Genomic DNA, 72,089 nt, shown 5'->3' with positions numbered 1-72,089 from the left:
TTTGTTTATTAACAAAAGCCCATAGTATTAGATAACATCCCATATATATGCATCTTAGCATACCTGAGAACAGTATGTTGAATGTAGAAATCACAATATTTCCAGCCCCAAAAAAGACAAATTAGCCCAACGTTTTCCTGTCTCTATCCTTTGGCTAAAATCTTCTCTAACACAGAGATGAGAGAGAGAAAAAAATATGAGGAAGGTCTCTGAGAAGGCACAAAAAAATGAAATCCATAGCACAGCTGAAAAATTAGATTTAGACTAGAAAAGATCCCTTGGTTTTTGAGATCAAAGTGATGGTAGTAAAAATGGGTATGAATGAGGTTTATCAATCTCTAGGAAAAAAGATGAGGGAATTCTAATCTAATGTGTATTTGATGAGAGTAAAAGGATTATCAAAAGTAGTTTGAGAACTATGATGAAGGTACAAAATGGCACTGTTCAAATATAGTAGCACTGCAGCAAAATGAACTTTTGGGTCTAGACAGACTTGTTTATCCAGTCACTGTATTAGCTGGTATCTTCAGGCCCCTTCAGGAGGAACAGTCATATTTAAATTAATTAACATTGAATTGAAGTAAAAATTAGCTTCTCAATTGCCTTAACAACATTTTATGTGCTCAGTAGATAAACGTGGCTAGTGGCTGCTGCATTAGACAGCACAGATGTAGAACATGTCTATTACTGCAGATATTTCAATAGGACATAACTGGTTTAAAATGTCCTCTTCGGAAAGTGCAACATTTGTGTGGGTCTTTTGTTTCTGGAGGGGTGAGGTGTTGCTACTCAGCACTGAAAACTCATTTTCTATGTGTGTTGCTCTTCCTGAGCTCTGGCCTCTAAATGTTCGACTTGGGTGGTCAATAAGCCTGGCTTATTGTGGCTCTGTACTTCCGAGTATAGAACAATTTAGGCATAAGTCTCAAGAGACAATTATTTGGAAAATAACAATATTGCTTTAGTGAGTGATAAAACCGATTAGACAACATATTAATAGCTTTAGATCTACAGCAAAATGGACTTTTAAAATGAGACAGACTTGACCACCCAGTCACTATGTTAGCTAGAATCTTCAGCCCTCCCCTGAAGGAGCATTTGGAAACATTTGTCAACTGTTTGACCTCAGGGAATTCACTAAATCTATTTGAGTCTCAGTTTTCTTATCTGTAAAATGGGAATAATCATATCTACCTTAAGGTTTTGTGGAAAGAAGTAAATTTATGTATATGGTGCTTAGAACAGTCCCAGGGACACAGTAAATTCTACTTATATGTTTGGATTTATCATTATTATTGCATAATGGAAAATAGCTCAAAGTGCATCTTCTCTGCTGATAGGTAGAGCTTAAGGAGAACTCAAATAAAATGGCTTTGTTGTCTGGGAATAAATACCAAGGTTCTTGGCCTCACAGCTGAGGAAATCAAGGAAGTGGATGCAGACACATGCTGAGATTGGAGTGGGAGTTTAATAGGCAAAAGGAAAGAACAGCTATCTGTCACGAGAGAGGTCCTGAATGGGTTGCCAAGTTGTAGTAAACGAATGTGCTTATTAGGGCCCACTCTTTTTACTGGGGACCATTGTACATATGTGAATTTTGGTGATTACCCAGAAAACCCCGCTCTGTGCCTGAATTGCTTATCTGTGTTTTACAGCCTGATCGTCTAGGCTGTTCTGTGTTAGAAGAGAAGTGATTTCTTTGAACTGCTTGAGGTTAGAAAGGGAGCTATTTCTGACCTGCTTTTTGTTAGAAGGAAAGTTTTCTGCTGGGAACTCTCTCTACCCTATCTATCTGCCTAAATCATTTCTTTCTATCTCCTATAACATATTCCCTCCCCTCAGGAATGAAATCCCTAACTGCTGTTCGGGGGAATTGGGTGATGACTTCTGGCTACTTCCTGCTGGAGAGGGGCATTGTATGGGAACAGCAGCCAGGGCTCCTTCTGGGTGGATCTAAGTGTTCCCTGTAGAACGGTGGTTTCACTTTTGGCTCCATTTGCAGCACCATCTGAAACTTGATGGTTTCTAGGCAAGAAGAGATAAACTTTACAAGGAGGTTTACAAGATAGGGTCCGAATATGAGTATGAAGACTACCATTATCAGTGGGGGCACTATAGGACATAACCTTGACAGCAGAGTTTGTCTGATACCTGTGAACCATTTAGATGGGTTGTACTGCTGCAAATGGGTGATAATATTGGTTGCTTCTGCTAGATGTTGCTGTACTTTACCAGAAGCATTAATATAGAAGCAATACTCTTTCTTAAGAAAAATACTTTCATCCCTGACTTGCCATTAGGAGGTCCAGTCCTCTTCAATTTTGCAAGGTGACACCTGTAAGTGAGTCTATTTGCCGTTGTTGTTTCTGAGTGGCGGCCATAATTTCAGCTAGCGCCTGGGTTTGCTGAGAGGTTAAATGTAGAGAGATGGACCTGAGGGTGGTTCCCAAGAGTTCAGTTACAATGGTGCTAAAGGGAGTAGAATTACATGAGCTGCCCTTTTTGCTACAGCGTGGGTATGTTTTATAAGGAATGGGAATTATGTAGAGGCATTGGCATAGGATACTTTTGGAAGTATTACTGCAACACCACAGGCTCCCTCCATTGACTTAGCAAGCTCACATATCCCACGTTTCTTCATATGAAGTGTAGTTCCTCTTTGGGATCTAAGGACACTTGATATCCCCAGAAGGCCAGCTCTAATTTCTGGGGAGGTTGGGGGTGTCCCATGCACTTAGGTAGTTTTCAGTGAGGTCCTCCCATATTGAGGCAAATTCTGCCCAAATGTTGGAGATGAACACATGATTGGGGTGGAATTTTAGTAACATTCTTTGTATTCCCCAGGCTAACGTTTGGGCTAAGGATAAAGGTGAGTTATCGATTAACACTGAGTACCAAACCGTAGAAATGCAGGAAGTGTTGGTGTTACAGTAAACTGAGGTCACCTTGAATTTGGGTATTTAAGGAGAAGGAACTGGTGTTGCTTTCTTACTTTAAGATATCATTTGCCTCTCTTTTTTGAAGAGCGGCACCTTTCCTGAGTTGTCCAACTAAGAAAGACTTCATATGAGCAATTGAACAAGGTTCCCAGGTAAGTTCCTTTTGTTCTCAAGGATGTGAAACAAATGGGTAATGTGTGCCTCGGAAGTACAGTGCAAAAGACTCTTACAAGAGGTGCAGTTTCTGTAAAATTCAGGTCTGGACCATCCTGTATAACTTGTGATATGATTGGGAGACATACATTTTTTACTTGCTCATCAGGATAAGTTGCATTGGACTGAGTGACTAGGGTAACTTCAGTGTTAATGTTGGCTAAATCTTCTAATGATAGTGGTAATACTTCAACTGATGGCGAATCTGAAGTACAGCTATAACATGAAGTTAGATTGACTGCTAAGACTAGGCGCTAGATCTGTTGGGCTATCAGGTTCAGGAGATTAACCTGCACTATAGGAGGAGGAAGAAAAATTTGAGCAACTAGGCCCTCATATTTGTCTTTTTCCTGTAATTATTAGGCCTGCTATAAAGGTGATAATCAGGCACAATATTAGAGCAACTAGAATTATTTGTCTAGAATTCCATTGTGCAGGTGCCACAGTATATAGTCCCACTGCAAACCGTGGAGTGAGCATAGCAGTTCCTGCAATTGTAATACAGTAAATTATTTACAATTTTATTCACCAGGATATAGAATTTCCCCGTGAGTCTATGAAGCTACAAATGTAACCCCACAGATATTCGAAATCCCCCTGCAAGTATGCGTCAAAGAGGAGTTCTAATATCTGGTGGCAAATCTCAAAGGGAAAGGTGGATATAACTGAGAGTATCTGGTAGGATGAAGGTGGGACTAAGTACAATGAGTAGTCATCACTCATTTACTTATATTTCGTGATTCTCAGCTTGAGATTCTCTGTTTCTTCACAGTGATATTGAGGGTGTTCTGAGCTGTCAGGGACTTCTCCTTCAGTTCTCCAAACCTTGACTCGATTGTGATGTATCCAGGAGTCGATTCCTGTAACTTTTACTGCCAAGGAGGTGGAGACAAGAACAGTGTGAGGTGCCTCCCAACTTGGGCTTAAAAATGGAGAGAGGAATGAGCCTTCACCAGTACTGAATCTCCTGGGTTAAATAAAGGTGGTCCTGTTTCCTGGTGCTGGGCCTCCTGCACTAGTTGATTAATTCCTGTTGGAAGTGAGCTAGGGAGGTTACATGCTTAACCAATTCAGAGGTTTTTTGGTCTAAAAGGAAGTCACTTGTAAGGAAAGGCCATCCATACAGCATTTCAAAAGGGCTCAAGCCTAACTTTGAAGGGATATTGCTTACCTGTAGTAAAGTTATGGGAAGAAGAGTGACTCAAGGAAGGGGAATTTCCTGGGACAGTTTTCTGAGTTATCTTTTGATAATTTTTTCTCTACCTTCCCTGAGGACTGGGGCATCCAAGCACTGTACTGTATACTGTATGTATCAGTATACACTGATACTGTATGCCTAGAGCCTTTGGCCCCTCTGGGTGACAGTTGTTTTAAATGAGGGGTCGTTGTCAGTTTGGAGATGCTTAGGTAGGCCAAAGCAGGGAGTTATTTCATTAACTACACCTTTTATTACCTCAGAGGTTTTTTTCTGTACAGCATGGAAATGCTTCTACCCAATTAGTGAAAGAATAATTTACCCACACCAGGAGGTATCAGATGCCCTTTGCCTTTGGCATATGGGTGAAGTCTGTTTACCAGCCCTGTCCTTGATACTTTTCTATTCTTTGGGTTTCAGGACGGAGGGCCTGTTTCTTAATGGAATTATTTTTAAGCCACACTATTTGACCGTTTTTAGTTGTTACCGTGTCCAGAATTGGTGGGTTCTTGGTCTCACTGATTTCAAAAATGAAGCCATGGACCCTCGCAGTGAGCGTTACAGTTCTGAAAGATGGTATGTCCGGAGTTTATTCCTTCAGATGTTCAGACATGTCTGGAGTTTCTTCCTTCTGGTGGGTTTGTGGTCTCGCTGACTTGAGAAGTCAAGCTACATACCTTTGCGGTGAGTGTTACAGCTCTCAAAGGCAGTATGTCTGGAGTTGCTCGTTTCTTCCACTGGGTTCGTGGTCTCGCCGGCTTCATAAGTGAAGCTGCAGACCTTCTGGTGAGTGTTATAGCTCTTAAAGGCTGCACAGACCCAGAGAGTGAAAAAGATTACAAAGGATGAAAGAACAAACCTTCCACAGCATATAAGTGCGCCCGAGCTGCTTGCCACTGCTGGCTGGGGCAGCCTGCTTTTAGTCCCTTATCTGACTCCACCCACATCCTGCTGGTTGGTCCATTTCACAGAGAGCTGATTGGTCCATTTTATAGAGAGCTGATTGGTCTGTTTTGACAGAGTGCTGATTGGTGTGTTTACAATCCCTGAGCTAGACACAGAGTGCTGATTGGTGCATTAACAATCCTCTGGCTAGACATAAAAGTTCTCCAAGTCCCCACCAGATTAGCTAGATATAGAGTGCTGACTGGTGCATCCACAAACCCTGAGCTAGACACAGACTGCTAATTGGTGCATATAGAATCCTCTAGATAGACATAAAAGTTCTCCAAGTCCCCGCCAGATTAGCTAGATACAGAGTGCTGATTGGTGCATCCACAAACACTGAGCTAGACACAGAGCACTGATTGGTGCATATACAATCCTCCAGCTAGACATAAAAGTTCTCCAAGTCCCCACCGGACTCAGGAGCCCAGCTGGCTAGTAGATCCTGCCCCAGGGCTGCAGGTGGAACTGCCCATCAGTCCTGCGCTGCACCCCGGCACTTCTCAGCACTTGGACAGTGGATGGGACTGGGCGCTGCAGAGCAGGGCAAGGGGTGTTCGGGCATGGCGGGCTGGAGGTCCTGAGCCCTGCCCCGTGGGAGGCAGCTGAGGCCCAGCGAGAACTCGAGCACAGCACAGGCGGCCCTCAGTGCTGGGGGACCCAGCGCACCCTCTGCAGCTGCAGGCCTGGGTGCTAAGCCCCTCACTGCCTGGGGCTGGCGATGCTGGCTGGCCACTCCAAGTGCAGGGCTCCCCCACCAGCCCGCACCCACCTGGAACTCACACTGGCCCAGGAGCGCAGCAGGCAGCCCTGGTTCCCGCTGACACCTCTCCCTGCACACCTTCCGGCAAGCAGAGGGAGTCAGCTCCAGGTCTAGGCCAGCCCAGAGAGAGGCTCCCACAGTGCAGTGGTGGTCTGAAGGGCTCCTGAAGCGCATCCAGAGTGGACGCCAAGGCTGAGGAGGCACTGAGAGCGAGCGAGGGCTGCTAGCACGTTGTCACCTCTCATTATCTCCTGAAAGCAATCTCTGGGCACACTGATAAGTTTTATCCTTTACCAAGTGAAAAGTTTGGTGAAGAATTTTAAGGACTTTCCATTGTCTAGGAGGTGACAAGTGAAGTTTGCCATTCTCTCACTATAGCCATCCTGAAGGCTGGAAAATGTACCTCCCAGAAGTGACCCACTCTGTCTCTTCAGAGGAGTACTGAGGCTTAATTGCTGTTATGGAGCCTTCCCAGACGAGGGGGCTTTAAGAGTGTTGATGCACTGAGGCTTTCTTGCTGCTGACTTGGCTGCCTGAGCAGCTAACTTGTTTCCTTCAGCTGTTTCATCAGTTTCCTGCTAATGGCCTTTACAATGCATCACGGCTACCTCTGGAGAAAGGAAAACCGAGGATAATAACCTGTTAACTTCCTGATTGTATTTTATAGGGTACCTATTAGCAGTTAGAAAGTGCCTGTCCTTCCAGATAGCAGCATGAGCATGGAGAACTAAGAAAGGATACTTAGAATCAGTGTAAATCTTAGTTACATTTCCCTTGTTTAATTCAAGTGCTCTTGTAAGAGCTGTCAGCTCAGCTAGTTGAGCGCTTGTGCCTGGAGAGAGAGGTACACTTTCAATAACACTATTCAGAGTGACTACTGCATTTCCTGCCTACTGTCTCCTTGTTCCACAAAGAAACTCTTATCCATGAAGAGGGTCCAGTCTGGATTTTCTAGGGGAGTCTCCGTGAGATCCTCACTGGCTGCATAGGTCTGTACCATAATTTGTTCACCATCATGTTCAGATTCCCCAGTTTCCTCGGGGAGGAAAATGGCTGGATTTAGGTGACAGCAGGTTCTTAGCTGAACTGCTGACCCTGCTAACAGCAGAGCCTGATATTTAAGGAGCCGGCTGTCCATTACCCAAAGGCTTCCCCTAGAGGACAGCAATCCTTCTACAGTATGTGGGGTGTAAACTGTTAAGCCGTTTCCCAGGGTTAATTTGGTGGCTTCTGCTACCAGTAGGGCCACTGCTGTGTCTGTTCAAAGACATGCTGGCCATCCCTTGGCTATCAAATCAAGCTCCTTACTCAGGTAGTCCACTGGCTATTGAGCTGGTGGTCCCGGGCTGGAGTTAAATCTCCCAGGGTCATTCCCTTCCTCTCTGATACATAAAGATTGAAGGCCCTCCTCAGGGAAGGCTGAGGGCTGGTGCCTTAGGTAGAGCTTGCTTCAATTGCTTAAAGCCCTTTGGGGCTTCCGTTTCCAAGGTCAGGAAGTGAGTTTTAGCTGCTTGAGTTTCTTTCATGAGCTGACATAGAGGTCGGGCTATCTCACCATACCCAGGTATCCATAGTCTGCAATATCATGTAATGCCTAAAAATCCCCTTAGTTGCCTGAGGGTCTTGGGGAGGGGAAAGGAAGAAATGGGTTTAACCCTTTCTTTCTCTAATGCCCTGGTTTCCTCAGACAGCACTAAACTCAGGTACTTTACTAAAGTCTGACAAAGCTGGGCCTTAGATTTTGAAATCTTGTATCCTCTGTCAGCTAAGAAATTAAGGAGCGCTCCAGTGCCTTCCTGGGAATCTTCCTCACTTGGGGCACAGAGCAGAAGGTCATCTACATATTACAAGACCCTGGCCTGAGGACAGGAAAACTCAGAGAGGTCCTTTGACAGTGCCTGTCCAAACAAGTGAGGATTGTCTTGAAATTCCTGAGGCAGCACCATCCACGTTCACTGGGAAGTTTGGTCAGAGGGATCCTCAAAGGCAAACAGGTATTGAGTCAGGATGTAACAGTGTGCAGAAAAAGGCATCCCTTAAATCTAGGACTGTAAATCATTTTGTTCCCTCAGGTATTTGGGTTACCAAGGTGTAGGAATTAGGAATTACCAGATGAATTGGGACTATGGCTTCATTAATGAGGCAGAGGTTCTGAACTAGTCTCCATTCCCCATTGGGTTTTTGCACTCTTAGTATCGGGGAATTTCAAGGACTGTTACAGGCTTTGCCTTTTCATGTTATTATTATGATTTCTAGCCCTTTCCTAGTCTCTGGGGTTAGGGGATATTGTCTCTGGTTAGGAAAAGAAGTGGAATTTTTAAGGTGGATCTAAACTGGCCTAGCAGTTTTAGCTCGACCTATTCTTTCTTGAGTTGCCCACACTTCTGGATTAATATTGGCTTCCATTAGGGGAAGACAAAAAGTCTGTCCTGGGGCCATGAGGATGCTGGTCCCTATGCAGGCTAAAATGTCTCTACCTAATAAAGGAGTGTGACTTTCAGGCGTGATCAAAAAGCCATGTGTAAATAACACGCTCCCCCAACTATGACTAAGGGGTTGAGAGAAAAAATCGTGTTAGAGTCTTTCCTGTAACACCCACCATGGTTGTGCTATGGGAAGGGGGAGGCCTAGATTGGAGAGGAGAACAGAAAGACTGGCTTCAGTGTCAAGGAGGAGGTCCACCCTCCTCCTTTCAATTTCCAGAGTCACCCAGGGCTTCTGAGTAGTAATGGCAGCTTCTGTAGTTTTCTTTTAATATCAGGAGCTGCCTAGGTAATAAACTTGTCCTTTAGAATGAGTTGTCCCTCAATTGAATCAGGGGACAAAGAGGTGTGTTTTACTAGTGCCTCTCTCAGCCTTTCCATGAGGGCTGAGGGATTGTCATCTGGCTTGTGGTCTATTGTGGACAACTTAGAGTAATTCAGTGGTTTGGCCCTAGTTCTTCTAATGCCCTCTAATATGCACATTAAAAGGTGTTTCATTTTCCATTAATCTGTGGGGTCACAGGGATTCCAATCAGGATTGTCAAGAGGTATAGCCTCTCTTCATATTGGGAATGGTTGTTCTGTTATTTCCTCCCCTTCTATATCTCCCCTTTTCCTTTTTGGGCTACTATAAGAGCTATGCTGTTCATCTCCAAACTTCTCTGCTGCCTGCAGAGCTGCCTCTTTCTCAGCTGCAGTGAGGGTTTGTCTTAGAAACAGCATAACATCCTTCCATGTGAGGTCAAACACTTGAGTTAAATTTTGGAAGGCCTCTATATACCTATCAGGCTCATCAGAAAACTGGCCCAAGTCTCCCTTTATTTGCCTAACGTCCTGTAATGAGAAGGGAACTTGCACCCTACTGGTGCCCCTTCCATCTGGCACTTTTTTGTAGGTGTCAAAGTGCAGATGGGGTAGTGGAGAGCTTTGGAGATGGGGGAGCTGGAGGAGCCAGAGGAGCCAATGGCACAGTCACAGGGCACCCAGGATAAGGGGGACAGGAAGAACTGGTGGGGCACTTAGAAGTTGCCTCCAATGGCTCCTTAAAAACTTGCTTTTTTAACTTAGGGGAGCTACTTGCTACAGACTTGCCCAATATGGCTACCAAGAGGGCTTAGTCGATATGCAATGCTTGCAAAGGTCTGAGTTGTCTCGCAGGGCAAAGAAAGCCTGTACATAGAGGAGCTTGGGTCACTTGCCCTCCCATCTACAAACAAGATCTAATTGTTGGATAAAATTAAAACCAAGGCTCCTTCAGCTGGCCAGGTCTGTTTATTTCCAAGATTTCCATCAAATGAGCCACTTTTTCTTCCAAGTCTCAAGGTCAAAGGAGTTCCAGTGCTTCAGAATGTACTCCAGAGAGTGCAGGCCAAAGATGGCTTGTTACCCATTTAGAAAAGAGACAAGAGAAGAGGCATCCCTTAGTCTCCTTGTTCTTTTCAGTGTGACCCAGGGTGGAGGGGAAAGACAGTGGGAGCATCACCCCAACTGTTCTCCTTCCTTGATTCCTGGGTCCTGGCACTGTATGTGCCACCCGTGGTTGCAGGTATGACCCTCAAACCATGGTACCAGAGGAGCTAAGCAATGGGGCTAGTCATGCTACTATCCCATGTGACCTTAGTCCTCTGCTTGGTGATTACCCTTTGACCTCCTAGACTTGTGTGGTCTGCCTGACTTCTTGATGGATGGGTCTTGAGGAGACTATGTAACAGCTGCATTTGGGCAAAGCCCCTTAATGGAGGGAGTATACTGGATTGAGCTTTATAATCTGCTGTTAAGGACCAGATTAAAGAATTTGTTTTTAGGTAGTGGTTCCAGTTAACTTTGAGACACAAAATCCCCTTCCTATTTAGATGCCATTCTAATTGTAGGCAGAATAGGTGTCTTAAGAGAACATAAGGGTCAAATGGTGGCCATCCTGCTAATGGAGAGAGTATTGAGATTAAAATTTGGTTTTGGAGGACATTTTTCCCCTCACTACTGAAAGCAGAGTTCTTCCGCTTGCAGAGGGGCATAAAGTTTGGTCTCCAGCAGAGGGACACAAAACGGAGAAGAACTGGAAAATCTTCCTGTCTGTAGAAAATCACAAAACCAGCAATCCCTTGATCTACGTTCCTAGTTTCTAAGGTGGTTGCTAAGCCTGCCTAATTGAATTATTTTCCAGGGCTGTAAAAACTCCTGCTGCGTTGCATACAGAGAGGGAATGGGAGACATGGTGACAGCAGAAAGGAAAGGAGGAAAGTATGATTTGCAGTAGGAAAGCTTGGAGATCCTGTGGCCGACACCTGATTGGGCACTTGGGGGCTGGGGTGAGTCCAGAAGCCTTTAGATTGCACCAGGGTATAGCCCTGACCAGAAATTTTCAGTTGCTCCAGGACCTCTCCCAGACCCACATGATGGCCAGGTTCTCCATGAAAGGAAACTGGTTTGGAACAAGGCCAACACTCCCAGCACCCAGAGGACACTGGGAGAATGACTATCTCCTCCCCAACAAGCCTCTCCTCGGAGTCTTCAAGACCAGCAACTTGCCCTGGTGGCTCCTTAATCAGCTGTCAAATGCGTGGGGTTTTGATAGTTGAGAGGATAAAAACTGAGGATGAGAAGCCTCGGAAATCAAAGTATAGAGTCCGCTCCTATATTCATCCTTCCAATAAATTTACCTTCAAATCCCGGACGGGTCCCCAAGTATAAAACGGCCTCATTGTCTGGGGTAAATACCAAGGTTCTTGGTCTCACAGCTAAGGAAATCAAGAGCATGGACGCATACACACAGAGAGTGAGACTGGAGCAGGAGTTTATTAGGCAATAGAGAAGAACAGCTCTCTGTCACAGAGAGGGATCCCAAACGGGTTGCCAAGTTGTAGTAAAAAATGTCAGTGATTTATAAATGGGCTAGTGAGGAGGGTGTGTCTTATCTTCCTAGGGTCCGAAGAACTGGTTAAGACCAGGTGTGCTATCTGCATAGAGGAGCAGGGTCTCTAACAGCCCCCACCCCATTCTTTGATCATGTAGGTACACTCTTAGTTTATGCTGCTTTGTGCTGTTTGTCTGTGTGTGCTACAAGGGAGGGAAGAGTGTCTGTTCCCCTATTCCCAGGCACCTTCTTGCAGCTGCAGGTATCTCCTCTGTGTATACTTCTAGCTTCCCTATCCTAGTATGCCTAAAGAAAGGGAAAGAGATATGAAGGCCCACTGTTTTTACTGGGGCCCATCGTATGTATGTGAAGTTTGATGATTACCCAGGAAACTCCCCACTCTGTGCCTGAGTTGCTTATATCTGTTTTACAGCCTGATCTTCCAGGCTGCTTTGTTAGAAAGGAAGTGATTTCTTTGAACTGCTTGAGGTTAAAAAGGGAGCTATTTCTGGGCAGCTTTTTGTTAGAAGGAAAGTTTTCTGCGAGGGACTCACCCTCTCTACCTAAATAATTTCTATCTCCTATAACACAAAGATACTGGACCAAGTATGCTCAGTTCCTTTTCCCAAGATCACCAGTCAGATAAGACACTCTTATCTGATAAGTCACTCTCTTACAAGCTGAGTGTGAGAGGAGACTAGGTGGCAAGAGGTGCCTGGTGTCTAGTCTATAATTTCTGTCCATACTCTCAAATGAGTCCAGTACAATGTCAGTCCATTTTGGGCTAAAATAGCACTTATACCTCTCTTTTCCCTACTACATTAGTTTGCAATGCAAACATATGACCTTGACTTAAATTAGTGCTACAATATATAAATAGGAATAGCAACTCACCTAAACAGTCACATAACCTGCTTTTAATCATTTTGTGACATATATTAGAAAAATCTCATCATTTTTATCTAGCAAGTGCATTGTAGGTTTCTTGAAATGTAAATGTGTCTATTCATGTCTTTTTAAACATTGAAATAGACTAAGATCAATCAGTGACATTTATAGAAATAATGTAAGTTTTACATGCTCCCTTTGAAATGTAATATGCCATTTAAATTGTAATTTAATTCAAGGTAAATTCTCTCATACTGTTAATAGTGATGCTGTAAGCTACACAGTCTTCCAAGGAGTGTTTTTGGATTTAGTCTTAGGTTAAAGACTTCAGGCTAAGTTTAGCAGCTGTCAAAAATAATGCAGTTGAGAGGAAGGCTGTGGAAGTAGGCAAATTCAGGACATTCTGAAACAAGCACTTAGAAAAATTACCATCTGTGAAACACTGACCTACTTCGAAGCTAGGCATAGGTACCACTATCATTATGTTGAAACACAGAAATATTTCCACCACACAAACAAAAGATTTTTATTTAAAAACAGTAGCTTTTCTTAGATATCATCAGATTAATTTAAATTGAAAGAATAACAGATATTATCTGTTAAGTCATATTCCTTACTCTGATTGTCCCATTGAGCTTTATTCTTTCTTTCTTTCATTCATCCATTCAAAAATCCTTATAGGATTTATTATGTTTCCAGGCACTTAGAGAAACAGCTGTGAATCAGACAAAGAAGATCCTGGGCACCCGAGACTTAATTTTATGAAAAAACAGACAATAAAGTAGTAAATAAATATAATTTCATGTCAAGATAAATACTGTTTAAATAAAACCAGTAAGCAATAGGCTAGGAAGTGATTGGTATTGAGGGGTACACTTAGATTGGGTGATCTGGAAAGCTCTCTCTTAGGTGTAGTGAGTAGAAACATAAATGAGTAAAAAGGCCACCCTAATATGAAGAGAAGAGAGAACAGAAAAGTGAAAATGTCACACGTGAAGAATTAACTTGGTGAGTTGAAGGGAGATCAAGACCAGTGATCATGTGGCACAAGGGTGGGGAAGACAGTAGGAGATAGAAACTGGAGAGGTAAGTAGTGGCCAGATCAGGCAGGGTGTTGAAAGCCAAAGCAGGGAGTCTGAATTTTATTCTAAGTGTGCTTACAAATATTTAGAGTTTTAAGCAGGAAATTACAATGATCTTATTTATTATCCCCTGTGAAGGTCTCCTATTTTCTCAGATTAACAAATTCATGGTTCTCTTTTAAAAGTCCAGCTCAAGTATCACACGCATTTTAAAGCCTTCTGTTATTGTCAGTGGGGCAGTGGTTGGGTGGTCCTGTTTAATCAGCTTTCCTAGAGGTGACTTCTCCCATTCAGTTCTATTCAAGTCAAAGATGGGTCTTAGAGATTGTCTCGTGCTTTTGTAGTTTATTCTGGCATCGCTCTTAAAAGATAGTGGGAAGAGTCTGGGGGCATAAACCAGACAGTCAGGGCTCAGATGATCAAGAGAGACTGCAATTAGAGACTGTTCTCAGTGTTGGGGGTTTCTTCCCCCTTTTTAAAACCTGTATTCAGCTGGTCAGTTATCAGATGTTTCTCTCATAAATGGAGTCGAAGCTATTCTTACAAGGGTAAGCTTTAAGGTTAATGAAAGTTGCATCTGTGCTGAAGAGGCCTTGTCTCCTGGAAATCACTGGAAATCTCCAGGGCCAGTTTGTATTACATTGATAAATACATTTAATATCAGCCCCTCAAGGCACCTGAGTGAGCCTTATGGCTATAACTAATCTTAAAGCCATGATATATCTCTTATAGTATATTTTCCTTAATTTTCCAAGTATCTTCTCTGTCTTTAGTTTTCCTATTTCATACATTCTTGCATTTACATGGTACATTTCTCTACTATAATACCTCCTGCTTGTTTTCAACTTGTCTTTTCTACTGAACTGTTAACTCCATAAGGGTAGGGACTGTGTTTAACTTCCTGAATGCATAGTTTATAATGCAGTGCACAGCATATGCTAATGTTAAGAAAATGATTACTGAATGAACAAATGAGTATTTCAGTTATCCCATAACTTAGGCTTCTGGTCTTAACATTTCTGTCAAATTCCAGTTTCTTATTTTTAAATGCCTGCTGACATTTTTAATTGTCTAGTTTTTCTTCAGACTCAACTTCACATACCCACATCTCTTTCCAGCTTCTCCATTTTATTTATTTGTTTATTTATTTATTTGAGAGGGAGTTTCCCTCTTGTTGCCTAGGCTGGAGTGCAACAGTGCAATCTCGGCTCACTGCAGCGTTTGCCTCCTGAGTTTAAGCGATTCTCCTGCCTCAGCCTCCCAAGTAGCTGGATTACAGGTGCCCGCCACCACGCCCAGCTAAGTTTTTGTATTTTTAGTAGAGATGGGGTTTCGCCATGTTGCCCAGACTGGTCTCAAACTCCTGGCCTCAGGTGATCTGCCCACCTCAGCCTCCCAAAGTGCTGGAAGTACAGGAGTGAGGCCCTGCGCCTGGGCAACTTCTCCATTTTTATTGGTAATACCAACTTCTTTCTAATTTCCTTGACCAGAAATTTTAGAGTACTATTACTCTTCCCCTGATACTGGGGATTTCCTTTACTCTATTTCGTTGACTGTAACCCTAGTTCAGATTTTTATCACCTAATTCCTGGAAAAATGCAACAAAGTGGCTGGCTGGGGAAAATTCTGGCTCAAATGTCTTCCCTTCTCAAATCTGTACTGCATGTCTTTGCAAGATCATTGTTAATGAAATATTTTATTCATGAGTTCACGCATTGTTCCATTTTCCAAGTATTTTTGCACACTGAGTGTATGACATGCCATTCCCTTATACAAAACCTTACTTAATGCTCACATGAACTAAATGAGAGAGTATTTTTATCTCCATTTTACAGATAAGGAAATTAGGATTTAGGTTAACTGCCCAAAGTCACAGTTAAACCAATCACAAAATGGTAGTTCGTATTTTTATCTGTTTTACAGAAAAGGAAATTAAGATTTAAGTTACCTGCCCAAAGTCAGTTACACCAATCACACAATGGTGGAGGTGAGACCTGAACACAGGTCTTTTTAGTTGAAAACTCTGAACTCTGCTTAATCATTATGCTAGTAAGTTAGTATACCAAGTTTAAAGTCCTTCTTCACTTTGGAGGATTTCCATGATATAGCCTATCAATCCTACTTCCCATTTCTGCTACACTTGGATTTTCTATTTCATATTTCAAATATTTTTCTAGTTATCTCCTGTGCATTGCCTTTCTCTACTTCAAGTAGATTGTAAGCTTCTTAAAACCTTACTCTTATTACACTTGCCTTGCATTTCTATGAAGATCTACTGTTGTAGATGGTACACTAAATTCTCAGTGAATAATTTATAAAATCTTTAGCACAGTCCTTTGCACATATGCCTCTTTAACAAATGGTACCAATGATTATTATTATTACGGAGGGACTGATGCATCAAATTGAAGACCTAATAGGAAACCAGAAAATTCTGATCTCTTCCTCAGTCCTAAGAACTCTGCTGGCTCTCTCCACAATTTAGGCTAGTGGTTTCCAATATTAAGTGAGTACATTTCAGTCTCATTGTCTCATCTCTTTACCACGAAACAGTGCCAAGTATGATATAGACATCACCATAACATGAACAACACAGCAAAATTTTGACCATTACTGCTCTCTTTGAGGTACCTTGGAGAAAGGAAAATGGAATAGTTGTAGTTACCTTTTCGAAAAAATGGTTAATGCCCTATCTATTGACAGACGGATCTACTGATGGATAAACTTCATTTAACTTTAATGAAGTTACTAGTGCCCTGTCAAGGCTTCCTGACTCACGTTTCTGATGTACAGAACCTAGCACTCTTCAGGCATCTCCCCTGTTGTATAATCCCTGCTTTATTTTGGCGCTTCAAGCAGAACTGGTTCAGGTGCAGCAATAGGAAAATCCGACATTCAGGCCTTGAATGGTTCACATGACGCAGTGAAAACGGTCGATTTAGAACCTCCCCAGTCCTGATTTTTTCTTTTCTTTCTTTCTTTTTTTTTGAGACGGAGTCTCGCTTTGTTGCCAGGTTGGAGTGCAGTGGCGCGGTCTTGGCTCACTGCAACCTCCGCCTGCTGGGTTCAAGCGATTCTCCTGCCTCACCCTCCCAAGTAGCTGGGATTACAGGCACGCGCCACCATGCCCAGCTAATTTTTGTATTTTTAGTAGAGATGGGGTTTGACCACATTGGTCAGGTTGGTCTGTGAACTCCTGACCTTGTGATCCGCCCGCCTCGGCCTCCCAAAGTGCTGGGATTACAGGCGTCAGTCACCAAGCCCCACCTCCTAGTTCTGATTTTCAAACGTATGACGCTTGTGTCCTGTTCCTGCGGAGGGACGTCGAGCCGTCGGGCCGTCGCGCCGTCGCGCCATATACGTCACACGCTATTCGGAAAGCGTTGCTGCGTAAACGGCGGGGGCGTGTCTTTTGGCTCCTCCGCGTGTAGTTACCTGAGAAACGCGGGAAGTTGGGCCCAGGGACTGTTGCTCTGGTTGTCCAAGTTGTTTTATTATTTCTGGAGAGAGCTGTAAGCTTGTGCGGGGTCTCAGATCCTGAGGCCGACTCGGTTTCTGGCGCGGTGTGATGGAGGTAGTGGAGGCCGCCGTCGCTCAGCTGGAAACTCTGAAATTCAATGGCACCGATTTCGGAGTTGGCGAAGGTCCGGCGGCGACGTCTCCGGGCTCTGCCCCTGCGCCAGGGACACAGCAGCGGCTACAGTCGTTTGAGGGGTCCCCGGACACTGGGCAGACCGTGGAGGTTAAGACTGCCGGTGAGCAGCCTCTGCAGCCCGTTCTGAACGCAGTCGCGGCCGGGACCCTAGCGTCGCAGCCGCAGCCGCCGCCGCCGCCAGCTGAATCGCCGGCCTGCGGAGACTGGGTCACCTCTCCAGGAGCCAGAGAGCGGGCCCCGAACTCCTTGGAGACCTCGGACTCGGATTCGGACTCGGACAGGTCGGGTGCCTAGGGGACCCGGAGCTGTGGGGAGAGGTCTTGTATGACGGGCGGGGTGGCCGGGGCCTAGGAGCCTAGAGGTTGACCGTGTGGGCCCTGGAGGGTGGGCAGGTCGCTGGTGCTCCGGGCTCCTGTGTTGAAGTATTGGCTCCGACTGCCCTTTATTCGCTGCCTCTCACAGCAGGTCGCGTTGTGAATCTGAGCTTAGTACTCACTTCTTTCCTAAATTTGGTAGCCTGAAGAGTTCTATGTATAGATCGTATCATTTTTAGTTAGACTTTAGAAGACCCGAGGATCTTAGCTTGTTTCCGTAACTACTCAGTTCAGGCTGTACTTTTGTGGTTATAATTGAGTTTTGTGTCAGATCTGAATTTTTTTCCCCATTACATGTAGGCTTTGTTTTTTGAACTACATACATTGAGGATCAGGAAAAGGATTATTTTGTGTGTTTCAGAGCTGGCTCTTGACGATTACGTTAATTTGTAGAATCGTAGGGAACACGTGTTTGTGAAAGTAGCTAAACAGTGTTATTTAGTAGTATTTTATGCTTCTTAGGTTTTGCGAGAGCTTTTCCCCCTTGCCCCCACTTCTGTCTTTTAAATACAAAACCTTTGGGCTGGAGAGGACTCCAGCTTGTGGGATGTTACTAAACAACACTGAACATTGTCTACAAATAGTTGAGTGTGTTGAGTGGGGTACGGAACAGGTTAACAAGATAGACACGTGTTAAGTAGGTGAGTAGTTTAGTCTTTAGGGAAGTCGTCAGCAGAGTGGGAATGAAGAAGGCTGAAGGTAGGAGAGGGTATGAAATGGACTGGGAGGTGGAAGTAACTGTAGACAAGGTTGGATTTCTCGGCAGTACTAAGATTGCAGTATAATCATCTTGTGGGATTTCAGAGCTCATTGTACTAGCAAAGAAAAGTAAATGGCAGATGATTCGGGGATACGGTTTGAAAGCAGAAGGGATATGGCTTCCTAATAGGCCAACTTAGTGTGAGGATACTACTTCTGACTCTTTGTGGGTGATGGCAGAGGATACCAAATATTTGAAGAAGTCAAAAGTGGTACAACTTTTTGCCAGTTAACAGCAGTGAAATCAAATGGAAACTGAAGGGGAGAAGCAGGTTCCGTTAGTATAATGCACTTTTTCTTGTTTTAACTTGCTGTGAGTGTGGGTGTATAGGCCGTTCGTACAAAGGTGGCCAGTACGCTGTCAGAGATTGGACATGAAGTTTAGAGACGTCATAGCCGAAAATTTAGGCGTTAATGTCACATGGATGATGATTGAAATCATTAACATGTACGGGATTATCCATGAAAGTAGTACAGAAAGAAGAGAAAGTGAGGATGGAACCCTTAAAAATAATATATAAAAGACTTGAAGTGAGGAGCCAACAAAACAGAATTTAAACTGAGACAGTGGTTGCTGTTAACGATAATTTCTGTGGAAGATAAGGACCAAATGAGTTTTCAGAAAGTAGAACGGTCTACATACTTTAGTAACTGAGGATTTCCCAAGTTGTCTGTAGACTGAGAAGAAACTCAAGCGATCTGGCAAGTAAGAGATCTGGTTATTGGTGTCTGAGAGAGGTGCCATGCCCAGAATTGTCACATGCTTGCTTATACTCATGTATATGATATGTGAGACTGTTGTAATAAGAGGATCTGGGTTATAGCAGAGGTTTGAAAATGTTACTGGTAAACTAAAGACTACTTTCCCAATACCATATCAGCTTTGAAGTGCTAGCTTTTGAATTAAAACAGCAGTAGTAAACATGTAGTAAAGTTGATATTTTTAAATTAAATAATCTTATTTTAATATTATTAGAATAAGCAATAATAAACATGTATTAAAGTTGATATTTCTTAATTGAATAATCTTAATTTAATACATAATAATACTGGACTATTTTTTTTAACTGTTTTCTTCCCTACAGTGAAACAGATTCAGATAGTTCAAGCTCATCGTCTTCTTCTTCATCTTCCTCATCGTCGTCGTCTTCCTCTTGTATATCACTTCCCCCAGTGCTGTCAGATGGAGATGATGACTTACAAGTTGAGAAGGAAAATAAGAATTTTCCTCTTAAAACAAAAGATGAATTACTTCTTAATGTAAGTACTTAGATTTATTAAGTTTAGTTGGCATGTTTTAAAACATATTCTGGTACCGATATTGATCGTATCTGCTCCATAAATTTGAAGTTCATTCTCAGCCTAACCGGCATGCTTTTGGCATGCCTTGGCTTTCTTATATAAAAGACTAGTGATCTGTATAATTTCTTAGGTAACCTCTAACTCTGCTGACATTTGATAATTTTTCCAATTGTGGCATCAACTTCAGCTTTGAACTTTACATTTTTTACATTTCCTAGAAAAAGATATTTCTTATGTCGATTTGCTTTCTGGTTGTTTTTTTTTTTTAGGATCTGCAAGTCAGAAAATTTTGCTCAATAGCAATTGAAATTTTCTTTTTAATTGACTGCATTTAGAGAAGTAGAAGGTGAAATTCGAAGGGTTGAGTTTGTTAGGATTCCTACTGAAGTTTTTGGAGTGTTTTTATTATTACAGTTGGAGAAAACTTGTTAATTGTAAAATGGTTATTTATTGGCACTTGATAGGTTTGGTTTGCAAAGTTAACTCTTGCAAGGTTATTTCCTCTTATGCTGTAAACATCCTTGTGAGGATGATGTTAGTCTGATTGAAACCTATAACCCAAGAGGAAAGTCTTCTCAGAATTTCAGAATGTAGGCTATATTACCACATTTTTTTTCCAGCTCTGCATATACTTCTAATTATTAATGCTTTAAAAATATTTAATGGTCACTAATCATAATTCTTATATAACATTTACATTGATAAGATAGTTTAATGCAAGATTTGAAAATATAAAGCCTACAGGCACTCAGGAACCTTTTTCGTGAATGGATTCTACCAGTCTTAATTATTTCTCTTTTTCTCTACTCATAACAAGAAATTCTCATCTCGCTTATGCTTTATACATTGAAAATCTTTGGATTTGTATGCAGCTTCATCAGTGGCTCATATTTTCGTGCTACAGATATGTTAATATTTCTTAGTGGTCTTTGTACACAAAGGCTCCCAACATAACTATTTTCTGAAAGTAGGAGACTTGTTTCGTCTTTTTTGCTTGTCTCTTGATCACCTTTCTACATAAGTTCCTTTTAGACTATAATAACCAACAAAGAAAAGACCACAGTACTTCTGTACATGCATTTATATCGTTGTCTTGTCTTACTAGATTTGGAATTCTTACCTTGGGAATTTCTTCAAATTTAATGCAAAGTCTAGCGTATTTGTTTAGGTATTTTTTCTGAACAGAATGTCCCTGTTTTCATCAGAAATCACAAAGGATTTGTGGCCACAGGGAGTCTAGGAACAAGTTCTTTGAGGACTGAGTTCATATGTGATCCTTGTAACTCCCATAGTACCCAGTGGAGTGCTTTACAGATAGTAAGTTCTCAGGCCAAAGTAATTTATGATTGTAGAATGAGTGTGAGGCATTTTATATTTATTAATTCTTTAAGAAATTATTATAGCACACCTGCCATTTGCCGGGTGCTGTAAACAAGACCAATCCAATTTCTGCTCTTGTAGTGTCTAATGGAGGGACACAGACAGTAAATAAAGTGGAGACAAACAAATTTAATTGCTAAAAGTGCTATTGAATTGTGTGAATGTATGTTTGCCTCAAAAGACAAAATTCCATTTGAATGTTGTTAGATTTTCCAACTTGGAATGATGGGTTGGTCTGTTCCTTTCTGAGACCATTTCAATGGATCTTTGGGAATGATGAAAGAGGGAATTGTAGTCTTTATTTGGGAAACTTATTAAAAGTCCTTCAGACCACTGTGCTGCTAGAGATAGGTAGAGAAATTGATGAGTTTCCCAGTCTGCACTAAATCTCTGGCTTACTGGTCTGAAAGAGGTACAAGGACTTCTTCAGGGTTTCAAATCTTAAGTTTGGGGGACAAGAATGGCTTTGTCCTGAGTACAAAAGATAGTGTATAGTTACAGGTATGTAGTGTGTTTTAAGAGTCTGCCTCTTTCTCAGGGCTGGCATTTTGACCAGACAGACTCTTGCATGAAAGTCATGGAGATGACTTTTGCTGGCCTATGGTCTGTTACACAGCCTTGAACAGATCATTGAGGCTAGTGGAATGGATTTTCAGATTGCTTGGCTGTGAGTCACGTAGTCACTCCTGTTTGTGTAGGCGAGTGTGTAGGAGAGAGTGAGGAGAGCATGTGTAGGAAAATGAACACTTGAAAGCACATGGGCTAGTGCGAGAGGGTGGGAATCTGTAAGAGCTAGTTGACAGAAAGAGAGTGTGAATGTGTATGTATTGTGAGGAGGGTGGGATGTTGGGTGTAATATCAGCCCCTATATAAACCACATGGAATGGTTTGTCTTTCACAGGAAAGGGAGCTTATATCCATTCCAAAAGGGGATACTGGACAGACAGTAGTAATCGGTTATATTCTATGGAGGGCAATGGAAATACTTGGACGTGGTTATCGTGTATGATTTATGTTGGACTCATTGTTATGAGGAACAGAGACTCATATTACCTCAGGAGAACTGGAGGTTTATTAGAAAGCAGCTGGGAACGAAGGCAGCTATGAAGGCTAGTCACACTGTTTCTTTTACATGCCTCTGGATAGTCTCACAGTTATCTGTCATTTTATTCTTTCATTATTGACTGGCTTCCTCTGTTTATCTGTAGATTTTTTTTGTGGGGGGAGGGGATGGGAGGACAGACAGAGTTTTGCTCTTGTTGCCCAGGCTGGAGCCCAGTGGCTGATCTGGACTCACTGTAACCTTCACCTCCCGGGCTCAAGCGATTCTCCTGCCTCAGCCTCACACGTAACTGGAATTAAAAGCACCTACCACCACGTCCGGCTAATTTTTGTATTTTTAGTAGAAACAGGGTTTCACCGTGTTGGCCAGCCTTGTCTTGAACTCCTGACCTCAGGTGATCCACCCACCTTGGCCTCCCAAAGTGCTGGGATTTCAGGCGTGAGCCACCGTGCCTGGCCAGATTTATCTTTTTAATTCTAGGTTATACATGAATTTCAGTATCTCTGGCTCTAAAAATGGCATCTTTTGCTTTCAGTGTCCCATGAACTGGCTATTAGTGTTGTATTTCCTTGCTTACTTTTGGGACAATTCTGTTATTTAACTTAGTGTTTTTTTTTTTTTTTTTTTTTTTAATGGTAATCCATTCTTCCTGGGAAGTGTCTCCTCTCCACAACTAGTACTAGCTGGTGTGGTATGTGCCATTTTGTTCAGGCCTCCTGATATGTCACTTAGACTTTTAGGCAGCGGAGGTTGTGTATCTTAGCTAGATGGAGCTTCAAGCTCTATGTGGTCTATTAATTTAACTAACAAAATTCTGAAGAAAATGAATGAACTTTTCTGCTAAAAGGTATACACAAATTAAAATGTGCCAAATAGTTAAAACCAATTTTAGAATTTGTGCTGGACCTTCAGGGATCTGGACATAGACATGCCCAATTTAGCCCAATTTAGCCTGATTTAACCCAATTTTACATCCAGACACTTTCTAAAGTGTTTTCTAACAGTTTCCTGTTGTCACTTAGGCATGCTTAGCTTAATTTTTACATCCATTTAGTCTGTGTCTCAAGCAGGAATGTCACCTCTCTGGATCTATCCCTTTAAATCTTTCCATTGTGGGTTGTTTGATCTCTGTTATCTAACTATGTACAATGCAGATCTTTAGGTATATGAGAACTACAGTGAAGTAACTTTATTCTTGTTCTTAAACCTTAGAAAGATGTGATTTTTAAAATTAGGTCATAACCAAATCTTGCCATCCCAAGATGTGGTTATAACCTAGTTTTTTTTTTTTTTTTTTTTTTTTTTTATGTGAGGTATGGTAAGGGGGAAGAGAGTAAAAGAGGAATTAGTGAGCTAGTGAGCTATAGTGGCAGTGAAAAAGAGTCTTAAGTGGCTCTCTTCATAATGTCGCAAATAATAAGTTTAGATAAAATTATTCTTTTAGACATAAATAATTCTTAAATGCTCAGAAGGTTTATATATAACCTACACAGTCCCTGTAAGCAGCATACATACTACAGCTTTGGAACTACATTGAGCCGCATAGGATATATTTAGTGTTTCGATGAATTGGAAAATTGAGGTTCTTTTTAAACAATTTTCTCAGCCATTTATGCCCTGAATTCTTCATTCAAATGTATCAAGTGTAATTAAAAATGTAGAGTCATAAAAACGTTTGGGGGCCGGGCGCGGTGGCTCAAGCCTGTAATCCCAGCACTTTGGGAGGCCGAGACGGGCGGATCACGAGGTCAGGAGATCGAGACCATCCTGGCTGACATGGTGAAACCCCGTCTCTACTAAAAAATACAAAAAACTAGCCGGGCGACATGGCGGGCGCCTGTAGTCCCAGCTGCTTGGGAGGCTGAGGCAGGAGAATGGCGTAAACTCAGGAGGCGGAGCTTGCAGTGAGCTGAGACCCCGCCACTGCACTCCAGCCTGGGCGGCAGAGCGAGACTCCGTCTCAAAAAAAAAAAAAAAAAAAAAAAAAAAAACGTTTGGGATTATAATTTTTAAAGTCTTAAACAGAAATGAGTTTTATAAATTAGTGCCCATTGTTTTCTGAAAACCTGAAAAGCTTCACATAACATTTTAAAATTATAAGCACAATGTTTATGGAGATAAGAAATGGATAATACTTCAATAGGAATAATAATGTGTATTTAGGCATATAATGTAGCATGACCAAGAAAAAAAATTAATACTTCTTGGCAATTTTGGGGGAAATTTAGCTGTCATGCTTTGGTGACTGCTTATTTCATAAAGTAAGTACATTTGGTAGTTAGGTTGAGTACACTCTACGCTCCTGATTGTGGCAGTGTGGACACATTCTAAAATGTCCTAACATGAGTGTATGGAAATATCTGGACCACCTCAAGCAGTTAGAAGTTGCAGTAGAATATTTCATGCCTGTTTGATCTCCCATCATATATGAAATTGTATTGCATCTTGGTCTACACTTAGTAATTATCAATTGAATATATTGTTTTCAAGACCTAACTTGGTTTATAAGTTTTGTCCTGAATGCAGGCCTCTTTTAACTTAGGCTTTTATTACTATATGTATATTTTGAACTATTAAATTCCATTTTGAATACACTTTGGTAGCACTTATTAACATTATTCCCAAAGTGCTTGTTATTTAAGCAATGGTTTATATACTTAAAGGAGATCATTTTTCATTAATATTCAATAGTGTTCTACAAAAATAATTGATAGTTTTTTTAAATTAAAGTTTTATATTTTACAGAATATTTCAGTAAAGCTTATGTGAGGCATGAATGATTCCATAAACATTAAATAAATACTGTCTCATTCAGTAGAGTATCCATTTATGTCCTGTGTATATACATATATAATTATCACATAAGAAGCTTTCAATTTTTTAGATTCCCCCATTCCTCAGTAGTTTCTAATGAGTGAATTCTACTGATTGCTCTAGAAGATAAAGACAAATGTCTGTTCAAGAACAATGAAACTACAGAGTGAGCACACACACTTGAGCTGAAAGTAAAACGACACCAGGGAGTTAATGGCAGGATGTCAGATGAATGGTGTACTGCACATAAGAAGTGATAGGATTGAGTGGAAGGGGAGATAAGGATTTCTGAAAAATTTGGGCTGATACTCTGTGGCATTTTACAATTATTTGGCAGTCCTTTTATCTTAGTGATATATAAAATTAGTGTCTTAAAGTTGATGAACTATGGACTCAATTAACATAAAAGATAGGCTTAAAGTTATATTCATTGTTGGAGGTTTTTTCCTTGTTGAGATGGATTATAGTTTTATATTTAAACAAATTAAATTTTGAAGATATTCTTATGAATTTTGTTTCTCTTAACAGTAATTTTAGAGAAAAACAAGATAATAGTGTATTCGTTTAAAAAAGAAGTATCTTAAGACACTTCAAAGAAATGTTGACCCTCATTTTTTAATTGACTCTCTGTGTCTTAAGTTTAGTGTCATACACAGTAGGGTAATTAATGAGGGGACTAATGCTTACTGGTGATAAATAGCTGAGTTTCATGGAAACTTGTAAAATTACTTCCACTGAATAAGTTAATGAATTAGACTACATGTTAAGTATGGTCATAGTTGACACAGAGTTTACAGACCTAATCCATTTTTTTTCCAATATGTTTTACCAGCTATAGAGAAAAAAAAAATTCAGTCATGGCTCTCAGTACTCCAGTGATTGGATCCTACTTTCCAACCATATCTGAAAAGTGAAGGCTCACCTAATAGCATCAGGTAATTAATTGGCTGCCACGTGCATGTCCTGTGTTGGGTAATATGAGAAAAGTGGTTAGATAATTTCATTCCACCTTCCTCGCTTTTCTCGATTCTCCCCAAACTGACACCAAAAAGGTTTAGTTTTCATTTGGAATGTTTGATTCCTTCTCCCACCAACCTCTGCTGTCCTTTTCCCATATTTGTGAGTGAAAATCCTACTGAAGGTTCTTTATATAATTTTGCTTTAGAAAGTCATCAATTTACTGATACTGTTTTTTGCTCAATAAGCCTTCACAAATGCTAGAAAGGTCAAGAGTGTTGTAAATTATAAATGTTACCTTCTCAGAGGGCCACTTTTGACGTATTAGCTCCTTCCATTTTTGCATTGGAAGTTCTAGGCACCCATTTTTTGACTGGTATGTCTATAACTTCATTTTTAATAGGATGGATTTTTAATATTATATGGTACTCTTTTGAATATTTTGCTTAACTGAGTAACCTTGTAGACCATACAGATGTTAGAAAATTGAAATATAATAATCTTACAACACAGACAATAATTGCTCTTTCATGGATATTCCAGAAGTGTGGTTAGGATCTTGAATTTCTTTAATGCCATCATTATGAATATCTGTTATCACAGAAGCACAGTAATTGTTTTGTTAGAATCTAGTCTATAATTTCTGTATTAATGTGTTACCTTTTTGATTACATGCAGTTGGATATTTAAATTGTTGTTAGCCATTTGTATAACTGTTTCGAACTTTTGTTCAGTTTCCTTACTATTTGTAGGTAAGAAAAATGAAACCAGAAAGAAAGAGATTTGTCTGAAGTCATATTAGTGGGGACGAACAGATTCTGAACTAGTAATAGACACATTCCAAACTTCTGTGTTTTTAGTATTTGTGGAGACCTGCATAGCAACATTGGAATCTGGTCATTTGGACTTTCTCATTATTTAGTTTCTGAATAATAATCATGTAGCATATTTTCTCAAAGTGAAGGATGAATGAATCATCTAATGTAAGCTTTTGAAAATTGCTTTTGCTTGGATTATATTGCCTCTCAGTAAAGCCTTTGACTTGGAACTGTGTAGTGTGTAGGAAATAAATGGTCGAGCTTCTTTAGTATGTTGAATTTTAGTAGTTCATTTGCCAAATGCTGTGATGTTTGGGAATGTTTATTTCCATGCAGGCTTTTCATTTGCTAATGATGCGAATGAAATAGTTTTCTTCCTTTCCTTTTCTACTCTTTGTTATGTATAGAAGTATTGAATAAATGGATCCAGAAAAACTTTTTCCTGTTCTTTGATTTTTTGTTAGTAAACATTTATAATAATTTTATTTGTATGATAAAGTAGTTACTTCTAATCGCAGATAATGTACATCCAGAACAGGTTTTTGTTGCGTTTTAATTTTGGGAAACAATAAAATTTAAATATACATTTATCACACATCTTCATTTCCCAAGTAGAGTATTCAGGTTATCATTAAGACTTCATTAGTAATATGGTGCATGCTGTTAAAATGTGGTCTTAAAATTATACCTGTGTTAATGGCCAGAAATAAATTGATATTATTAATACCTGGGAATGTGTTTTGTAATGGAGGGCTTTTTTGATATGTGAGAATGTAAAGCAGTGCTGTGTAATAGAGCTGCAGTGTTGGGGATGTCTGTATTGTGCTGTCTTACTTGAAATGTGGCTAGTGTGACTGAAGACTGAATTTTAAATTTTATTTAATCTTAATTAAATTTAAATTTTTATCTAATATTGTGTAAATAAAATAAAAAGTCTTTCCTATCTACTCATCATTCTTCTAACAAGGGTTGTGGGGTATCCAGGCTGATACTTTAATCTTTCTAATCTGCAGTAAATCGCCTTCTCTTTTATTTTTAGTACCCTTGGTTGTTGCTTATGGGTGATGAAGAAGGTCTTTCTATCCCAGGCCTCTCCTATCACCTCTACCTTCAGTTTTTTCAGTTTACTTGTATGCCTTTTACATCTGATTGTTTATACCTTTTGTGCACTGCCAGAATGGTCCCACAGTATGTTTTCTGGCTATATTTTCCCCTTTATTGGAGTGTGTCTGTGTTTCTCTTCTCTGTCACACATTTACACTCTTCCCTGAAATGTGGAAAAACAAAGTGATTGATTTTTATTTCCTTAAAGGAGATTTTGTATCTGAGGAGATTTATTCATTATCATAGGAGGGGCAGCAGCTGTGTTATCAGGGAGCCAAATGTTAATCTAATAATTGTAATAATGTTTGCTGCTGCAACCCAGAGGTACCTATGCATCAATCCTAGGCAGTTAAGCTTCCTTGGAAGCCTGGCTTTTAAATTTTATTTTTGAGAAGATTAAGTTCAAGCCTTTTTCGTTCTTTGAGGATTCTATATTGGGTTATATTTTCATTATCTGATTTCTGCTCAGACTAAGACTGACTTTTGAGATTTTTGTTAAGCTTGGGCTGAAGAGGTAGGTTAGTTCATTTAATATATATATATTAATACTAAATACCTACTATGCGCTAACCATCTTTTTGGGTGCTATAGCAATGAACAAGACTGGGTCCTCATGATTGGGACTAAAAAGGTCCTTATTATGGTTGGATTTATTGTGTAGTTAGACAAATAGACATTAAGTAAATACAGAAATATTGGACGACAATGTGTTTAGAAAAAAGCAAAGCAGCAGGGTAGTTTGATAAAGAATGACTAGGCTTGGTAGTGATACAGTAGATTCAATTTGCTAGTTGAGAAAGAGATGGTGACATTTGGCATTCATAGATCAAGACAGAAATCTTTGCTTTACCTTGTCTGACATGGCTGCCAAAGGAAATTGCTTTTTATACCTTGCAGGGATCTATCCCCTTCGAACCTTTTAAAGTTCTCTCTGGCGGGTTCAGCCAGACATTTTCATGGAAAGCACATCTCTTGGGTGCCTTCTTGTTGGCGTTTGGATTCTTTTTTCCTCTTTGTCCTCCTCTCGCTCTCTCTCTCTTTTTTTTTGAGACAGAGCCTTTCTGTCACCCAGGCTGGAGTGCAGTGGTACCATCTCGGCTCACTGCAACCTCCACCTCCTAGGTTCAAGTGATTCTCCTGCCTCAGCCTCCTGAGTAGCTGGTATTACAGGTGCCTACCACCATGCCCGGCTAATTTTTGTATTTTTAGTAGAGGTGGGGTTTTACCATGTTGGCCAGGCTGGTCTCTGACTCCTGACCTCAGGATCCGCCTGCCTCAGCCTCCCAAAGTGCTGGGATTACAGGCGTGAGCCACCGTGCCCAGCCTGTCCTCCTCTCTTAGCGTGCTCATTTAAAAGAAACAAATAGATCTGTTTTCCCTTAATTCAGACCTCCAAATATGTGCCTTTCTCAAAATTAATATATACTGCTTCATTTAACTGGACTTTCAAAGCAGACTCTGTAACAGGCTCTTAACCTGGAATTGTACAAGGATGGTTTCACTTATCTCTTACGTATTTTGTATGTACTATTTAGTTTTTATATACCTTTTATGTTTTGTGGAGTATTTGGGGTGAGACTTCATGTGCATCACTTTTATAGGTAGATTCGTTACTATCAAGAGGCAACTTAATGCCATCATTGGCCTTTTTAGGAATGCCCATGAAACTGTACATTCCTATATTACAGAGTACTAGGATCACTGAACTGGTATTGGAAATATGGTGGTGATTTCAGATAACAGTGTCTGTGTCTGTTTTCCCCAAAGTTTGGTTCTACACAAAATCAGAGAACCTTCACCTTTGTGGGCTAAACTTTTCATTCTTCTAGTACATAGGTTGGAAACATGGAACAGCAACAGGAACTAAGAGGGTCTGCCAGACTCTGTTTTTGACCAAAATTGTGAGTCCTTGACTGACTACAAATAATCTGACTTTATATATTTTTGCTTATCTTCCTCATACTGGATGTCTTCTGGTACTCTTTAGAGCAGAACATCAGGACTTCATCAGACCCTGTAGACTGAACTGCTCAACTTATAGAAAATTACGTTATAATGATCTCAAAATGATGAAAGAATATTTGATGAAACTCAATACTTATTTCCGATTTTAAAAATTTCATTAAAATTGGAATAGATGGATACTTTCTTAACCCATTAAAAAGAAATTCCAATAAAAATGCATCATTATGCTTAGGATTTGGAACATTCCTGTTAGTGATGTCCACTGTCATCACAATTGTTTCATATTTGAGATTCTGGAATTGTCAACCAGGGTCATCTGAAAAATGAAAGCCGTGATGTACTAATGTTGAAAAGAAGAACAACTTATTCTTTGAAAATATGGTTGTATAATAAATATACAAGAAAATTACTAAAAGTAAATTTCAGCATGATGCTTTCTTATGTTCGAGCAATACCCTATAAAGGGTCTATTTGTAATAGTAATAAAATATGTTAAATAGGAATTTATAATAGTGAGTAATATATAAAATAGCTTGGAATGAGCCTAAGCACTTATATAGGACCCTTTATGAAGGCAACTATAACTAAGTGTAATCTCAATCAATACCAATAACACTAATATGACAAAATAGTTCTGAAATGTAGCGAGATAAACATGTGAGAACAGTTAAAAAAATTCCAAGGGGAAAAATATTTATGGAGTGGGTAAAGGAACCAGCTCATCATCTCAAATATTGAATTGTTTTATGAAAACCACAGTTGTTAAAATAGTTTAGTACTGACACTGAACTAGATCAGTGAAACCAAATGGAGATTCAGTAAAAAACCCAAATATATAAGTGTACTTAGTATATGTTAAAGTTTGTTTTTCAAATCAGTGAGAGAAAAGATGGATTATTCTACAGCATGTCAGGATAACTGGCTAGTAGTTTGGATGAAGATAAAGCCAATCACTGCTGCACTTTTATACAAGAATAAAATTGTGAATGGACCAAATATGCAAATATTAAAAAAATGAAACCAGAGTAATCAAGAAAACAATAGTTAATTTTAAGTGATTTTGGGATACAGAGGACCTTTCTAAATGTGACACAAGTTTCAAAAGCCAAATATATATATACATACTTGACTACATAAAAATTAAAATGCCAAAGGTTGACTAAACAACTGAAATAGTTTAGTTTAAGTTCTTTAGCTACAAAACATGCTGTGGGGTAAGGGAGTGGATATTTGCTACATATTTGATAAAAGACAAATGTCCTTGAACATCCAAAGGTTTTTTTTTTTTAATGAAGTAATAAAAAGATAAGCCCTCAAAAATATGTAAAGTTATACAAGAAGCAATTCATAACACACATAAAAATGGCCAGGATACATGCAAGGATGTTCACTCTTCCTTATGAAGAAATTCAAATTAAAGCAAGATACTATTTTATATTCATAAGACTGGCAAAGATTTAAAATTTACTTACTAGTAATGGCAAGGGTGTGGGGAAATCTCTCATACATTGTGGAAATGTGAATTGATGTCACTGTTGAAGAAGAAATTGAGCAGTAACTGTCAAAATTTTAATATGCATGTTTTAGTCTTATCAGGACCACTCAAAATAATCTATCACAGGGGTTACACAAAGATACATGTAAAAGAATGTTGTATCACTGTGTGTAGTGGCCAAAGTTTTAAAAGGGCAGATATATGTTGTGTCAAGCGGCTAGTGTATTATAGTACCACTGATACAGTGGAATATCCTAAGTGTTTAAATAAAATTAGATATGTGTTTTTGTTTGGTATAGAAAGATGTGTAGGGTATGATCGGTAAAAAGGATACCTTGTATTAAAATATGGACATTTTATTTAAGTAAAAAATATTTTGAAGTTAGAATTCAAGTTTATATCTGCGTTGTAAATGTATTTGAAAGATACATGTTAACATTCGCTATCTATGGGGCTTGGCATTGAGTGGTTGAAAGGAATAAAGTAGGGGGATTTTTGCTTTTTTACTTTGTATCCTTCCATACTGCTTGAGTTTTTCCTTTTGTAAAAATAGGAACATGTTTTACTTCTATACTTTAAACAAACAACAAAAGCAAAACAGTATCAGTTTAGATTTATATCAAAGCATAAATATTATATTACATGGGCCTTTATTCCTCATAATAGAAAATATAAAACCAGGGGTCTTTCATGCTGGTTAAATAGCACTTATTTATTTGAGAATATTCGACCAGTAGGCTTTATCCCAATCCAAAAGTAATGAAATTTTTGTTTTAGATCTTATAATATGGCCAGGCAATGGGACAGATTTTATCACTGTACTTCTGAATTAGCAAATGACATTTGCCACTTACAAGAGGAGCAACTCCCAGAACCAGAGTCAATGTGAAACTCCTCTCACAATTGTCCTCTGAAATATCATTAAAGTCCTCTTCTCTGCGATCCCCCAAAATTATAGTTATCCAGTCTTATATTTTTTTTTTTTTTTTTTTTTTGAGACGGAGTCTCGCTCTGTCGCCCAGGCTGGAGTGCAGTGGCCAGATCTCAGCTCACTGCAAGCTCCGCCTCCCAGGTTTACGCCATTCTCCCGCCTCAGCCTCCCGAGTAGCTGGGACTACAGGCGCCCACCACCTCGCCCGGCTAGTTTTTTGTAATTTTTTGTAGAGACGGGGTTTCACCGTGTTAGCCAGGATGGTCTCGATCTCCTGACCTCGTGATCCGCCCGTCTCGGCCTCCCAAAGTGCCAGTCTTATATTTAACAAGGTGTGAGATTTATTTAGCTAAGAACTTCTGTAAAAAGGCTATTTAATATCACAATTTGTTCTAACAACTAAACTCCCTTCTCCATTCTGATATACACATGAACCACTTTCAAACCATGGTCTTCCATAAGGCTTTCCATGTTTAATTTGATGAAAGGGCAAGTGGTTATTCTCTCTTTAAAAGTACTCATAAGAATTCTGATGGATAAAACAAATAATTTCCTCTAACACCAGGCAGACTAACCATACAAAGGCACGTTGCTGACTTCCTTCTGAATCAGTTGGTTGAGACCCGTAGTGTTGCTATCCATAAGTAATCCTTTATCAGAAAATAGCATATCCCAGAAACAAAATGTATTTTACATGTCTGCTTATCAACTCTGGTTGAATGATTTTAACAACCTAGTTTAAGTTTCCACAGGGTCATATGATTACTCAAGATGCATTCATCTGCAGTATACTTCGTGTTACGTAGGTTTTCACATCTTTTCCAACATTTCTTGAAAAGTTATCCTTCTCCCAGTTGAACTCCTAAAATGCCGTTGGTAGGGTCTTTGCACTTCAAGCCATCTTGAGGAAAAGCTTCCTTCTGAGAGTTATATCAGTTGGCAAGGGTCAAGAACAGAAAGCTGTGTTTTTAATCTAAAGGCTAAGGTCAGATTTATTCTTAGATTTCTCTTCAGATTCATCTGTACTTCAATATCTAGTTTCCATAGCAACTGAGATGCAGTTTGCAGCTGGGTAAGAAAAGAGAAATCTTTAGGTGTAAAGAAACTTACTTTTTAAACCTGGATAGAGAAGGTATCAGGCAACACCTTCATAGTTTTTATAGGCTAAAGCCTGCGTTCTTTTTTCAGGACTTCAATATTTCACTGATAGGTGTCATTTCCTTTTTCCTGAAGAGGCCATTCAACTCTTTTTGACACAGTCCCAGAAAAGATTGCTGCTTCTGTGTTCTATTTAATCACAGTCAAACTAATTAATTAACCAATTTAATAAGACAGCTAAAAGAACTTCTGTGGAAAAATTATAATTCCCCGTAGAATTATTTCTTTTCAAATGGAATGTCTCTGGCTGATAATAGCCTTTTTTACAGGAAGTAGGTAGTCTCTTGTTCAAGTGTGACTGAAAGAATCTAGAATAGTCCTTATGTCTATTCTTAGTCTAACTGAATTTGGGGTGTCTACTTGAGACCTGTTGAGTCACTTAGGTGGAAAAATGTTGGAGGGAGAGAAGTACTATCACAAGTCTTTGCAACCACTCAAAGGATAACATTAAAGAGATGCTCTAAGCACTTAATGTTACATTTTCAGAGATGTGTAGCACTTTAAATGGAAAATTTATTTTTTTTAAGTTGTTGAAGCTGGAGGAAGTTTAGTGTTTTGTTTTGTTTTTTAATTATAGGAACTGCCTTCTGTTGAAGAACTCACTGTTATTCTGCCTGAAGATATTGAGTTAAAGCCTCTTGGGATGGTTTCAAGTATTATCGAACAACTAGGTATGTTAAGAATTTTATTAATAAAAATTATATCCAAACACACACTAATAATTGAATCAGTGACTTTTGACTAGTAAATTTTCTTAGACGTACGTAATTAACACTTTATAGTCATTAAGTTTGAAGAGATAAAATTCTGTTTTCATATACTAAAATTATATATAAATACAGTTTCTTTATAGAAATTTAAATGTCTGCTTTTACTGACATACTTCCTCCGGAATTTCCTTTGATTTGGTTTATTAGTTTTCTAATGTTGCTATACCAAATGACTGCAGACCTAGTGACTTACGACAGCACAATTTTGTCATACAGTTCTCATGTGGGTCTCAGTGGGCTTAAAATCAAAGATGTTAACAGGGCTGAGTTATTATCTGTAGGTACTAGGGGAGAATCTTATTTCCTCGCTCTTTCTGGGTTCTGGAGCCTGCCCACATTCCTTGACTTTTGGCTCTCTTTCTTCATCCTGAAGGTCAGTAATGTAACGTCTGTCTCTGAGCCTTCTTCCATTATCTCACCTCACTCTAACCATACGTGGAAAGGTTCTCTGCTTTTAAAGACTTTTTAGATTGAGTTTACCTGCATAATCCAGGATAATCTCCCCTATCTCATGGTCCTTAACTTTAATCACATCTGCAAAGGTTCTTAGAAATGTAATGTATTTACAGATTAGGGTATTAGAGTGTGGATGTCTCTGGGGGAGCATCTTTGATTTTGTCTTAAAAACACGTAAGAAAGTTTTGTGATTTAATACTGTTATCGGCATGAAATATGAAGCTGCTGAGTTATAAGAGAACTTAATATTTTAGATTTCTTTAGCCCCAACATGTGAGGTTGTTATGTGAGATTTTTGTTAATACAGGTACTGTTAACTCATAGTAGGATATGCCGGAGAATAGAACTCAGGACTGACAAAGTAATAGGATTTTGGAACTGTGAAGAGGACCTAGATTGCCCACCAGCCTCCACAGGACCTAAGGAAACAGAAAAATTCAAGTCAGTTGCTCTTAGGACCAGTTGTATAGTTAGTCAGTGATAGAAATAGGACTTTTTCTTTTGACTTTTTTCTAACAGTGTCTATATTGATATTTTAAAAAATTAATTCTTACCTGATTTTGTACTTTTTTAGTTTATTAATAAAAATGTAGATTAAAATGAATCTTCTTTTCAAAAATAATAATTAAAATTCTTTCCATGATTCTGGAATCATTACATTTACTAGTTTTAGAGTTATCTTATGGTATTTAATAATATGTATAGATAAACAGGCTAGTAATTTCTTGATTGTTTAGTATGATTTAAACATTTATTAGACTTGATGTATACAGAAACATTTTAGGTCATAATGTTGATTCTCAAAAAAAATGTAAACTATGACATACATGGAATAATGCATGTCATTTTTGCATTTTTAACAATACTATTTTGACTAACATAGACTAAAAAAATTCTCAACCTAATGGGAATAAAGAGTAAATGGATCAAAATCAGTACATGCTACTATTGCAGATTTAACTCAAAACATGTTGCCTCTTGATCTATTGCTTATGTGTATATTTGGAATTCGGAAGTACTAACTGTTTTTTTTAATAGAGATGAGGTCTTGCTATGTTGCCCAGGCTGGTCTCAAACTCCTGGGCTCAAGCCATCCTTCCTTGTCAACCTCCCAAAGTACCTTCAGTACTTCATATCTGTCTGTAAATTGGTTTACTACTGATTATTCCCTTAGTGTACATGGTGTTATCTGTGTAACGTAACAAAGTGTTCTTACACTTGTGGCTCTGATTTTCTAAAAATTTATTGAGAGTGTGTTTGTGTGTGTGTGTGTGTGTTCTCTTTGTTATGGTAGATCAGTTCTTTAACATTTGTGTCATTTAAAAGAACTGGAGATTTGGAGATTATGCTTTTGCTTTTTGAGGAGGGAATTTTCATGTAATGATAAAAATTACCGTGAGCTGTAGCACTTTTACTTCTTCTTTTCATAGGAAGATGCTTTTGTGAAGCCTTGTATTTAACATTTTTGTATACCATTAACTAAACAGTGCTTCGTAGAAAAGAATTTTTAAGAGTGAGAAAGAAGACTAATTTCTTTTAAAACAGTTTTACAACTAAACGTGATTACACTGTTTTTGGTGAAAATTACTTGAGAATATGTGCATAGCTTGAATTTGTTGACTCTTTAATGGATGATTCAGATTTTCTGTAGGATTTGTATTTTAATTTTTTTCCCTTAGAGTTGTAGCTTTTTATGTTAAAAATAAGTATAAAACATTTCCCAGTGCTATTTGGTAATAAGTAGACTTTGTTTACTGAAGAGAAATGGTTAATGAGGTAATAATCCCACCTTCAATTTTATTTTAAATTATATTGGAATTAAAGCTTAGATTTTCATTGAAATTCTGCATTCTCTTATAAGTAAATCTTGAAGTAATCTATTTTATTTTTCAGTAATAATTGAATCTATGACTAACCTACCTCCAGTTAATGAAGAGACTGTAATTTTTAAAAGTGATCGACAAGCAGCAGGAAAGGTTTGTAAAACATTTCAAATCTTACAAATTATTCTATTTATTGTTTTTTTCTGACTTTCCCCATCAGTTCTCAGAAGAGTTTATTTAGTTTAATTGATGGACAATCTAGAGCTCTCTAGTTTCAGTACATTCTTGATTTCCTTCAGTACTTCATATCTGTCTGTAAATTGGTTTACTACTGATTATTACTCTTTGCCGCATGAGTTATTAAATACACATGTATAGAATTCTTTCCTAGTGTTTGTCAGATAACTTGATAGGCAGTGAGTCTACATAATGCATAGCACATCGTTTCCTACCCTCCATATACCCAGCTGAGTGAAGAAGACTTCCCATAGTATAATAGCTCTTAAGCATTTTTGTCTTGTGAGCTTCTTTGAATAGTGGCTCTCAGCCTTTTCAGACTTTGACTTCCTCAGGTGGAAGCTCAGTGTGGAATCTTTTCCAAATAGAAAAATATTTCACTGACAGCAGTGAATTGTCACTGTAAGAACATCTTGGGGAATTACAAATATGTGCACTTGAGTAATTACTGTAAGATTTGGTCCCTTTTAACATCTTTCTAATATAACAACCCTGCATGTCCACCTTAATATAGAAAACTGCGCACTTTACCCAGCAAGTAGGCAATTCTGACTGGTCGGCAGAAGACATAATAACTTTCTAAAATCAAGAATATAAATACTAAGTAAGTATTTCCCGGCAATAGGGACAGTTTTATTCACCTTGATATTCCCCATTGTACCTAGTACAGTTCTTTGGAAATTATTTTTGCCAAGTAAATGTGTATTGAGTTGAATGCAAACAAGAAAGGAGCTATTTGTGATTTTAATGACTGTTGTCTTTTTTTCTTAGTACCTAACTTAAGACAATTTTAATCTGAAAATACTCAACACTTTGCTAAATTAAAACCTCTAAACAGGCATTTTTTTGTATTTTCCACTACATTTGAATTTCTAGACCTGTAAATGTGACTAATAATATTAATATTCTGCTGTCATTTAACTTTGAAAGGAGTCAGTTAAAATATAACATTTACACCTCTAACTTTAGTTATATGGCATAAGCCTGTTGACAAAAATTAAATCTATTTCTAATTTTACACAGAATGCCTTATAAATGCTTTTGAAAGAGTATGTGACAAGTCTTTGAAAAATACTTGATTATAAATCTAAGTGCCTTGAAATGATTCCCCAAAATAATAGTGGAAGTAGAGATTAGAAAGTATTTGTTAAACAAACCAGTAAGCACAATATGAAACTGAGTACCTTTTAGATTGTTAGCATGTCTTATCTAAATACTAAATTAGTTTTACCTTCAGTAGCAAGCCATTGAACATCTTTTCCTTCTTCAGTAACACAATAGTAATCAGCTACAGTGATATTTATGTTATCTTTTTAAATTCACTGAAACCCTGCAAGGAAGTAGAATTACCTGTATTTTAAAACTTGAGAAACCTTGCTAAAAAGTCACAAAGCTGAAATTGATGAGATTACAACCCAGGTTCATTTCCCTTCTACCTCCCTGTACCTTCCCCGCTGATTAAGGGAGGACAGTCTCAGATTTGTATTCTTACCTTTGCCCTTTAATCCTAATAATTGCTAGGTCTCTTGATAACTAGTGAAATCTGTTTCCTTCTCATATATCAGTGGGTAGGAAATTTTTACTGATTCCTTTTTAAAAGATTATATTACTGTCTTGTTTGGTAGGATATGATGATTTTCTAGAGGACTATTATATTGATGGAGTGTTGTTCCCCACCCCCTCAGTTCTCATGACATATTTCAAGGTAACTTATGATACAGTAATACATACAGTGATTGAAATGATCAGTTTACCTAATAGATTAGAATACTCTATCTGTATTTTCTTCATTTTTGTTAATGGGAATTGAAAAAAGCACAAAGTGATTGATAAAAGACAATGTTGAATAGTTGTAAAGGTTCATTTCCTCATTTCCTTTCTCCTTTGGCAGTTTAGCCCAAAGCTGGCTTACCTGGAGAGGCATTATTTAAAGGCTGTTCCCAGGTGGCAGCATGCAAATCTTGGCCCTTCACAGGCACAGCCTGCCAGCATTGTTCCTAGTCCTGGAGATTCCTTGATGTAGTTATTGTTACTTAGAGAAACTGGGATTTACCTAGTCCCCTCCTAGGTAACAGAAAAACTGGGAGTTACCTAGCCCCCTCTAGATAACTTATAAGTTTGTGACATGGTGTGTGTGTGTGGAGAGGGGGAGGAGAGTACAGCTCATTCTCCCTTTTGCAGTATTGGCTGTGCATGTCCAGCCTGCTGGCTCAAACAGGCCTTCTACGCCACTGAAACTTTTGCCATGGTGCACACAGAACATTTAAGCCCATCCTATGCTGGGATGGAATTTGGGGAACTGCATGCACTCTATGTCTTCTCTGCTTGTCAGTTACTTTTCCCAGCAGACCCTACATTATAGCTGTACCATGTTGTTGTTATGGTGTATATTAACCTCTGTGTGTGATAGGAATCGTTGGAGATCTTGTAGCAAAAATATGATGCCTTTGAGTAAAAAATGGTGTGTATTATCAGCTAGAGCCAAGTGAAAGGATACCTAAGGAACCACTTCTCAATGACAGGGCAAGTATAAAGCATCAGTTGGATTAAATTTGTATATGAACACCTACAGAATATATACCATTTTTAAAGATATAAAGAAAGCTGCTTACCCACCTCATAGTAAAGGTCTCAGCTGCTACTTTTCCAAATTCAATTTCTTATACTCTCCTTACAATCTTTTACTTCCTTTGCTTTTGTCTTAAATCAGGTAGTATGGAAGTTACAAAATCCCCTCAGTTGGGTGGAATGACCGAGAAGGAATATGGAGCTGTATGAGGAGAAGTGGGCTAGCCTGAGCTTTGCTGTGTCCCAAGTTACTCTTTACAGTTTAGCTCTTAGGTATTAATCAATCTAAACTCTACACTCAGAAGCTAATGGTGATTTAAAATATTGTTAAATTCCTATTTTCTACTATGGATTAGCTAAATTGCTTATGTGAACTTGGTCAAATTTTCCTGTAACATACCTATTAGTATTGGCTCATGTCACATACTGTCTATTGTATGGCTTCCTGTTATCTACTGCCTGTGATGTTATGTTACTTAAGACTTTATAATGATTTCATTATAGTTGTGGCTCGTAAACACTTCAGAACCTAGGAACAGTCAACTAAAATATTATGCTTTGCTTTTGTCCAAGAATTTTGAATGTCACTTATATTTTAGTTCAAACCATACTGCACAGACCTGAAGTTTGCAAGGAATTTTTCCATTGAAATCGTTTTTCACACTTAGGAAATGGATTCGTGCTATCTAGGAAACAAATCCCTGGGAAACAGTCTATGTACCAGATTGAACACTGATTATTTTACCTTATATTAATGGATACACAGGAAACTTAAAAGGTATTTTTTAATCTCTGCCCAAACGAAGAATTGGGTTTGCCTATATTTGAGGGAATTAAACTTGTGAATTGTTTTTAAGACAATTTTAAGTGAAAATAAGACTACAATAATATATGTCAGGTAGGCCAGTAAGAGTGGTGCTGAGTACACCTCTTCCGTCCTTCACAGTTCTTACTGGAGGAGGTCTACTGGATTTATCTAAACCTTTTCAAAGCAAATGTCTTGCTATTTTCCTAAAGTTTTTTGCTTTTACACTTTTTTAAAGCTTTAAATTTGTGATGCTGTTAGTGTTATTTCATAATACATTGGCATTTTAATAGTTTTTAATGTCACTACTTCTTTTTAGAGTACACGTATCTTCAGAATGGTGGTGCCCTGATAGGTGAGCTGTTTTACGCCTTAGTGAAAAGGAATAAAAGATTCAGTGCTGTACTAAAGATCATAAAATGTGCAGAGGATGTGATAAAACAACCATGTTCAAGACAGTTGGTATAAATTGATCCAAGCTATTTAGAAAGCTATTTAGTAATTTCCATTAAAACTTTTATGCCTTAGTGTTAATTATCGTACGTTCAGCTTCAATACTTCCCCTCCTTACAAATCAATTTTTAGGAAATCTGAAGTATAGAGATTTATGTATACGATGTTTCTCATGGCATCATGTATATGTTGAACAAATTGTAAGCTGCCTAAATGTCCTACAAAAAGAAAGAAGTTAAATAAGTTGTTCTGAATCTGTAAAGAGGTGTTTTATAATTGGTAAAATTATACTTACAAAGAATATAACATGGAACAACTTTAGGTTTTTAAAAAGGGACAGTATACAAAACTACAGTATGGTCTTAAAGAAAAAACATATTAGAAAAATGACTGGAAAAATCTGTACTGGCATTGGTCATGATCTTATCTCTATAATATACATATATTATCTCGCTCTTGTCCCCCAGGCTGTAGTGTGATGGCACAATCTCAGTTCACTGCAGCCTCTGCCTCCTGGGTTGAAGCAATTCTCTTCCCTCAGCCCCCTGAGCAGCTGGGATTACAGGTGCCTGCTACCACACCCGGCTAATTTTTGTATTTTTAGTAGAGACGGGGTTTCACTATGTTGGCCAGGCTGGTCTTGAACCCCTGACCTCAGGTAATCCACCCACCTCCCTTCCTAAAGTTCTGGGATTACAGGCGTTAGCCACACCACACCCAGCCAGAAAATATATTTTTTAATTCATGTATTTTGAGAAGAAAATACAGTTTGAAATCAAGAGGTTTCCTTTCATTATTCTTAAAGCGTTTTCAGAAGTAAAATATATGGTTCTGCTAAAAGCAGTTCTTTTAGTTAAATGTTAAAGGCTGCACCATCTTTGTGTTTTTTAAACGTAAATAACTTCTACTTTATTATTGTTAAATTAGAAAAAGCCTTTAATTTTACAAAATTCCTGACACTATGGAAACAGCAAAAGTGATTTAACACCTATTGAAGTCAGAAGCTTGCTTTTATATTTCCCATCTGATGATTCCAAATGTATACATATGTTATTTCTCAAAAGTTACCAGTTATAATCCTTTTCTTTGTACCTTACAACTTAAATGAACAATAATTTAAAAAAACATAATTTGCGTCTAGTTGGTACCACCAAAATGACTTGAATTTGCTGAGAAACAAACTTGTTACTGTTGTTTTTACATTCATAGAAGGGAAATCTGGAATGAGCGAGTGCGTTTTAATCAATACATGAAGACTGAGTATGTAAAAATTGACATAAATATAAATAAAAAATTATTTTATTGCCCTAACATTGACAAAATTACCTTGTTCTAGCAATTGTCAGTGGGATTTTTAAAAGAAAACACTGCTAACTTTTCAAATAGTTATTTTACATGTTAAAAGAGGACTTTGTGTTTCTATTACAGATATTTGAGATATTCGGACCTGTTGCACATCCATTTTATGTGTTACGGTTTAATTCTTCAGATCACATTGAGAGTAAAGGTATTAAAATAAAGGAGACTATGTATTTTGCTCCATCAATGAAAGATTTCACCCAATATATATTCACAGAAAAACTTAAACAGTAAGTACTTTACTGCCATGTTGTTCTTCACTTATGTAACTTATATTTTAAGAATAATTCTCAGTGATGTAATTTCTTATATTGTGTCTCTCTTGCAAAGAGTTCATTTATCTTCCTAACAATATCTTCGAAGCCTACAATTTATTTTCAGATTTTGTACGTAGAACTCATATCTTTTGCAAAAACTGAAATGATCAGCCATTAAGAGCACATTTGAGCCTTGTATGCTATCTGATTCTAGTTCAGTGTTTTTTCCGTTATATACTTTTTTTAATGTACTTGCTATTTTAATATTAGTACTAATATTATTATCATTTCTTAATAACTTTTTTTTCAGTTAAGTAAAATTCTCTTTGGATTCTATTTAGAGACCTTGCTCTTCAATAAAACTTAATTTTCAAGAGGAAAAAAAAATGAGTATATCTCTTTATTTTGCTTATAAATTGTAAGTTTGTAGAGAGACAACTAACACATGTCCCTGAAGAATTGTGTAGAAAGCCATGGTGTATGGAGTTGACCTAACTAACAAACCAGTGCTCTCCATTTTCTCTGCAAATAATGCTAAGTGATTTCTGTGGCATGTGACCAGCAATTTTTGTATATTTTTGCTCCCATTGGTTGAATATTTTTCAAATGTTAGCTGGTGCCAGCTGTTAGTCGTAGAGCTGTTTGTATCAGTTGAACTTCTTGTTATAATTATGTTATTTAATTTTTTATATCATCAAATAGCATATGAATTTAAGTAGAGTAGATTTTTTTAAATAAAAATAACTTGAATGCTTTCAAATGATGTAATGAATATGAGCCACCAAAAATATTTTCAGATTGGGAGTGGAAGAAAAGACTGCCAAAGATTGGGGGAAGGTTAAATCCAGAAAGACTTTGCACTCAGTTTGACACAGAAGTTCCTTTTAGTTCTAGCACTTCTTTTATTGGAAACTTAAAACCTAGGCGATAGATTTTTATAGATGCTGTTTTTGCAGGAAAACAAAGGAGCTTTGGTCACTGAGTAACTTTGGTATTATGTCAAAGGTACCAGCCCCAGTTGCATGGCATAAGAAGCTTACTTATGCCACTTACATATTAAATAAAGTCTCAGGTCACCAAATTTCATTTATTTCAGAGATGAAAATTTTGGTCCTGGTAATTGATTTAACTCATGTTTAAGAATCTACATAAAGATCTGGAGGAATATTTTGCCTAAGTTATTCTTCAGATTGCATAAGGTTATTTTCCTAAGTAACACTGACAAGAAAGATGAATTAAATAGACACAAAGCCTTCAAGATATTAATATGTTCTAAAATGCTTTAAATATTTAGCATTTCATCCTGTTTTGAATATAAAGATACTGCTGTGGATATGCCATATATGCAGCTTTTTAACGAATAGAGTATTTTAGCTTAAAACAGATAAACTTGAAGAGGTTTTCTGAAGATGGTTTTTAAATAGATTTTAAATAATAGATTCGGTCTTTGGTTTTGATTTGCAGTTCTTCTATTAAGAAGTAGTAGTAAATCAATGAATTGGGAAATTAGGCCTATATTTCAGAAACCTCCCTCCCCCAGGAAAACTGTTGTATTCTAGACTGCATTTTGGCATCTGTCATGGGAACTCGGTGCAGTACTTTGTCTTTGAGGTAGAGAAGTTCAGCTCCTTTCAAGCTTACTGTTCTCTGATGAGGTTATTTTGATCTTAGTTTCTCATGTACTTACTGTCTTGTTAAAAGTGCCTTTTGAAATGTTGCTTGATCTTTCCTTTAGTAGATTTTGATTTTTTGTAAGAGACGCAGTAGTTGAGGAATTTTTCCCATTTATGTCTGTGATTCCAGGCTAACAGCAGTCCAGATCATGAGATGTCATGCATGCAGAAAGGAATACCAAGAGCTGTATTTAAGGCTCATGTGTGAAATGACAATCGAGGAAATGCTTTTTTTCTTTTAAGTGATGGAAAAGTTATTGATAATGGCTCATATATAATGTCAAAGTTGTGAATCAAAAATTTAAAGCAACTTAACAACTTTCATGTTGTGCCAGCAAACTGACATCTGTACATTGATTTTAACGGCCTTAATTCCTGGGAATCTTATTTTTGAGATCTAGTTTAAAACAATAAGGACATCTAGTCCTAATACTTTGTAATATTTTACTTTGTGATATTTTAACATAATGGAATAACAAAATAGTACCCGAAACTATGAAATTAACAAAATTAAAAAGATAAAAAATAAGCTTTCTCAAATTATACTGCTCATAATAGATGTCTGTACTTCTGTTGGTTGTAAAGTGTAAAACTCTCCACCAAAAATTGTTGATTTTCAGCTGCAATTACACATTTCACACATGCCAGTTGTTATATTGTCCTTCAGAATCTTTAAAGCAACTCCTCTTCCTCTTCCTCAAACTATTCATAGTTAGCCTTTATTTGACCCTCTCTGCTTTGAGAATCAGTGTTGGAATAAGCCTTGGTTACTCATAGAGGATTACTGACATTCCTCAGGTAAACTGAGGAGAAAATAATTCATATTGATATCTCTGCCATTAAACCTGTAAAATCTTTGAAAAGGGAATGGCTCATAGTCATTTTTGTGTACTTCGCACATGGAACAACTTCCGATCTACGGTTGGCGTGAAATAAGCATTTTTTTTAAAACTGAGTTTTGTGAAAACTGCAAATATCATGAAAACAAAAATCAAAAGCACTGTCCATCTGCTTTCCACTGCACACCGTAGCCTTGGCTTCTCATTCCAATTCCCTAATCCTAATATTTATATTTGCCCAACTTTTGTGTTTTTCTTAGGAGCTTCCCACATCTTTTGAAATAAAGTAAAAGACATATAAGTGTATTGCAAAATTAAAGGTTGAACTCATGTCCTTTATTGTTTTCTGTACTTTTAAGTTATAAGCACTTAACAGAATTGTGATAAATACTTTTTTGACTCCCATCCCCACCCCACCCAGGGATAAGGGATCAGATGCATCGTGGAAGAATGATCAGGAACCACCACCAGAGGTAAGTATAAGTCTTTTTATGCAACATTTTATAAAGTAGGGCAGGACTTAGTCTTATAAATTTTATCATTCTTGCTGTTAGGGAAGTCATTAATACTGGCTAGCAGCCATACTACCTTCTCCTGTCCTAGCCCATGTATTCTCTCACCCTCCTAGATGACTATTTTATACCTTTCAATGAAAGGTTTTGATTGATCATTTAGGAAAAAAACTTTTTTCGGTTACATTTAGTTGTATTTTAATAATTATCACCTTATCATTTACAATGTAATTTGCTATTTTTGTTAACTTTGTTGATGTGTGATAAAGGCAGGCTGTCATTATTTTTAAAAAATTTAATTCAGTTTAGTAAATACACCCACTGTATGGGACATGAAGACATGGTGCTTTTAGTAGTAGTAAGCAGCCCTTTTAGAAGTACAAGATCATTGGAAGCACAAGATCATTGGAAGGTACCTAACTCTCTACTTTTTAACGATATAACTACCTTTCTAAAAAGGGACCTTGATTTTCTTTTTGTGTCTACATCAGCAAAACAATAGTTTTATGCCCCAAGGTGACTTGATAATCTAGTCTTCCTAGAAATGTGTAGTAAATTTAGGAATAATATGTAAATGAGTTAATGATTTAATAGGATTACTTGGTTAACATTCCATGAAAGTGTTTAAGCAGATTATCTTGAGGGTTTTTTTTGAATTACAACAATGAATATATTCATTTCTTAAAAATAGTATGTATTTATACAGTATAAAATAAAAATGTATATAATTATTTTTATAAGTAAAAATTATACAGGAGAGTTTTTAAAACTTTCTTGGCAGTTCTTATGAAGTTTTCTCAGTATTACAGTTTGGTTTTTTCTTTTAACGAATATAGACATGGGGGTCTCACTATACCCAGGCTGGTCTCAAGCTCTTGGCCTCAAGTGATCCTCCTGCCCTCAAGCGATCTTCCTGCCTCCGCCCCCCAAAGTGCTGGGATTACAGGCATGAGCCACCTTGCCCAGCCAGTATTACAGATTTTTGATAGTTAGAGATTTAACCTTGGTCATTTTAGATGTTTAAAGCAATGCTAAATCATGATCTGTGTTAGTTTCTAATTTTACTGAGGTATGAATCAGGTTTATGCCCACTTAGAGGGTTTTGTACAGGTAATAATCACTTAACCAGTGAATGATCCTTGCTTAGTATCTGAATTAAAATGGAATTATGTTTTCTAAGTCTGTGTATTTATGTGATTTCAATTAAGGCTCTGAATATTCACTTAATGTTCTGAATTAAGTTTAGAGCATCTAGAGCATCTTATTACCGGAATTACATGTTTTAAAATGTTTAGAGATTCATAAACATCTCAAAACATATTTCTTGTAAAATCCAGATATTCTTTTTTTCTTTTTTTGGGTGGGGGTTGGAGTTTTGCTCTTTTTGCCCAGGCTGGAGTGCAGTGGCACAATCTCGGCTCACTGCAACCTCCGCCTCCGGATTTAAGCTGTTCTCCTGCCTCAGCCTCCCTTGTAGCTGGGATTACAGGCACATGCCACCACGCCCAGCTAATTTTGTATTTTTATTAGAGACGAGGTTTCACAATGTTGGTCCAGGCTAGTCTTGAACTCCTGACCTCCAGTAATCCACCCCTCTCTGCCTCCCAAAGTGCTGAGATTATAGGCATGAGCCACCGCACCCGACCAAAATCCAGATATTCTAATGAATCCCTGTTGTTTCTGACCTAACCATTGAAGTTACCAATTACAGCAATGTGAGTTATTCGTAAAATTGGTTTGACTAGGTTAATTGCCAAATTACATCTCACCTAGTTCATGGTGTTCGTTTTTTCCAAGTAGCTAGAACTGGATCATTAAGTATGTTGGCATTTAATTATGTAATATTTGTTGATGAAACTTTGTAGTATAGAATTATTGCCTGGTGTTGATCATATATTGAAATTAGAAATTTGTGAGGTTTAAACTTAAAAAGAGAAAAAAGAGAAACATCATGTGATGTGAAAATAGAAAGCTTACATAAAGGAAAATAAGAGAAATTATGTGCTATGAAATATTGGACTGTGTAAATAAACTAAAAATTACCTAGGGTTGTATCATATTCATCTTCATAGCCATTTTTAATATGCCACCATATACTTTATGGTTGAATAAATGTATTTAACGAATGGAAATATGAATTAATTTGCATATAAGAGACGTGAATTTTTCTCTGATTTTAGGAGTGATAGCAAAATACTACCAAAGTAATCTCTGGGAAATAAACTATTCCCAATTAAAATCCTTAGTTCCTCCCTCCTGCTCTTAAGATGATGTTCAATTATTTAAAATGGCACAATAAGGTTCCTTATTAGCTTCTCCAATTTTATCTTTTCTGGTTTTGCTGTGTAAGAAGAAGCAGCTTTCACTTTACCTTTCAGAGCCATTTTTCTTTTTTGTGTATACTATGTTCTGTCATGCCTCTGTGTGTATTGTTTCCATTCCCTGAAAATTCTCTTTATTTTCATAGCTAACTCATTCAGGTATTTCTATTGGGTTATCCATATCAAGAAGCCTTCCTTTTCCTTTTTTCTCTTTTTCCAGCACTATAATAACATAGCATTAAGTCGTAGCACTCGTTCATTGTACATTTAATCTGTTTTCTCAGAAAAAGGAGTCTTCTATCTCATCTCCATACTTTCTAGTGTCTGTCAGATACCAGATTTAACCTGAGTTTTAAAATCTTATCCCATTAAGCTCAGTAATAAGAAATAGTGCATTAGAAGGCATACAATTTTTTCATGTTTTCAAATTAGATTTCAGAATCTGAAGTGTATGGATTCCTGTTGATGGAGGATTTGATCTAGAATGTATTCCAGTGAAGCCATACTGAAAATTACATACAAAGACTTTCATATACATTTTATTTCTTCTTTTTAAATGTGTATCCACCCATACATAGTGGGCCTGCTTTCATATATTTTTTGTATGGAATATAATAAAAGTTTTCTGGCGTTAATAGAATAATAAAATGCCTGAACTGTAGATACCATAGCAGTCAAAGGTAAATAGCTCATAAATCTTGGTTTCCTTGGTGGATTATAAGAATGAATCCTAATTCATAGTTGCATGTGAGTTTTACCACCTTTACTTTTTAAATAATTTCCTGTTAGGAGTTGGATCATTCATGTATCTGCTTATAAAAGCCTTTGCCATGTTGGTCAGGTTGGCGTGCATCTGTAACCCCAGCTACTCAGGAGACTGAGGCAGGAGAATCGCTTGAACTTGGGAGGCAGAGGTTGCAGTGAGCTGAGATCGTGCCACTGTACCAAAAAAACAGCGTCTTTGCCTATGGTCCTGTCTAAATAGCTTCCTCATGATTTGTATACCCGTATTTTCCCTCATTTATTTATAGCTCTTGCTATATACTTAAAATTATATTTAAAAAATAAGATGGTAAACCTGTAAAGAATGAACCTGTGAAATGTTTAGAACAGTGCTTGGATGTGTATTTTGAATGAATGAATTATGGAACATTGTCTTCCATTTTTTATTGGCTCTGATAATGTATATAATTTGCTTAGTCCTTGATACTGTTACCTTTGGCACTCTTTTGCATCTGATACTATGATGAATCTTAAGTCTAAACTGGAAGTCAGACTCATATCTGAAGGTTGATTACTGATCTGTGTTAATTAAAGAGTAATTAAGCATTTATCAAAAAGTACTTTATTTTTCTACCATGTCTAATTCAGGTATAGAAAATATTAAGGATCAAAAAGGCAACTTTTTTTAGTCAGTGATTAATAATAGGCTTATTTTCTTCACCTCCAAGTATGTACTATTGAATTGGCAAATCCATGTAATATAAACCTATTATATACTTTTCTCTGCAAGGCCTTAGATTTCAGTGATGATGAAAAAGAAAAAGAAGCCAAACAGAGGAAAAAATCTCAGATTCAAGGCCGGAAAAAACTCAAATCTGAATTTAATGAGCCAGGTGAGTGAATACGATATATATAGTCATTTTTTATCTTCATTTACATCTATATAAGTTTATCAATAATAAAGCCAAGGGAAACATCTGGGTTTTCTCTGTTTACCTCCTAGCATCCTGCTAACATTTAGAGCCGTTACATAGCAGGAGGTGTGGTAGTTTTATGAACTTAAGCAGTAAAAATGGCTTCCTGGGGCAACAGACAGACTAAACATTGTTACTTGTGCTTGTCAGCACTTTTTTCTTAAGATACCTATTTGCTTCCGTGATCAAGTACTTGATGAACCCCTAAATCACAGTATCTTATTTATAAACATGCATTCCCTTTACCTTTTTTAAAAAGTTAAACTTTCTGAGATAACCGTAGATTCACATACAGTTGTAAAAATAATAGGAGAGGTGCTGTATGCCCTTTATTCAGTTTCCCCCAGTTGCAACATCTTGCATAACTATATATGGAACACTGTCCCAGCCAGGATATTGACAGGATACAATGAAGCTATACAACATTTCCATCACCAGAGAGCTACCCAGTTGCCTTTTTATAGTCACAGCCATGTCCTTACCTCTCAGCCTCTCCTTCACTCATGGCAACCGTTAATCTGTTCTCCATTTTCATATATTTTGTCATATCCAGAAAATTATATAAGTGAAGTTATACAATATAGTATGATTAGGGAAAGGCTTTTGCCACTGAGCATAATATCTGTGTGTCTGCTGGAAACCATCATTTCTCAGCAAACTATCACAAAAACAGAAAACCAAATACCGCATGTTCTCACTCATAGTGAGAACAATGAGTGGGAATGGAACAATGAGATCACTTGGACACAGGAAGGGGAACATCACACACCAGGGCCTATTGTGGGGAGGGGACCAGGGGAGGGATAGCATTAGGAGACGTACCTAATGTAAATGAGGAGTTAATGGGTGTGCAGCACACCAACATGGCACATGTATACATATGTAACAAACCTGCACGTTATGCACATGTACCCTAGAACTTAAAGTATAATAATAAAAAAAAATTTTTAAAAAATATCTGTGCATCCACCCACATTACTGCATGTATCAATAGGTTTGTTCATCTTCATTACAGAGTAACGTTTCATGGCATGAATTTACCAGATTACCTAACCATTCATCCACTGAAGGACATCTAGGTTGTTTCCGTTTTGGGGTTATTAGGAATAAAGCAGCTATAAATATTTATGTACTTTTTTTTTTGTGAAAACAGATTTTTATTTTTCTGGAATAAATGCCCAAGAGTACAATAGCTTGGTTGTATAATGGTTGCATTGTATGTTTAGTTTCCTAAGAAATTGCCGTACTGTTTTTCAGCATGGCTATACCATTTTACATTTTTATCATCAATGGATGAGTGACACTTTCTTTGCATTTTCTCCAGCATTTGGTGTTATCACTCTTTTTAATTTTGGGCATTCTGCTAGGTTTGTAGTGCAAATATAATTGTGGTTTTAATTTTCATTTTCCTAATGGCTCATGGCATTGAACATCTTTCCATGTGCTCATTTACTGTCTCTATCTTCAGTGATATGTCAGTTCATTATCTTTTGCCACTTTTAAATTGTATTTCTGAATTTTTCCTGTTGAGTTAACGAGAATTTAAAAATGTATATTTTAGATGCTCGCTTTCTGTCAGATATGTGGTTTGTTCATGATTTGTCTAGTCTGTAGTCTTTTCCCTCTTTTAAGAGGGCCTTTTGCAAGACCAAAGTTTTTAGTTTTGAGGAAAACTATCAATTTTGTTTATGGAATCTGATAACTTCTTGCTTAGCTTTAGATCCTAATGATTTTCTTCTGTTTTTTTCCCTAAAAGTTTTATAGTCTTCTGTTTTAAATTGTACACTTGTGATTCATTTTAAATTAAATTTTGTATGGAATGTGAGGTTAGTCTTGAAATTGCGTAGAGTGATAACTCCTACTTTATTTTTCTTTTTCAAAATTATAATCGGTATTCTAGGTCCTTTACCTTTCAGTGTAAATTTTGGAATCTTATCTACATCAACAAATGTCTTGCTGAGGGTTTTTTTTTTTCTTTTTCTTTTTATTGGTCTGTTTTTTGAGATCTTCTTGCTCTGTTGCACAGGCTAGAATGCAGTGGTACAATCCTAGCTCACTGTAACCTTGAACTTCTGAGCTTTTTTTCTTTCATTCTCCTGACAGTATCTTTCATGGAGCAGAAATGTTTAAGTTAATGAAATTCAGCATATTGATCATTTCTTTCATGGATCATGCCTTTGATGTCCTATCTAAAAAGTCATTATCTAAAAAGTCATTAGTGGCCGAGCACAGTGGCTCATAATTCCGCATTTTACATTGAGGTCTGTGATCCATTTTGAATTAATTCTTGTGAACGGTGTAAGATTATTGTCTATATTTATTTATTTATTTTTGCCTATGGATGTCCAGGTTTTCCAGCCCCATTTGTTAAAAACGCTACTTTTGCTCTGTTGTATTGCCTTTGCTCCTTTGTTAAATATCAGTTTATTATGTTTATGGGGGTCTATTTTTGTACCTTCTGTTTTGTCCCATTGATTTATTTGTCTGTTGTTTCACCAGTACCACACTGCTGTGATTACTTAAACTTTTTAATATGTCTTGAAGTTGGGTAGTTTCCGTCCTTTGTTCTTCTCCTTCAATATTGTTCCATTGAGTTTTTTATTTTGGTTATTGTAATGTTCAGTTCTAAAATTTCAATTTATTCTTTATTTTATATCCTTTTTTTGCTAAAACTTTGTAATTTTGATTTTTTAGAGTGTTCATAATATCTTGTTGAAGCATTTTTATGACTGCTTTTAATACCTTTCATAATTGTAGCATCTTTGTGACACCCTTGGTTAATTTTTTTTTTCATTGAATTTTAAATCTTCCTGGTTCTTTTTGTGATGAGCAGTTTTCTTTTATTGAAACTTGGGATATTGAGTATTATATTACAAGACCATGGAGCTTATGTAAATCTTCTGATTTAGCTGGGTTTGTTGTAATTGTTTCTTTGTCTTTTTAAAAATGCTTCTCTGGCAGCAAAAAGAATGGGGTAGATTGAAGTCTAGGTATTCCTCTTAGCCTCTGTTGACACCTTTGGCCAAGGGGTGCCTTGTTACTGCTGGATGAGGGTAGAAGTTCTGACACCCCACGAGGTATTTTCTTATGCCTGGTAGGGACAGGAGTACTTTGTCACTCCTCCCCATATGGCATGCACTGACACCAGTGGGGGATGGCCTTGTTATCACTGGATGGGGACAAAAACCCTAACTCTACTCAGTCTTCTCTGACATTGTCACAGTGTAAAAGAAGGAAGAACACTGTGTTGCTGCCAGTGGAGGTGGAAGTTCAGGTTCCCCATGTGATGTTCATTGTCACTGCGGGGAGGCTTGTTACTGGCACCCTGTTCAGCCTGTTCCTGATGCTACTGCGGTGGAAGGGTTGGAGTACCTCATTACTGCCTGTCAAGGATAGAAGTCTAGGATCCATACTCAGCCTTTGAGAGTGTGTAGAGATGGTGCCACATTTTCTTCTGTGGTGTTTGGCTGGAGTAGAATGGTTATCGTCTAAGTGTTTTCTGACTTGCTCGATTATCTTTCTTTGGCATTAAGTTTTGTCTTTTCAGTTCATTTAAAATTTACCATTTTATGTTTTACACTTTTTTTAACTGCCATAAGATATACTGGATAAAAAAAAAAAAAAAAAAAAAAAAAAAGATATACTGGATAATAAAGAAAATTCGTAATTGAAATTTCAAACAGTGCTTTTTGATATATTAAACTTACTTTTGTTGTTTTGTTTACCCTCCCCTCACTCAAAGGTGAAGATTTTGCTGAAGTACATCAGAATTGGAATGCTCACTCTACTTCAGAGCATGCAAAAGGATATCGTAACAGAGAATTCACACGAGGATTTTCCAGGGGCAGATACCCTCGATCTTGCCATGGCAGGCCTCCACCTCAGCATTTCTATAACTCAGAACATATGGTATCTCAGGAGACTTCAGGATTTCCTTCTCAGAGACAAGACAATCCCATTATGCCACAATACCCCTTTCCTCTTCCAATGTTTGATGTGCATAATTTTCCACTCCGCTCTCCACCCCCACCACCACCCCCACCTGTAAACATGAGTTGGGCTACACCAAACATGGCAGCTCATCCATTACTTAACTTACCATACTCCCTACCCCCACCCCCTCCCCCTCCACCGCTGCCTCCTCCACCCTCCTCTGGAGATAGTAATTCTCATTTTGGACCTTACTATTAGGTGACTATGCATTTCCAGAGAAATGTGGACTTTTCATATTATGTGGTAAGGATTTTTTTGTTTTTTTAAAGAGTGATTATGGAGCTAGATTTTTAGAAACACTGTAATATACTAAATGATTCCTTCTGTTGTAAGTTGATATATATATTTGTAACCTTTGTGAAATTGTATTCATATGAAAATGTCAGCTCAGATTCTTGGGGGAACATTAAATTATGTAATACTTAATTAAGATTTTGAATTCCTGCCTCTCCCTCCCAACCCCACCCAATTAAACTATGTATATAGTAATGGATATGGGACAAGTTTCATCATGGGTAAAATATATGGAGCACATTGATTTTCTTGCTGTAATATGAATATAAGATGTTGAAGTCCTTTTGAGAGTCTTTAAACTATTTTTATAAATTTATACTTTGGAAATCAATTTTAATTACAAATGTAATTTCTGAGTAAATTTAAATGACCATAATTTTTCTTTTTAAAACAGTTGAAGGGTATAGAGGAGAAAATTCTTATATATTGGTAGAAGCTCTGATTATAGCTAAAGTAAAAAAATATTTATTATGCATAGGCAAGCTTCCATTATCTGTGCAAAATATTTCCTTTATTTGGGCACTATTCAGAAGACTTTACTATTTAACCTCCTAAAAGGGATGTAAGGATTATTCACAATAAGATCTATTTAGGGATTTTGTCTTCCGTATTTGTTTTCCAGATCCTCACATGCAGACTAGGTTCAGTAAATAACAAATATTTATTGAATATCTGAATTTAGAGTTTTTAATTAAATGAGTAATGACTACTGCTTTATATTATGAAGTGTCAACGTAAGGGAAATTACAGGTTTTAGAACTAGAAGAGACCATTGAAATACTCTAGTTTTCGTTTAGTAAATAAGGAGTCTAAGTGTCCCAAAGAGGTTAAAGTAATTTAAGATCACTCAGCTAGTGAGCTGATATGGAGTTGAACCTAGTTCTTCTGGTTTTCTGATTAGCAATTTCCACTAATTAGATGTTTCCCAATCTTACATTCCTTTACACACTTAGGAAACAGTGTTTGTATGGCACATTGGAGTAATCTGGAGACCACTTAACACAAGCCCATGCAATCTGGTTGCACTGAGGCCCCACTTTTCTTTCTCATGAGCTGAGGGGACTCTTTCAGCATTCCTTGTACACAAGTTGAGAGGCTCTGCCTTGGTATACATTACCTTTATCATGTGAATAATTTCTTCATTATTTTTTTAAATATTTTTGCAACTTCTCTTCAGGAGTTACCTTCACAGGTTATAGCACAGTCTTTTTATAATTGTTAGAATATTATTAAGAGTTTATGGGATTATATCTAAAAGCACTAAAAGAAAAACCCAAATCCTTTTCCACAAGAATGGGAACAGTAACATGTTATTTTTAGTCATCAAGCTGTTATCATCATGGCATTTAAAAACCTGTCCATTTCGGCTGGGTGCAGTGGCTCGTGCCTGTAATCCCAGCACTTTGGGAGGCCGAGGTGGGTGGATCACCTGAGGTCAGGAGTTCGAGACCAGCCTGGCCAACATGGTAAAACCGCGCCTCTACTAAAAATACAAAAATCAGCCAGGTGTGGTGGCACGTGCCTGTAATCCCAGCACTCGGGAGGCTGAGACAGAAGAATTGTTTGAACCTGGGAGGCAGAGGTGTTGCAGTGAGCCGAGATCACACCATTGTACTCCAGGCTGGGTGGCAGAGCAAGACTCCATCTCAAAGTAAAAATCTGTCCATTTCTTTACCTCAAGTACAGGTATATCTCACAGATACTGTGGCCTCAGATCCAGACCACTGCGGTCAAATAAGTCACACAAAGTTTTTGGTTTCCAAATGCATATAAAAGTTATGTTTACACGCTACTGTAGTTTATTAAGTATGCAATAGCATTGTGCCTAAAAAAACCAATGTGCATATCTCAATTTAAGAATACTTTACTGCTCAAAAAATAATAATGACCCTCTGAGCCTGCAGTGAGTCATAATCTTTTAGCTGGTGGAGGGTCTGGCCTCAAGTGTTGTTGGCCGCTGACTGATCAGGGTAGTGGTTGCTAAAGGTGGCAGTTTCTCCTAATAGACAGCAGTGAAGTTCGCTATGTTAATTAGCTCTTCCTTTCACCAAAGATTTCTGTGTAGCATGTGATGCTACTTGATAGCATTTTATTCTCTGTAAAACTTTCAAATTTGGGATCAAGTCCTCTCAAACTCTGCTACTGCCTTATCAACTAAGAAGGTTACGTAGCATTCTTAGTCCTTTGTTATCATTTCAACAGTGTTCATAGCATCTTCACCATGAGTAGCTTTTACTTGAGAAACCTCATTTTTACTCATGCATAAGAAGTAACTCCTCATCTGTTCAAGTTTTTTCATGAGATTGCAGCAATTCAGTCACGTCTTTAGGTTCCACTTCTAATTCTAGTTCTCTTCCTATTTCTACCACATCTTCAGTTACTTCCTCCCATGAAGTCTTAAACACCTCAAAATTATTCATGAGGGTTGGAGTCAACTTCTTCCACACTCCTGTTAATATTGGTATTTTGACCCCCTCTCATGAATCATCAGTGTAGTTAATGACATCTTAAATGGTGAATCCTTTCCAGAAGATTTCCAGTTTACTTTGCCCAAATCCGTCAGAGGAATCACTATGACAGCTATAGCCTTACAAAAAATATGCTTATATAATAAGACTTGAAAGTCAAAACTATTCCTTGATCCATGGGCTATGGAATGGATGTGTTAGCAGGCATTAAAAAAATTCAATTCCTTGTACATCTCCATTGGAGTTCTTGGGTGACCAGGTGCATTGTTAATGATCAGCAACATTTCGAAAGAAATCTTTTACTGAATGGTGGACTTAAAATCTTTAGTAAACCATGATATTAAAAGATGTGCTGTCATCCAGGCATAGTTTTTCTATCTGTAGAGCACAGGCAGAGTAGATGTAGCAAAATTCTTAAGGACCCTAGGATTTTTGGAATTGTAAATGAGCACTGGCTTCAACTTAAAGTCACCAGCTGCAGTACCCCTAACAAGATAGCCTGTCCTTTGAAGTTTGGAAGCCAGGCATTGATTCCCGCTCTGCAGCTATGAATATCCTAGATGGCATCTTCTTTGAATATAAGGCTATTTTATGTACACCGAAAATCTGTTGTTTGGTGTTTAGTGTATCCACCTTATCTAGATCTTCTGGATAACTTGCAGCTTCATTTTGCACTTTTATGTTATGGAGATGGCTTATTTCCTTAAACCTCATGAGCCAACCTCTGCTAGCTTCCCAGTGGGAGAGAAGCTGCAGTTTTTCTCAGCTTTCATAGAACTGAAGAGAGTTAGGGCCCGCTCTGGATTAGGCTTTGGCTTAAGGGAATGTTGTAACTGGTTTGATCTTTTATCCAGACCACTTAAACTTATTCCATATTTGCTGTAAAGCTGTTTTGCTTTTTTATTCCTGTGTTCACTGGAGTAGTACTTTTAGTTTCTTTTAAGAACTTTTTCTTCGCATTCACAATTTGGCTGTTTGGCACAAGAGGCCTAGCTTTTAGTTTGCCTTAGCTTTCAACATGCTGTCCTCAGTAAGCTTAATCATTTCTAACTTTTGTTTTAAAGTGAGAGACATACAACTCTTCCTTTCACTTGAACACTTAGAGGTCATTATATGGCCAATAATTGGTTTTATTCCGGTGTTGTTGTTTCACGAAATAGGAAGGCCTGAGGAGAGAGAAAAGGAAACAGCAGATGTGTGGAGCAGTCAGAACATACACATGTATCCATTAAGTTCGCTATATTATATGGGCATAGTTTGTGGTGCCTCCAAAACAATAGTAACATCAAAGATCACTGATTGAGATCACTAAACACAAATAACAATTATGAAAAAGTTCAGAATATTGGGAGAATTACCAGAATGCGACAGTATACATGAAGTGAGCATATGCTGTTGGGAAAATGGAGTTGATATACTTGCTAGTTAGGGATTGCTACAAACCTTCGATTTGTAAAAAATGCAATGTATATGAAGTATAGTACAATGAAGTACAATAAAACAGTATATGCCTATAGTATTATCTGACAGCGGATATTTACTATCTACAGAAACATCTGAATTGTACCATTTGATCTTTGCTTTAAATTAGGTTGATATAACCACTTAGGTCCAATTGCCTTTCTTTCTATACAAATCGGCCCTCTATGTCTGTGAGTTCTGCATCTGTGGGTTCAACCAATTGTGAATCAAAAATATATAGAAAAAAATAAAATGTATGGTTGCAACTGTACTGAACATGGTAGATTTTTTTTTCTTGTGATTATTCCCTAAACAATAGAGTATAACTATTTATATAAAGTTTTTACATTGTATTAGGCATTATAAAATAATCTAGAGAAATTGTTTAAACTATTGGGAAATGATTAAGTCATGAGGGCTTTGCACTTAAGTATGGATTAGTGCCTTATAAAAGGCACTTATGCACTAAGGTATGGATTCGTGCCTTATAAAAAGGGCTGGAAGGAACTGGCTTAGATCCGTTTTGCTCTCCAGTCTCATCCACCATGTGAAGAAGACTCAGTATTCCTCCCTCCAGAGAATGTGGCAACAGGGTGCCCGTCTTGTAAGCAGAGAGCAACCCTCACCAGACACCAAACCTACTAATGCCTTCATCTTTACTTCCCCAGCATCCAGAACTGTAAGGCATACTTATTTATTTATTTTAGAGACAGGGTCTTGCTATGTTGTCTTAGCTGGTGTCGAACACCTGGCCTCAAGCAATCCCTTTGTCTCAACCTTTTGAGTAGCTGAGATTACAGGTGCAAGCCACCATGCCCAGCATAAATTTCTGTTGTTTTTATAAATTACTCAGCCTGTGGTATTTTGTTACAGCAGCACAAAAGGACTAAGTCACCAACTGTCTCTTATTTGGAAGAGAGAAATAATGCAGTTGTCATTATCCTCACCTTAATCTTACAGCGCATCTTTAAAATTGTGTCCCTAGATCTTTAAACTGATGTAAATGCAAAGACTTAAGATGTTCTACTCACAGTTTCTCACTTTCTATGGAGAATTCTTTGTATTAACCTTTTACTATATAATAAGGTAGGCTGACATTCACATGATTGTGTATGGATAACCCCTTTGCATGTCTACAGTTGCAAATATAGAATGAAATTAAAATCGTTGCCTAAGCTAATATATTTGTTTTATTAAGGTGAGTAGCTGTAGGCTGGGTAGGGTGGCTCACACTTGTAATCCCAACACTTTGGGATGCTGAGGCAGGAAGACTGCTAGAGCCCAGGAGTTCAAGACCACCAACCTGGGCAACATGGTGAAACCTCATCTACAAAAAATACAAAAATTAGCCCGGCATGGTTCCGCATGCCTGTAGTTTCAACTACTCAAGTGGCTGAGGCAGAAAGATCACTTGAACCCAGGAGGTTGAGGCTCCAATGAGCTGTGATCACACCATGGAAATTGGATGACTTGTTTACTTATTAGAAATAGATAATTGAAATAACTGAGTTGAGACTATGATACAGTTTGGACCTTTGTCCCCTCCAAATCTTGTGTTGAAATGTGGTCCTGGTGGAGGTGTTTCAGTCATGGGATGGAACCCTCATGAATGGTTTGGTGCTGTCTCCATGGTAATATGTGAGTTCTCACTATTAGTTCACACAAGAGCTGGTGTTTAAAAGAGCATGGCACCTCTCTTGCTCACACTCACCATGTGACATAAGTGCTGCCAGTTCAACTTCCCTGTGATTGAAAGCTTCATGAGGCTCTAATCAGAAACAGATGTTGGTGTCTTGTTTCTTTTACAATCTGTAGAACTGTGAGCTAAATAAACCTCTCTTCTTAATAAAGTACTCAGCTTCAGGCATTTCTTTATAGCAATACAAAACAGACTTACAGACTGGCTAGGGGAAACCTGGAATAGAGTGCAGTTTCATAACTTACCAAAGGATATGTTCTGTTTTGTGCTGTTATAACAGAAGATCACAAACTGGGTAATGTTTAATGAACAGAAATTTATTGGCTCACAGTTCTGGAGTCTGGGAAGTCCAATATCAAGGCATGGCATCTTGTGAGGGCCTTCTTGCTGTGTCATCACATGGTAAAGGCAAGAGGGTAAGAGAGGACAAGAGTGACTGAACTCACGCTTATAATACAAGTCCCCAGTGAGGGTGGAGCCCTCATAGTCTACTCACCTGTTAAAGGTCCCTTCCCTTAATACTATTACAGTGACAGCTAAATTGCAACATGAGTTTTGGAGGGGACTGTCAAACCATAGTAGGATACTTCTTAAAAGCCATGTAGCTAAGTCATATAAATTCCTAAATGTATCAATTTCTTCATGTAGGTAAGCGACTAGTAATAGAAACTAAATTATTAGTATGTACTAGTGGGACATGGGGAGGATGTAAGTAATTACCATGGTGCCTGTGTACAGTTCTCCATTGTTTTGGGGCAATGAATATTGAATGCTTTCTCATTCTCTTCCTCTTTTCCCACTGAATTGTGATTTGTCAGTCCCTTCCACCTCTTTTTGTTCTACATTTTTTGTTGATTGTTTAGAGCTGGTGAATAGCAACTATATTTTTAAAAAATTGAGGCCAATTTGATAAAAAATGAGAATCTGAATTCCAGTTTGCTATAATTTTAAGCTATTTATTAAATATAAAGCAGTGGTATTTAAAATTCTCAAGTATTGAAACTCTTACTGTATGTTTTAAGGAACAGTTTCCTAAGGTACCAGTCATTGAACTGGGGACACATAGAGTCTCAAATATAATGTGTCATTTGTATGTATTTTCTTTCACCGATAATGTTTGGCATTTGGATTTGATTTTATTAACTTATAAATTTTTAGGCAGTATGTTAAACTGGTTCAATGCTTTGTACTAGTTCTTTTACACAACTTGCCATTACTGAGTTATTTTCTGTTGCAGAAAAGGCAGTCTCTTTCACCCCTGGATGACTCAAATCAGGAAATATAAGCAAAAGAAGATAATTTTTTCTGTATATTTACTTCTCAGTCTTTCCCAATCTGGCTGAGGCACATAAAGAAGACTTGAGGAAAGTCTTTACTTAGGACACTATCTTAAGCTGCTCAGGGTATTTAGAATTTTTTGAAATAAGTAATCATGTACTTCTATAATTAAGTGCTAAGGAAAGTAAATTAGTGTATTATGAAATATTAGATCTTTAAAAAAGAATTAAAAACTAATTTGTAGAGTGAATTCATGTTCACACAATATGCATTCATAAGATATTCAGTCTGACGTTTCATGTTTAACACCAATAATCTGAGGTCTAAGTGTTTAAAAAATAAATAATTTTAGTAATGCAAGTTGGAAAATATAAAAAATAACAGTATCATTCACAAGAATTCATTTTCAGGTAATGTTGCAGCTACACTGTTTATGATTTAGTGCATTCAGGATACAAAAGAAAAAAACGCATGTATTTGTGTCCTTTTCTGCAGATAAATTGCCAATATTTCAAAAGTTGTTTTTTTTTTTACTTCTCATTTTGTGACCCAGTCCAATCCTAAATTTATATGGATATAAATTAGGATATGGATAATCTCCTCTATGGAAATGGATTACATGCAATTCTGTTCCAGAAAACCAAGGGACTATTTTCTATAGTGTAGCTGAAATTAAACTTGAGAAATAGTCCCTTAATATTATCTATCAGGCTGGGCAGGCTGGCTCTCGCCTGTAATCCCAACACTTTGGGAGCACAAAAATTAGTTGGGTGTGGTGGTGCATCCCTGTAATTCCAGCTCCTCGGGAGTCTGAGGCAGGAGAATTGCTTGAACCTAAGAGGCGGAGGTTGCAGTGAGCCTAGATCACTCCACTACACTTCAGCCGGTTGACAAAGTGAGACTCCGTCTCAAAAATAAATAAATAAATTAGACCAAAGTACTTGTTTTGAGCTACTAGCAGCAATAAAATTACATCTCAATTTTGACTCTGTGCAATGATGAATTGCTGTCATTGGCAGACTAGATATATGCAATTACCTGAAAACAAAGTACAAATTCATGTATCAAATGGTAAAATACTTAATAATGAAAATAAGCCATGAAGAAAAACGTCAAATATTTTCTTCTGTGCATTCTATAGAAAGCATACATTTACACTATTATCTGTATAAATACATACGTATTTATTTGAAGGCTAGTACAGAAAGCCTAATTGTTATGCATATTTTGTTTGAATATCTTTCATTTCTACTCATATAAAGGTGAAATGGGAATAAATTTTACATTGCATATCTTACAGTTAGTTCCATTACTCCATCTTTCAAACAGAACAAATTGACCTTGTTTATGTGGTAAAAGCTTTTTATTTATATTGAGGATAGATGGGTCAAACATTGTTTCTAACAAGAGATACGACCCAAATAGTAAAACACAGCAGATGCAAAGGGATAAAATGTTAGCATAGAATTCCTATTAAAACGTAATAAATCGATTATGGTGGTGTGTAGTGTTTAGATGATAGAGATGAACTTCTAAAATGTTCTCAGTATCAGTAGCCACTACAGTGTGCAAAACCTATTATTGCAGCTCTTTAAACCTTTTATTATTGCAGTTCTTCAAGTGTTTTATTGTGTGCTCCCGTGACATACAGGAGTGCTGGGAAACATTTGCACTCTCCCCCAACCCACAGCTCTTGCAAATATCTGTTTGATTATGTATCATGCAGTGTTTCATCTCAGACATGATTTGGCACTGTCAGACTCAATTATGTAAGCTTTCGTAATAGCTGATTTATTCAAAGCAAATGATTAATTTTCTTGAACATCAGTTTGGTTTTGGTTTTGGTTTTTGATTAGGTATAATTGTTCGTATATTTGTTGGCAACAACATAAGTTCAGATGAATTCTGTTTAGCAAGATTATGGGCAGAAAAATATTTGCCAGCAGAAGAAAATAGCTGTGAGCATTAATTTTATTCATTCAAATCCTATTAAACTACAGCACATTGCTGTTGTGTAGGCAATCTAATATACGGACTGTGGAATGTATTACTTTCCATACATATTTTTCTTCATAGAACATCACCCTGTACCATTATTCCACAGAACTCACTGGGAAATGCTGTCATAGAAGATAGCTGGAAGACATTCATGGTAGTGCACATTTCTTGGAGCTGTGTCTAGTCTTGCTAAGAAGACAATTATTAGAAGATCACGGGACCCAGAAGAAATCTTAAGTCTCTCGCATTAGGTTAGGAAACTGCCGTTCATTAGTGTGGACTCTAGGTTCCTGGTGTTCCAGAACTCCCTGAAAGTCTGTAAGATGTACATTTTTCTCAGAGATTCCATGGCTTTCATCTTGTTTTCAAAGTAGTATCTGAAGACAGAAAAAGAGGCTGGAGACAGAAAGTCCGTCATTTAGGACATAAACAGAAAATCATTCTTATATTAAAAGAAGGGGCACTATATTCAGCTGAACACCTGTCGTGGTTGTCGAGCTCTATTTTATAAAGCTCATTCCAGGTATATTGTGATCAGCAGTGAAATCTGAGCAAGTCCACACAAATTCTAAGGACATTCTATAAACACTTTAAAAATGCCCATATGCAACAACAAAAAAGCAAAAGATCCAAATGGAACATAGAAAATCATTCAGAAAAGTTTCTAGAAGGAGAGAAATTAAGACCAGAATGAGACCATTCTCATAGGCCTAATAGGCTAAGGTGTCTCTCCATTTACTTAGAGGACCTGAAAGTTTGTATGTAAGTCTTAGAGTTGCATAATTTATTTTTTGTTATAGAAAAGCAAGATGTATAAATTGCCCTTACAGAAAAGTAGATTCAATCATGCTAATTAATATTTTGTTAGTTCTCATAGAGTTCTAGTCAAAGGACCCATCCAGGTACTTTTTCACATAGCTGGCTGGACTGGATAGATATGTCATGACAGTTCCTAATGTGAGCAAGTAGCAATGACCCTTACAAATGCTCATTTAAAATAAGTTGTATTTACTTATTTTATTATTATTATTATTATTATTATTTGAGACAGCGTCTCTCTCTGTCGCCCAGCCTGGAGTGCAGTGATGCGATACTGGCTCGCTGTAGCCTCTACCTCCTGGGTTTAAGTGATTCTTGTGCCTCAGTCTCCCAAGTAGCTGGGACTACAGGCATGTGCCACCACACCCGACTAATTTTTGTGTTTTTAGTAGAGACAGAGTTTCGCCATGTTGGCTAGGCTAGTCGCAAACTCCTGACCTCAGGTGATCTACCTGCCTTGGCCTCCCAAAGTGCTGGGATTACAGGCATGAGCCACCGCTCCTGGCCAAAAATGTTTTATTTCTGTCTGTGAATGTAACATGAGATGTGAGAATAGACTTCAGTTCTCATACAGTGCTCTACTTCCATTGTCATATCCTCATGACTTTTTATTGTAATTGATTGCTCAAATCATCTTTTCTGTTAGAGTATTATCTGAGGACCAGCGCTATTTTATCACACCTATCCCTACTCTAGTACAGAGAAGCTACTTGAGAGACAGTAACTGAAACCTTGTTTCTAGATGCCACTTTCTGATTCATCACCCCTGGAATTCTTTGTGTTTCTAGAGTATAGTGGTTTGTATGTGTGGATTCAAGATTATCGCGACAAGCGTTAGTGAGGATAATTTTTATTTAATGACTTGAAAGTATTTCACAAGGTATCATAAACCTATTTTAGCACAGATTTCCAGGTCAGTTGTTCATCAAAAATGGCTCCAAAAGATAAATGGAACATGAATTCTCTTTTTCTTGGAACTGGTTTTGAGAGGACCCTATCATCTCTAATTTGGAAATCACAGCATTTTAGAAAAATTATTTTTTTCCCTCGGATAATAAAATTTGCTTAAAAAAATTGAACTTTAGATGATACTAAAATTTGGCTACCAAATAATTAAAGATAATCTGCTGCAAGGTTTTTGGGTTGATCTCTATGATCATTCAGTAAGAGTGTATCCATGCTGTTCTATCCATAAATATACCAGAGTGCTGACCTTTACAGATAGCAACGAATAATGCATGATGTGTGCATGTGTGTGTATATACATATACACGTATATGATATACGTCATATACGTGTATATGATGTATATCCAAACACACACATATATATAATGCTTCTAGGGAGTTTAAAAATAATAAAGAGAAGACTCAGTATCCTAGGAGACATTTGCTTTCCCTTTCTAGTTTTCTCTACTTTGTAAAATAGCTTCAGGATGAGAAAGCCATCTGAGGTCATTAGATTTACTTGAAAACATAAAAAAAAAAAAATAGAAGCACAAACCTGTAAATCTCTTGGAGCAACAAGTGGGGAAGTACATATAAGTTGCTGTTAATTTTTCCGTTGATGAACCAACCTAGTGAAATTAGGTTTAGAAAGCCATTGAAATTTAATATCTTCGTTCATTCAATGAACATTTGTTTTGTGCTTATTATTGGTCAGTCATTTGATGCTGGGAATGCAATCCTGAGTGCAATAGTAGAAAATTGATAAATAAGGACACTAGGTGCTCTAATACCAGTATATGTTTTTACAGGGTATAGTGGGAACACGGAAGGGAGAAAACTCTGTTCCACCTTGGGTACAGATGGGAAGAGGAGGAAGGTAGGGAATAATTCACAGAGAACATGATCTTAGGGCTGAATCTTATAAAATAAAAGACAAACCTGAGAAAAGCCGTAGAACCGTGAAACAGCTCAGCATGTTTTGAAACCAGCAGATACATAGGTATGACGGGTATGAAGACTGTACAAGGATGGAACAGAAGAAAACAATTCCTAGAGCTAGAAAGTAATTGGAAGTCAGGTGAGAGGAGACCTTTGGGGCCTTTCTAAGGAGTTTGGATTTTATCCTGGAAGTAATGGGACATGAATTGACAGGACTTGTAATATTAGGGATTGTGCTGCAAAAGGTGTCTGGAATGACTCTCAGCTTTATTTATGGTTTGAGTGGCTAGGTAGGGTGGTAGTCCCTGAAAAAAGGAATATATTTTGCATCTTTTGGGTGTTTACATCTTCACAACAATTTTATGAGGTAGTAAACATTATCATTTTATAAGGAAGAAAAGTGAAGACTTGTATAGGTTAAAGATTTTGTTTGATTTCTTGCAGCTAGTACTTAATGAAATCATATGGAACACAAGAGTTGTCTGATCCCAGGATCTGAGCTTGTAGCCACCATTATAGGCTTCCTCAAAGGCACTAGTAAACCACAGGATTTTCAAAAGTTGGAATTGACGAAGAGAAGAAGAAATATTATAACAAAGACTAAGGAAAAAATCCTGTTATACTTAAGGAGACATTGGTGCTAAGAAATTCTGCTAGAAACTAATCAGCACATATTTAGTACCTACATATGCCGTAATACAGATCTCTCTCTCACACACACACATACACACACATGCACGAACAAAAATAATTCAGTGTTAACTCAGTGATATACTTTTCTATTCATCCAATTATAATTTTCTCAAAATTCCATAATAAGGACACTTGTGATAGCAGTTACATAATTAAACTACACATTTTCAAGGGTTTCACTTATGTATGCAGCACTGGGTTAAAACTTCATAACATGTTTGAACCTATTAATTAGTTGGAAACTGGTTGTTGTTTATTAACATTAACTCAATATCAATCAAAAACTGATGATGCATCATTAGATTGCCATATTGTGTCAATTTTAGGAATTTATTTAGAATAAGTTTAGCAAGAACTTAGACTTTATTGGTTTATTAAATAAATCAATTTTGCTTCACAAGGCAATTTAGTGTCATATTGATGTTATTAGTATACATGATAATTTGGCAAACATGTAGTTTTTTGTTTTACTTTGAAAATTATGCATAGAAATAGATCTCTACAAATAAAGCTGATAGGGAAGAATTATGCAAAATAGCTGCAAGATTTTGTTGCATTTGTACACATTATAAAGGGTACAATTTGTATTTTCAGTAGTGATTTCCTATTAGTAACACTCATCAGTGGTCATATTGAAAGAACTCGACTTTTTTTCTGTTTGTAGATTTTGCCTGTTTAATCATTTAAATCATAACCCACAGGATGTGTCAGCCAAGTCACACAAAAAAATACCAATAAAAATTTGCAAAAATATTGCCCAACTTTCCAAATAAACTTAAAGAAATAAAAATAAAATTAAGAATACTATTTTGAGTGTATCAAATTGACAAAAAATAAATAGAAACATGATTGTCATACTGAGTATGGCAAAGACTTCAAAAAAATTATTGTCCTATACCACCAATAGTATCAAACTTTATTGACAGTAACTTAGAAAAAGATGTACAGAGTCTTTCATGCCCATGGTCCTAATGATCCTACCTTTTGAAATTTATTTATGATGACATTATGAGGAAAGTCTAGTTGACTGTTACATTTTTATAGTTAAGATAACCGTCATAGGAAATAGGACAATATTATGAATAACTTTATGCCAATTACATGTAAAAATGTAAGTGATATAAACAAATTTCTAGAAAAACAAACTTACAAAAATGGATTCAAAAAGGAATAAATTATCAGAGTAGTCCTCTATTAAGTAGAAGCCATATGAAAAAAAAAAAAAAAATCTTCCCACAGCAAATACCCCAGGTCCAGATATCTTTACCAGTGAATTTTACTTTGCATCATTTGATTTCTACTAAGTGTACTGCAGGATGTGGAGGAAGGAAAAGATGAGTTCATGGCTTTAAATCCTAATCTACAACATGAGTAGGGATCCAGGAAACTTCTGTAATTGTCCTGGAAAACACAGACACACACAGAAATATCACCTGTAGCTGCAGGGTTAAAATTTCTGAAAACCAAGCTTCAAGTCTGATCCTGTGGGCAGCTGAACTTACAAATGCAACAATGTGGATGCATCTCAAAAACATGATAGAGAGCAAAACTGCCAGACACAAAAAGGATATACGGTCTAATTGCATTTCTGAAAAGATGAAAAAATAAAACAAACCTTTCAAGTTTTGCTGGCATATTAAAAACAAACAAACAAACAAACAAGAAAGGGATTACCATAAATGTTAGGAGAGGAATTATCAAAATGGAGAAAGGAATAATAATTGGGAGAGGACCAGAGGGGACCGTCTCTGTGCTGGCCATACTCTCTTCCTTGGCTTGACTAAGGTAACAAGGGTGATCGCTTTGTGATAGTTTTTTGAGCTATACATTTATGTTCTGTGGAACTATCTATATATATGTATTACTTCTCAAAACCAAAAGGATTAAAAGGAACCCTGACGTGTTTGCCATCTAACTGGGAAACAAAAGACAAGCTCCTTAAATGACTGACAAGTCTCTAAATAATCTGGCCTCCTACTAACGGTTTGATGTCTCAGTTTTTCTTCCTCTCTCTCCCTCTGCTCCTGAATCTACACATATAGAGTTGAACGTGATCAGAGAAAACCCAACACTCATGCTGTCTGGTATCACTTGAGATTCATAACTACCAAACCTAAAAGGGAGCTTTAAAGCTGCAGTATTTTTTTCCTAGTCCATTCACTTGTCACTCAACAAGGTGACAATTTCATAACTCCTGTACAACCTTCAAGCCCTCCATTCCCTGATTTCACTGTCCCTCCTCACTCCGCAGTAGCAGTTTTGCTTCCTCTTTGTACTGAGAAAATGGAAACAATTCCACGGGGTGGACACAGAGCTATATTATCCACATCCCTTTTCACAAAAACAGCCTTATACCGTAGCTGCTGGGATCAGCAGATGTCTTCCAACATTCAGCAACTATAAAGTCCATCTCACTTTTGGAAAGCCCAGAGTGCACCCTTCTAGGGGAAGCCCAAATCCAGTGTCCATTTCCAGGAGTGGTTGAGGGCAGCATAAAGGCTGGAACAGATCCAGAGCTGTCTTTGGGTTGGTTAAGCTTTGCCGGGCATGTACTGTAGTTTGAATTTCTCCTCTGTCCATTTGTTTCCTCTCTCTCCCTTCCCTAGGTGTTGATCCCTAACACATATTCAGTATTCCAAACTCCATCTCAGTATTTGCTTCCAGTGAATCCAACCTGTGATACCTCAAACACATTCAGATTTCCATCACCATGTTCACCTACCAACTTGCTTTTTTCCTCAATATCCTATGACTGCCTTCTTTACAGAGTGTTTTTACTTAAAGCTAATCACTTCATTTGTGCACTGCCTTTGCTTACTGAGAGAGATAACTCTAGCAATTCTTTCTCCCCCCGCCATCATTTTTTCCTTTTTGTAAAATTGCCATTATCTCTCCTTTATTATTATTTTTTTAATCTTTGCCTTGGTCCATTTCACCAGCTACTGAGCTGTTCTGCTTTCTTTTGCAAAATTATTAATAATCTCAGACTCCCAATTCCTCTTCTCTCATTTCCTCTGTAGCTTATTCTAATCAGGCTTCCCCCTCCATTAGTAGAAACTGCCCTTTTCAAAGTCATCAATGGCTTTTGCAGTGCAAACTATGATGGTCTGATCTCAGTCTTCATCATACTTAACTGCGTGATTGATAAAATTTTCTGCTCCTTAAAATGTTTCCCACTTGGCTTCCAGGACATCAAACTCTTTTACTTTTTTCTCCTCCTAGTTCACGGCTCACTCTCCGATGAGCCACCTAGTGCACAATTCCAAGAAATGCCGTTTACCTAGAACAAAACACCAGCAGTGGCTCTACTTCTCAGTCCTCTTTTCTAATTGATTCTCTTTTCCCTGTCTCTTAAGGTAGGAGGGTCACATTTACGTTTTCTATGTACACATCTCTCTTCCAGACACTCAGACTCAGAAATGCACAAACCCCTTGACATCTTTATTTAAATGACTAATAGATACATTAACATGTCCAAAATGAATTCTAAACTCATCCCAAACTTGCACCACTGGACATTTCTGCTCCCTCAGTTTATGACAACTCCATCCTTCCAGTTGCTCAAGCTCGTTCGATTTCATCTTATTTTGTGTTTCAAAACAAAACAAAATAGAAGAACAATAAGGATTGTATATTACTTTTACTTTATGCTTAGAGATGGGGAGGGAATAGTGGTGGTTAAAGAATGAACCTACTTTCCAATTTTCTAGGGATAGCACTCTGAATTTAAATGTTTCAAATGGGTTGACAACCATCAAAGACGTTTTCCCACTACTTCCTCCCTCTCCTCTGGTGTTCAATTCCTTTCTAACTTGACTCATATTCACCTATTTCTTTAACACCAAATCAGTCCTTCAGCTTTATATCTAGAAGTATATATTCAACACTTGTCACTTCTGAAAAAAACAAAAGATAGTTATGCAATAGATGAAGTTATGTCCAGAAACTACAAAAAAAGAGATTTTTTTTGCCAGATATAAACTAATAAGGAGTTTTCTGAGGAACTTTCAAAAAGGAATTTTTGGGGTTTACGTTTTTTAAAATGTTTCCAGTGTTTTATGTGAAGAGGAATACAATTTCTAGTTATTATAGAGGGAGAAACAAAACTCAAGCAGCTCTATCCGTTTTTATGTAGGCCTTTAGTCCATTTTTTAAAACTATAAATAAATCCCTAAAGATTATGGCTTCAGGTTCCTAAGACTAACATGTAAATAACTACGCTACAAAGTGCTAGAGCTCATCAATTGTGAGTTACAAAACTCCATGGTAGAGTTTAACTTGATGGAAACAAAAATAGGAAAACCAAAAACAAAACTGAAAGATTAAAATCTTGTCTCTAGTTCCTTTCCTCTTTCAGTGGAAATGTATTGAAGCACATAAACATCACTGTTGCTTGACCTTAGATTTCCAGAGCAGTAAGAGAATATACAAAATTCATTTGCAAGTTAACTTTCAAAATTAAGATGATGATACAGTAGTTCCCCCTGAGCCTTGGGGGATGTGTTCCAAGACCCCAGTGGATGCCCGAAATCACAAATAGTAGCCAACCCTATATATATACGCCATGATTTTTCCTATACTGACATACCTATGATAAAGTTTAATTTAGGAAATAGGCACAGTAAGAGATTAGCAACAATAATAAAATAGGACAACTATAACAACATTTTTTTTTTTTTTTTTTTTGAGATGGAGTCTCGCTCTGTGGCCCGGGCTGGAGTGCAGTGACTGGATCTCAGCTCACTGCAAGCTCCGCCTCCCAGGTTCACGCCATTCTCCTGCCTCAGCCTCCCAAGTAGCTGGGACTACAGGTGGCCACCACCTCGCCCGGCTAGTTTTTTGTATTTTTTAGTAGAGACGGGGTTTCACCGTGTTAGCCAGGATGGTCTCGATCTCCTGACCTCGTGATCCGCCCGTCTCGGCCTCCCAAAGTGCTGGGATTACAGGCTTGAGCCACCGCGCCCGGCCATTATAACATTTTGTAGTAAGAGTTATGTGAATGTGTTCTCTCTCTCTCTCAAAATACCTGATTTTACCTCACCTATTTTCAGACCATGGTTGACTGAAGGTAACTGAAACCATGAAAAGCAAAACTGCAGAACTGGGGAGAGTACTGTATCTGCAAATGATGCTGTGGCTGGTGATTGTAACAGCAAGGCTACCAGCCTAGTCAGGCATTCTTATCCATAGAAGAGTTGCCATGGGAACCTCATGGCAACCCACGGATTTCAAGTACTGTATGTTCTGCCTAAATAAATAATGAAAAGCTATCTTCTTATTTAATGTTCTCCATATCTACATACTTAATAGGGCAGGATGCTACCTCTAAACAAAGGTAAAAATGAGAGACATACAAAAATAATATAAGGATTACATCTTTGCATTTTAAAAGCACATTGCATGTTAAGTAATTATGTTTTCATTTCATTCTGGATCAGAAGATCAGATACACATCACTGCTTATTCAGACCTCACCTGATCCTATTTATAGGCCCCTCTCAAACTCACTGAAGATGGCAGTAATCTCTATATCTATGCAGAGTGTGAGGTAATTCTGAGAGACACCTTTCTGTGCAAAATGTAAGTGTTAGCTCCCCATGGAGGAACTCTCTCCTTGACACTTGATGACCTCACAGAAACAAGTGATAGCATTCTTTTCTTAGGCTGGGAGGTAGGGTTACATCATCCTCACTCTTCTGTTACCACTTGTGTTCTTTCTGTATATACTTTTTAAATTCACTAAATAATAGAAAAATGCTTTGAATACATTATTAACCTCACAATAAGAGGATTTTTTTTCTTCCTAGACATATTGAAATGTTTTAGACACTAGAAAATAAAGGATTTTAATGAATGGAGTGTAACTACTTAAAACTTTTTTCTTCTTTCCCCAAAGTGAATAAATAACAATTGTAGGCTAACGTAGGAAACTCAGATTAGGGTAGGCAGATAATATTAGTTTTTTAATCACGAAATTATTTTAAGTGCTTCATTTGAGAGAATTTATATCATAAATTTTAAATAATATCTTAATTTTATATTTGATAAGAAATATAAAGAAAGAAGCTAATGAAGAGGGAGAAGAACGAAGTATTCTTGAGTTGTTTGTGAAAGTAGCAATTTAATCTAAGTTATATTCACTTAGCCCCTGCAAGATTAAGTTTCTATGTGGAAAAAAAAAGGTGAAAAGGAGAGCACCAAAATCTTACGTGACTGAAGCTGATTTAATGGAATGTTTCTGCTCCTCACTGAAATGCCTCAGAATGTGATAAGTACAATCAGAAAGTTTTTAATATTTACTGTCAACATACAGTAAAGATTTAGGAAGAGAAAGGAGGGAATAGGGAACTCTGTCTTCTAAGCCTAATTTCATTAAGGAACTTAACAATGGAAAAAGATGCTAAGCCCTTTTCTTGTAAGAAACTCACCTGAAAAGGGATCCAAATATGAACAAGAACAATGACTTAGCACCGACTTCTTAAGAAGATATGTTTTCCTCTGGCGCATAATGCCTGGCACATAGTAGGCCCTAGGGAATATTCACTGAATGAGGGAATGCATGATAGAATACATTAGAGAGTATATTTTTGCCT

General features: G+C 37.5%; 1 protein-coding gene across 2 annotated transcripts; it reads left to right on the top strand.

Moving 5' to 3' along the window:
* Positions 1-16,531: 16,531 nt before the first annotated feature.
* Positions 16,532-57,399, top strand: NAF1 (nuclear assembly factor 1 ribonucleoprotein). 2 transcript variants are annotated; one of them, XM_033215582.1, is made up of 8 exons: positions 16,532-17,298; positions 19,236-19,410; positions 33,715-33,808; positions 36,257-36,339; positions 41,678-41,838; positions 44,799-44,850; positions 48,724-48,826; positions 52,650-57,399. In XM_033215582.1, exons 1-8 carry the CDS (start codon positions 16,931-16,933, stop codon positions 53,096-53,098), a joined length of 1,485 nt encoding a protein of 494 aa, XP_033071473.1. In that variant the 5' UTR covers positions 16,532-16,930; the 3' UTR covers positions 53,099-57,399. The 2 variants fall into 2 exon arrangements, with proteins under 2 accessions (XP_033071473.1, XP_033071474.1); XM_033215583.1 differs by having other exon boundaries at positions 48,724-48,830; positions 54,876-57,399.
* The last annotated feature ends 14,690 nt before the right edge of the window (positions 57,400-72,089 follow it).

This window comes from Trachypithecus francoisi, unplaced genomic scaffold, assembly GCF_009764315.1.
Source record: "Trachypithecus francoisi isolate TF-2019V2 unplaced genomic scaffold, Tfra_2.0 Lachesis_group1, whole genome shotgun sequence".
NCBI classification, from domain to species: Eukaryota; Metazoa; Chordata; class Mammalia; order Primates; family Cercopithecidae; genus Trachypithecus; species Trachypithecus francoisi.
Note: the sequence above shows the minus strand (reverse complement) of the source record. Positions and strands in the feature narration are given on the sequence as shown.

What these genes read in the sequence shown, in the direction of transcription:
- NAF1 (XM_033215582.1), top strand. Translation starts at nt 16,931, where the DNA reads ATGGAGGTAGTGGAGGCCGCCGTCGCTCAGCTGGAAACTCTGAAATTC. An exon ending in TCGGATTCGGACTCGGACAG is followed by an intron (nt 17,299 to 19,235) that starts GTCGGGTGCCTA and finishes TCTTCCCTACAG; the next exon opens with TGAAACAGATTCAGATAGTT. An exon ending in AAGATGAATTACTTCTTAAT is followed by an intron (nt 19,411 to 33,714) that starts GTAAGTACTTAG and finishes TTTTAATTATAG; the next exon opens with GAACTGCCTTCTGTTGAAGA.